The 72,089-nt window shown below is 35.6% G+C and overlaps 4 protein-coding genes across 4 annotated transcripts; 1 reads left to right on the plus strand and 3 right to left on the minus strand.

The window, feature by feature from the left end:
* The first annotated feature begins 15,749 nt into the window (after positions 1-15,749).
* Positions 15,750-16,682, plus strand: LOC137809212 (uncharacterized mitochondrial protein AtMg00810-like). Its single transcript, XM_068610348.1, has one exon. It carries the CDS (start codon positions 15,750-15,752, stop codon positions 16,680-16,682), a length of 933 nt encoding a protein of 310 aa, XP_068466449.1.
* Positions 16,683-29,871: 13,189 nt separating this feature from the next.
* Positions 29,872-35,356, minus strand: LOC137810949 (protein EARLY-RESPONSIVE TO DEHYDRATION 7, chloroplastic-like). Its single transcript, XM_068612464.1, has 5 exons — positions 34,367-35,356; positions 33,296-33,462; positions 31,258-31,342; positions 30,348-30,520; positions 29,872-30,238 (listed from the first exon to the last, which is right to left on the minus strand). Exons 1-5 carry the CDS (start codon positions 35,269-35,271, stop codon positions 30,198-30,200), a joined length of 1,371 nt encoding a protein of 456 aa, XP_068468565.1. The 5' UTR covers positions 35,272-35,356; the 3' UTR covers positions 29,872-30,197.
* A 2,999-nt stretch (positions 35,357-38,355) lies between these two features.
* Positions 38,356-49,684, minus strand: LOC137810950 (alpha-mannosidase-like). Its single transcript, XM_068612465.1, has 29 exons — positions 49,475-49,684; positions 49,308-49,391; positions 49,041-49,129; positions 48,671-48,845; positions 48,391-48,510; positions 48,230-48,313; positions 48,057-48,128; positions 47,835-47,948; positions 47,634-47,734; positions 47,435-47,528; positions 47,122-47,289; positions 46,942-47,031; positions 46,589-46,654; positions 46,461-46,517; positions 46,055-46,284; positions 45,601-45,733; positions 45,371-45,430; positions 45,231-45,291; positions 44,500-44,570; positions 40,638-40,685; positions 40,375-40,494; positions 40,226-40,291; positions 39,974-40,086; positions 39,818-39,902; positions 39,321-39,431; positions 39,151-39,246; positions 39,023-39,070; positions 38,707-38,775; positions 38,356-38,553 (listed from the first exon to the last, which is right to left on the minus strand). The coding sequence occupies exons 1-29, from the start codon at positions 49,682-49,684 to the stop codon at positions 38,365-38,367; spliced, it is 3,024 nt and encodes a 1,007-aa protein (XP_068468566.1). The 3' UTR covers positions 38,356-38,364.
* Positions 49,685-56,706: 7,022 nt separating this feature from the next.
* On the minus strand, positions 56,707-57,705 carry LOC137809214 (uncharacterized). Its single transcript, XM_068610349.1, has one exon. The coding sequence runs from the start codon at positions 57,703-57,705 to the stop codon at positions 56,707-56,709; it is 999 nt and encodes a 332-aa protein (XP_068466450.1).
* Positions 57,706-72,089: the final 14,384 nt, after the last annotated feature.

A 72,089-nucleotide genomic window follows, 5' to 3' on the forward strand; every position in this document is an offset into this window, starting at 1 on the left:
TAACAATTAATTATTTTTTATTTTTAAAATTGATTTCTAATATATAACATTTGATAAAGGTTAAAAATGAGATTTGTTTTATTAGGGTATGATAGTTTTTTCGCCGTTCTTTTTAAAATAAAATAAAATATTATTTTATCTACCACACAATGAAACATTAAATCTAAATGTCATTAAAGAAGGAAAATAATATCTAAAGAAAACGAATTTAGATTCTTTATTGAATTTTTAGTATTGTCTTTATAATAGTATTTTCAAAATATACTAATTTTGATATTTTAAAATATACTAAACTAATTTTAATGTATTAAAATCAATATATAAAACATCACTATAGAAGAATACCAAAAATTCAACAAAGAATTTAGACTCCAACAAAACTTAAAAAATGAAAGCAAATGCAAGTGTGTGAAAGTAGGAGAGGTGGTGGAAGCATAAACATACAAGGGTGGCTATTAAAAGAAAAGGAATGTGATAAGATAAGTTGGTATATTGAGTTGGTTGAAAGTTCTAGAAGACACTTTTGTGCTCCAACTCACTAATCCATACCCATTCCAACATCATATCCATCAATTCATCAAACAATTAACTTAGGGCTAATTAACCTCTTTTGAATGCTCTATAGTGCAAAACTAAACTAGGTGCCAAAAACTCTCAATAGTATCTCATTTCCATTGCATGGCTAAAAGTGATCCACCTAACAACAAAACAAATGATAATAAAATAACAATTGTCCATAAAGTAAAACCAAAGTGGCGCACTTCTCTTTACCTAATAAATCAAGTCAATCCTCTTTCTTCTCTCAATCACTACACTCATTTTAATAATATCCTCTTTCTTTCTCTTCCTTCTAAGGTAGATTAGGTTAACTTATTATTACTTTACCACAAAATATATTTTAAATCAAGCATGTATGTGCATAGAGCCATGCATTATTTTCCAAAATAACATGGTCCACCACTTCAAATTCTAGACTCGAAAAGTGTTATACGACAGAAGAATTTTAGGGAATGTGTAATAAAATAAAATTATTTTTAAAACCTAACTTATCTTCCCTCTGTCTGAGTGTGAGAGACATTTTGTGGAAGGAATGGTAAAAGATCCTTGAAAATTTGGTTCATGAACAACTAAGAATGAAACTTCTCCATCTTCATAAGTGGCCGCAAATAAATTTGACTTCAAAAGTAAAATAATCACTAAAATGTTTTGTATCTTATTTTTCAAAAAACTTATTTCTAACTATTTTTTAAAGATAAAAGATCTCATATTAACTAGAAATTAGAATATTTACTAGTATATAATAAATCTCATAATCAATTTTATGAAATTAAATTATTTAAAATTTATTTTTTAATATAATATTCCATTATGAAAAAGTAATAACTTACTCGGAAATAAAAATATGCTTCCACTGAATACCTACAATTTTTTACAGTTGCATATTAAGAAATTACAGTTGCAACTAATCCAAAGGCATTGATGGAGCTTTAATTATCTTTAGACAAGATTTATGCTTAACTATGCGATGCTACTGTACCAAAAAGAACTATGTTTGAACTAATGTAAATAAGCCAAATAATATTAGGATGTCTTGCAATAATTGAATACACTCTATTTTACCCCCATTAAACATGCTTAACTATGCAATGTTTGTTTTATTGTACAAAAAAAAAAAAACTATGTTTGAACTAATGAAAATAAGCCAAATAATATAAAATAATACTAGGACGTGTTGCAATAAATTGAATACACTCTATTTTACCCCATTAAACATTTTCTCTACTAATATAAGAGATAAAAGATAAATTATTTTTCCATTTTGATCATAAAAATATTAAACAATATTCTATTTTATTACATATTTTATATCTCATTACATTTTGTTTCACCTAGCATAAATATCCTACAATAACCCAATTTGATAGAATTGATAAGATTCAGAGTATTTTTTTTATGAAACTTGTGCAACTCCCTTACGTTATTATTGAAATGAGCAAACTTATAACATTTTATTAATTTCAATGAATCGTATTTAAAAGTACCATTCGCTCAAATAATTATTTCATATTAAAAAATGTTTATTTCTTCTTCTTTTTAAACTATACTTTTTTATATAAAAATATTTCATGTTAGACATCACTATTCAACTTGACATTTCAGCTAGGCTGACACCTCAAGCAACAACAATCATTAGTCATCACATAAAAAAAATTATTATTAAAACAACAAAAAAGAAAGAAAATACAAAAATATGGGGGGACTAGGCCAAAACTCATATGTTAACAAAAATGATACATAGGTAGACTATACCTATTCATAAAGAATTCTAAGAACAGACTAGATGGAAGCCTATTATACCAATGAAATGATTCTCTATAAATAAATCTTAAATTAGTCAACTTATTAGCACACGCATTCCCTTCACGAAAAATATGAGTAACCCTAATTTTCCCACAGTAATTAAGACAAGTATTCCATCGATTTTGAAGCATCCAAGGAACATTTTTCCTAGCAGTAAACGCAACACAAACCAAAGCAGAATCGCATTCCAACCAGACATTAGTAAGTCCCATCTTTTGAGCTTCCTCCATAGCATGCATAACCCCATAAAACTCAGCAACCAAAGCAGTCTGAATTTTAAGGAACACAGAGAAAACTCCAATAAATTCCCTCATACTCCCACAAAAAATACCTCCACAAGTAGAAAAACTAGGATATCCCCTAGAAGCCCCATCAGTGTTAATTCCTCATACGCTATATCATCCAAATAGAAAAAGTTATCACAACAAGCTTAATCAATTTAACAAAAGGACTACCGTCACTCTTAATAAAAGAAAGAAGATCATCCTTATTTGAGAAATGATAAGTAGGAAAAATCTCCCGAACCCAACTCCAAATGCCCAAAGCATTAGAGCATTCAAAAAATAAATGCGGAATAGAATCCTCGTGCTTTTCACAAAGCGTACACATAGAACAAATATGCAAACCTTTATTCTGAATATGTTGATCTATAGGAAGCCGCCCATTAAAAACTTTCCAGAGTACTAGAGATTTGGAAGGCAGAATAAATGAAGATCAAATTAATTTACCCCAACCACAGGGAACTCCTGGTTCCAAGAAGAAAGTCTGAGCCGATTTAAGAGTGAAACGACCAGACTCATCTAGAATCCAATTAGAAATATCATGTTCTGTCCTGACCATGATATGACTACAAAGATTAAGCATATGTGTTAAAGATGGATGAAGCTTCTTCTCTACCAAGCCTTTGTGCGTGTTTGATGAAGAAAATAGCTAGTTTGCTTTGAAGGTTGTAATGTGTTTTTAGGTAATCTTGTATTTATGTTAGTATTGGTTTAAGGTTGCCTTTTGCTCCATGACTCATCCTAGATGACTAATCAAAGTGGAAAGATCAAGCACATGAAGTGATTAAATGTTTTCCAAAAAGCTTTTTAAAGTTTTCTCAAGAATCAGGTTACTACACAAAAATAAATATGTTTGTTTGGAAAACAGTAGGTTTATTTTTATTCTGCTAAAAGGATTTTCGAAATTATGTTAGGGCACCAAAAGTGCAGTTCAGTCAGTTTTTTCAGTTAAGCTGAGCTGGAAGTTTTCTTGAAAAATAATTTGTTAGTTTTAAATTTAATTTGTTGTTTTTATAACAGCTTTTTAACTGTTTTTTTAAAGTTCTTAGAATCTGATTTCTATATAATGAAAGGATTTTCTCATATGAAATGTTGTTATTCAATCACGGTTTAAACATAGATCAAGTGATTATCAGAGTGAGAAAATGGATTGAATGAGTTTTTTTGAAAGGTTTTCAAAGAGATCTTCAAGTGTGCTTGATCTAAGAGAGCCTTGATCTTAGTGAAGGTGTTGGTGCGGTTCTGCTACAATTGGGACAACTGGTTTTAGTTCTTGCATCTTCTTTCAGGTGTTATCATTCCTTTAATTCTTGTTTGTAAAGGTGGTTGTGTTAGTCACTCCTTGATAGGGTTTCTTGGAGTGCAAGGTGTGCTGAAATAGGGTTTTTCAGCTTTGGTTGTATTGTTCTTGTAGGGTTCAAGAATTACTGTGTGTTGTAATTGATTGCAATTGGTTTTTAGTGGATTCCATCTTGGAGTAAGGTGAAACTGGATGTAGCTCATTATGAGTGAACCAGTATAAAGTGTGTTTGCATTATTCTTCTCATCCCTGCACTCGTTTATGATATTTTGGTTAATCTGTCAAGAAAGAAATCTGTTCATTTAAAATTGAACCTGTTATTTCTAGGCTTACGCCAACTGTTCTTCTTGATCTGAAAAAGTTCCTTAATCATAAACAAAGCCTTTTGGGTCTGTGTTTTTAATTGGTTTAAGGACAAATAGTTTCTTCATTAAATCTTGGTTAAAGATTCATTTTATTTAAGGAATTGTATTAAAAGGATTTGGTTGATATTTTGGAATAAATCTTGTTCTTAGAGCTGCTGGAAAATTATTTCATCTGTAAAATTCCTTTATTTGATATCAATCCTAATCTGAACAATTTCTGGTTTTGTTAAAGTGTATTGAAAAAATAATTTGTTCCTTTTAAAATCAATTTGTTCTTTTTCTTTTGATACATTTTAAACCAGTTTGTGTTTGCGAAAATTTTATAACTTCAATTCACCCCTCCCCTATTGAACTTAGACACTAATAGACTCAACAATTGGTATGAAGAGCTAGGACTTGTATTTTACTCAAGTTTGTGCATTATGTCTAAGTTTAAAATGCCTTTTGTTGAAGGTACTTCTATTAATAGACCTCCTATGTTTGATGGTGTGAATTATGCATTATGGAAAATTATAATGAAAATCTTCATGGAATCGATTGACATGGGTATTTGGGATGTAATGATCAGTGGACCTTTTGTACCTATGCAGGTTATCAAATAAGAAACAGTAAAGAAACCTTGGTCTGATTGGAGTGAAGGTGAAAAGAAGAAGGCTCAGTATGACTCCTTAGCCAAGAACATCATTACCTCTGATTGAATATGTATGAATTCTTTAGAGTATCTCAATGCAACTCGGCCAAGGAGATGTGGGAAGTACTAGAAGTAACTCATGAGGGCACGAATGATGTGAAACGAGCAAGGAAGCATTCATTCATTCAAGAATATGAACTTTTTGTTGAACCAAGTGTGTTCAAGCTTTGAAGAATCCAAACCCTTTGAAGGATGATGAAAGGCTGGCTGTTCTTGTTGTTGCTGAGCTGTCCTTTTAGATAGGATCTGGGGTATATTTAATATGTAATCCACTCTTGATTGAATCCAAAGCATAGGCATTCTCAATCTTTTTAAAAAGAAAAGTGTTTTTCAAACTAAGTGAAAAACAACCTGTTGTTTTGTCGAAACAACCGATTGTTTTATACTTAGGTGTTTTTAGAAAAGGTTGAAAACTGTTTTTATGGTTGACTTGCTATCAAAACCAAAAACAATCGATTGATTCGTGGAAACATTCGATTGTTTGTTTTGGTACCATAACAGAAAACTGTTTTGTGCTTTGACTGAGCATTAAATGATTTTCTAATTGTTTACGCTCCAGTTTTTAATGCTTTGACCAATCTTTAAATGCAATGAATAGTTTGTTGAGATTATGCAACAAACAACTTTTTTTTAAATAAGTAAAACAGATTTGGGTTTTACACAAGTTTTGAGTTTTGAAAAGTTGAGATTGCTTAGAGATTGAGTTTGATCAAAAAGTGTGAGATAGAATTTTCTCTTGTATTGATTTCAGATTCGTTCTGTAACAAGTGTAATCCTTTGTATCTTTTGAAAGAACCTTGTGTGGTTGCTGAGAAGTGTTGTGTGTTCTTGAGGGGATCAAGATCAACATTCTTAGTGTTGTTGTGCTAACCAAGAGAAGTGTGTGTTTGGAGGGGATCAAGGTCACTTCTTTGATTGCTTAGTGGATTTCCTCGGTGGTTTCTGAGAAGACTGGATGTACCTCTGGGTTTAGAGTGAACCAATATAAACCTCTGTGTGCATTCTCTCTATCCTTAATCTCTTTAAATTCAGTTTTGATATTTGCAAACTGGTATAAACAACCATTCTGGTGCTGTTGTTTTTGCTTTGTGTTTTGGCAAACTGATTTCCTTATCAATTGTTTCTCAAAGTAATTTCATTCTTGGCTTAAAAGTTTGCGAAAACCCTCTTTAAACCATTCACCCCCTCTAGTTTAAAGCCATACATTCTTACACTTTTCAGTATGCAATCAGAAGAGAGCATTGAAGATGTGCATAAATGGTTTACACATATTGTAAATCATCTCACTGGACTTGGTAAGGTCTTTGACAAGGCAGAGCTCAACATAAAGGTGCTGGCTTAACAGAAGCTGACAGCCTACGTAACAACAATCTCTGAATCCAGAGATTTATCCAAGATGTCCACTGCTGCATTGTTTGGAAAATTGATGGAGCATGAGCTAGAACTCAAAAGATTGAAAGAACAAGAAACAGTGGAGAAAAGATCCAAAGGAATTGCTTTGAAGACTACCATAGAACATGATACAAGTGAGGAAGAGGAGAATCCTGAACATGATGAGACATTGAGTCTGCTCACCAGAAAATTCAGCAGATCTCTCAAAAGGAAGAACCGAGACAGAACTCAACAAAGAAAAAGGTATTCAAAATCCAATGACTCAAATTCTTCTAGTTATACTTGCTCTGGCTGTGATAAACCAGGTCACATAAAGATTGATTGTCCAAACAATCAAAACAAAGAAAAATCAGCAAGCAAGAAGAGTTAAAGAGGCAAAGGAAAAAGAGCATATATTTCTTAGGAAGAAAATGAAGTTTCCTCAACAAGTGACTCTTCAACTGGAAGCAAATATGTGTTTCTTGGTGAATGATGAAGGATCAATCTCTGATTCAATGAGTGGCTTTTCCACTGATTCTAAAAGTTATGATCAGTTGTTAATTGCCTTTAAGGAAACACATGATGAAACAAACAGATTGACTGTCATATGTAACAAACTGAACAAAGTAAACAGGGTACTTGAACCTAAGGTTAAGTCACTTGAGAAAGAATTACACAAAGCTAAAACTGATTTGGTTAGTCTTGAATTGACATGTTTGCATGCATCTATAAAAACCTGTGAAAAATTATAAGAAGCTGGAAAAACAAGTTTAATATTTGCTGAAAACCTTATCAAATTTCACCAAAGGAAGAAAAAATCTTGAAACATTGTTGGGATCTCAAAATGTTGTTTTTAATAAAAAATGGGCTAGGATATTATCCTGGAACAAAGAACAATATGAAAAAGTTGTCCAGTTTTTTGTTCCTTCCAAAACAGGTTTTTCTTCTTTTAATAGTTCAAATACAATGCACACTGCATCTTTCTTTTACTGTATGAAGTTTGGACATATCTCTAGAACATGTAAAGCTAAAAGGTACCTTGTTCCTAAAGGATTGGCCAAATGGCTTCCTAAGGAAAGGGGTATTAATCATGTTGGACCCTAGACTAAAAAGGGGTACCATATGTGTTAAATTTGTTTTGTACAAAAACAACAGGAAAAACCAGTGGTACTTGGACAGTGGATGCTCAAAGCATATGACTGCTGATTTGGCTCAATTCACAAGTCTGAAACTTAAAGCTGAGGGGCATGTCACATATGGAGACAACAATAGAGGAAGAATTCTTGGAAGAGGAAATGTTGGTACTGAAGATTCAACCACAATTGAACATGTCCTATATGTGGAAGGACTACAACGTAGTCTTCTAAGTATTAGCCAATTGTGTGACAAGGGCTACAACGTTAATTTTGAAGCCAACACTTGTACAATTTCAAATGAAACCTCTCGTAAGGTGTTGTATAAGAATGTATGGCTTTAAACTAGAGGGGGGTGAATGGTTTAAAGAGGGTTTTTGCAAACTTTTAAGTCAAGAATGAAATTAGTTCGAGAAACAGATGATAAGAAAATTAGTTTGCCAAAACACAACACTAGAAAAACAATCGGTTGTTTCGTAAAAACAATCAGTTGTTTATACCAATTCACAAATAACAAAACTGAATTTAAAGAGATTAAGGATAGAGAGAATGAACACAGAGGTTTATACTGGTTCACTCTAAACCCAGAGCTACATCCAATCTTCCCATAAACCACTGGGAATCCACTAAGCAATCAACCCTAGATTACTTACAACACAACCAAAGAAGTGACCTTGATCCCCTCAAGACACACACTCCCTTTGGTCAAGCACAACAACACTAAGAATGTTGATCTTGATCCCCTCAAGAACACACAACACTTCTCAACAAACATAAGGTTCTTTCAAAAGATACAAAGGATTACACTGGTTACAAAATAAATCTGAAATCAATACAAGATGAAAAATCCTATCTCACACTCTTTGATCAAACTCAATCTCTAAGCAAATCTCAACTTTTCAAAATCTCAATCTCTTGAAAAACTCAAATTTGTTTTTCTATATATATTCAAAGTTTTTGTTTGTTATTAAATCTTAACAAACTATTCATTGCATTTAAAGATTGGTCAAAGCATTAAAAACTGAAGCGTAAACAGTTAGAAAATCATTTAATGCTCAGTCAAAGCACAAAACAGTTTTATGTTATGGTATCAAAACAAACAATCGGTTGTTTCCACGAATCAATCGGTTGTTTTGGTTTTGACAGCAAGTCAACCATTGAAAATGGTTTTCAACCTTTCTAAACACTCCTAAGTATAAAACAATCGATTGTTTCGACAAAACAATAGGTTATTTTTCACTTAGTTTGAAAAACACTTTTCTTTTAAAAGGATTGAGAATGCTTATGCTTTCGATTCAATCAATAGTGGATTAAACATAAAATCTACCCCAGATCCTAACTAAAAGACAGCTCAGCAACAGCAAGCACAACTAGCCTTTCATCATCCTTCAAAGGGTTTGGATTCTTCAAAGCTTGAACACACTTGGTTCAACAATCTCCCCCTATTTGATGAAGACAAATTCCTGATTGCTTGTGTTGGATTTGATTGAATCTGAAGCAATTCCTGCAAGAAAAAGTTTTAAGCAAAGCATAGAACTTCTGATATAGCATAGAAACAGAAACAGAATATTATAGCAAAATATCATAGCAAAAACCTATAAGGTTTCAACCATACAACTGTTTTGCAGAAATTAATAACGAAAAACAAACTCACAGCATAAATCTCCCCCTATTTGTCTTCACAAATAGACAAAAAGAAGAGATAAAAAGATAATTGTTCTTGATAAAACAGAATTAAAGAGTAGAAGCAGAAAACAAAAAAACTGATACAACACCAAAAACAATCGGTTGTTCCGAGATATCAACCGGTTGTTTTTCTTCTTCAGTCATCTTTGGCATATTGTAGATAAAAAAATCTGATTCTGGACTGCTTCAATCTGTTCATCCAAAGTCATGAAGCATGCATCCATGCTGTTGAACCTGTTATCAATGCTCTGGAAGTTGCTTATACACAGATCATGGAGATTTCTTTGATTCTCCGCAAATCCATCAGGCCTATTAACAATGTATATCTCAAAAGAAGACATGGTTGGCATTCCTTCTTCCTGATTTTCAGCACTGGGTCCAACATCTTGATTTGTTTCCGGATGATCTTCATGTTGAAAATCCATATCAGCAGCATGCTCCTCTTCATCAAGATCAGCAGCAGCACTTGATGATGCACCATGGTCACCATCTTTGCTTATCCATTTGCCATCAATTTTGGTGAATCCCATTTTGCTGAGAGATCCATTGTTCATCTCTTGAGTTGACTTAACCAACTCAAATGTCTCATCTTCAAGGTTCACTTCAAAATACAGCAAAAATATAGATATCAAAACAGCATATGGATAGTGATAGTCACTTAACCTCATTGCCTTTTGCATGTGTTCCTTGATGATGTGGATCCAATTGATTCTAATTTTCTTTATTATGCAGTAGATATACACAAGGTCCTCCTCTATAAGAACATAATGATTGCTCCTCTTGGAGTTAGAATCCAAGTTACAATAAGGGCCAACAACCTTTCATCAAGCCTCAAGCCTCCAACCGAACAAGTCCTTACTTGAGCATTTTGATTTTTCAAACAGCTCTTGTAGTATTGGACTTTGTTGAAATCCTCTACTACACCAAGGTTCCCTTTGTTGATTCTGAGGCCAGAATATTTCAGACCCGCCACTGCAGTCCACACATCATAGGTGATCTCCATATCTACACCCTTCACATGAGAGACAAGGTTGTTTCCCTCAAATTTTAGATTTGTGTAGAACACTCTAATCAAATCTGGGAGATGTTCCCCTTCATCTCCAAGAACTTTCTGAGAGATTGATCTTTGAGTAGCCTCCTTACATTATCCAGCTTTTGGCTTTTCAGCCAATCAAAGCACACAACTTTGGGGTTGTTTATCACCTTTGTGCTAGTCTCAAACCTATACCTTTCAATTAGATCATTATCTCCAAAAAAGCATCCTTCTAGTCTTCCTCCAGACCTTCCTGCTCTGGTTTTAACTCTCTTTGAGGTGGGAGGAGTTGATTCCATGAAGGCAGAGAAGGAGCACAGAAAAACTCACACAAGAATTGCAAGAGATGTTGCAAGAGATGGCCCAATTGGTTGTTCTTGTGAAAGAAATCAGATGCAACAGATTTTAAACCAAAAATAAAATCATACTGCATTCAATGACGTGAGTGAGTACCAGATTTTCAGAGAGAAAAGACTTGACCAAGCCCTGCACAAAAAATGTTAGAAAAAGCATAAAATCACATGGTCATCACATGTGATCTTTGACTAGTCATAGAAGCTCTTAAATTTTCAAGATTGTGGAATATATTCCTTTATGACTGTTGTAACTTCTATCTGAGCGTGATCAGCTTTCAACACAGGTTCATTGACCAAGGATTCTTTCTTTAATTTGATCTGCAACAGATAGAAATTCAAAAAAGAATTGAATTGATTTCTTCACAGTGCTGTCAGACACAAAACAATCGGTTCTTTCGAGGAAACAATCGGTTGTTTTTCTACAGCAGTAAACCTGATTTTGAATTTTTAATTTTTAGCAGAAAGAGTTCAAAGCAGATGAATTTGAACATTTTAAAAGAGATATTTAAGCATGAAATATAGACTAGAACAAGAATAAAGGTTAGAGATAAGGAAGGTCTTATCCTTGGTGATGTTCCTTCATTGAGCCATATGCTTTTGATCAAGAAGCCTCTTTTTGACCATTGAGAGCCTATGGATAGATACAGAACATTGATTCAGCTTCAATGTTAACCTTTTTCTTCCAAGAACTTGATCAGATGACTCAGTCCCTCACATTTCTCTAGATTTCCTGCACAAACATGAGTTCAAGCAACAAGATTTGGCCCCTTCACAAATGTGGGTCCAATTGATTTCTTTTTCTCATTTGAAACCTCACATCCTTTAGGAATCCATTTCATGAAGCCTCTTGGAACAGAAATCTTTCTTATTTTGCAGAATCTAACCGAATGACCCTTTTTCATGCAGTAAAATCATGTAACAACCGGTTGTTTCAACTTAACAATCGGTTGTTTTTCTGGCTTTCTTGAAAAACTTTTTGAGTTATCTTGTTTGTTTTGTGGATTAAAGCCTAAATCAGCCCTTCCAAAAACACAGTTTTGAGATGCCAAGACATTCTCAAAGTTAGATTTTCCTTTCGAAAGCTTATCCACAGTACTTACAAGATAAATGCACTTTCTTTTCAAGGTTTTCACAATTTTCACAAATGAGAGTGTCACATTTGTAAGAGTTTTTGAAATGTGTTTCAAGATTTTTAAAATTCTTTTTAGATTTTTCTAGCTCTTCTTCAAGTGCCTTCACTCTCTTTTCCAGCCAGCTGTTAAGTTTTTTTAATCGGTTGTTTGAAAGAACCAATCGATTAGCTTCATCATGAGTTTCTTGAAAAGCTTCAAGCAATTCACTATAATTTTGTTCATTTAAAGAAGCAAAAGAACCTACTTCACTTGAGCTGCAAGATTCATCATCTCCTTCAGCAATCAAACAGATGTTTGCTCTTTCATCTTCACTTGATGATGAACTTGATGAGGATACCTCATTTTCATCCCAAGCTATGTAGGCTCTTTTTGTCTTGCCCTTCTTTTCCTTGTAGCTAGGCTTTTTCTCCTTGCTTTTATTTGGGAAATCTTCCTTTATGTGTCTTTGCTCACCACAACCAAAACAAGTATAGTTATTGGAATTAAAATCATTGGATTTCTTGTTTCCATGCCTATCTTTGTTGTTGTCTTTGTTGCGGTTCCTCTTCAAGAATTTGCTAAACTTTCTGGATAGCAAGCTAAGGTTCTCTTCATCACTATCATCGTTGGATTATTGTTTGCCTTTGTTCTTGACAACTTTTAAGGCAATACTCCTTACGTACTTGTCTTCGCTTTCTTGAACATTGAGTCGATTCATCTCTAACTCATGTTCCCTAAGCTTGCCAAACAAAGAAGCCATACTCAAAGATGTTAGATCTTTAGATTCAGATATTGCAGTTACCTTAGGTTACCATTCTCTATCAAGACATTTCAAAATCTTGATGTTTAGCTCTTCCTTTTCAAAGGTCTTGTCAAGGCTCATGAGATGATTGATGATGTTCGTGAATCTTTTCTGCACTCTAGCAATTGTTTCACCCTTGAGCATTCTGAACATCTCATACTCTTGGATTAGAGTATGCTTCCTAACTCTCTTTACCTCATTTGTACCTTCATGAGTTACCTCCAAGGTGTTCCACATCTCCTTTGCAGATTTGCATTGAGAAACCCTGAAAAACTCATCTGAATTCAAAGCAGAGGTTATTATGTTTTTAGCAATGCAATCAAATTTGGCCTTCTTGCTTTCAGAATCAGTCCATTGAGACCAAGGCTTTTCAATGGAAGATCCATCTTTTTCAAATTTTGGGACAAAAGGACCATTTTCAATTGCAACCCAAATACCTTTGTCAAGTGATTCCACAAAGATTTTCATTCTCACTTTCCAAAATTGGTAGTTCAAACCACAAAACAGAGGTGGTCTGTTGATTGAAGCACCTTCCCCAAAAGGTAGTCTATCAACCATTAAAAAACAGTTTTAGGATCACACTTGAATAAATTTCAAGAACCAAGCTAGAGGGGGGTGAATGGTTTAAAGAGGGTTTTCGCAAACTTTTAAGTCAAGAATGAAATTACTTCGAGAAACAGATGATAAGGAAATCAATTTGCCAAAACACAAAGCAAAAAACACAACACCAGAAAAACAATCGGTTGTTTATACCAGTTCACAAATAACAAAACTGAATTTAAAGAGATTAAGGATAGAGAGAATGCACATAGAGGTTTCTACTGGTTCACTCTAAACCCAGAGCTACATCCAGTCTTCCCAGAAACCACTGGGAATCCACTAAGCAATCAACCCTAGATTACTTACAACACAACCAAAGAAGTGACCTTGATCCCCTCAAGACACACACTCCCTTTGGTCAAGAACAACAACACTAAGAATGCTGATCTTGATCCCCTCAAGAACACACAACACTTCTCAGCAAACACACAAGGTTCTTTCAAAAGATACAAAGGATTACACTTGTTACAGAACAAATCTGAAATCAATACAAGATGAATAATTTTATCTCACACTCTTTGATCAAACTCAATCCTAAGCAATTCTCAACTTTTCAAAATCTCAATCTCTTGAAAAACTCAAATTTGTTTTTCTGTATATATTCAAAGTTGTTGTTTGTTATTAAATCTTAACAAACTATTCATTGCATTTAAAGATTGGTCAAAGCATTAAAAACTGAAACGTAAACAGTTAGAAAATCATTTAATGCTCAGTCAAAGCACAAAACAGTTTTCTGTTATGGTACCAAAATAAACAATCGTTTGTTTCCACGAATCAATCGGTTGTTTTGGTTTTGACAGCAAGTCAACCATTGAAAACAGTTTTCAACCTTTCTAAACACTCCTAAGTATAAAAGAATCGGTTGTTTCGACAAAACAACAGGTTGTTTTTCACTTAGTTTGAAAAACACTTTTCTTTTAAAAGGATTGAGAATGCTTATGCTTTGGATTCAATCAAGAGTGGATTATACATAAAATTCACCCCAGATCCTAACTAAAAGACAACTCAGCAACAACAAGCACAACTAGCCTTTCATCATCCTTCAAAGGGTTTGGATTCTTCAAAGCTTGAACACACTTGGTTCAACATGTTGTTCACAAGTAAAAGGGTAAACAACATCTATCTCTTAGATATTATGAATAATTGCTCTGAAAATGAATGTTTGCTATCAAAAAGTGGTGAGTCTTGGTTGTGGCATAAGAGGTTAGCTCATATCCATACAAATCACTTGAATAAGTTGAAATGTAAGGATCGTGTTTCTGGTTTACCAAATATAAAGTTTCAAAATAACAGATTGTGTGATGCATGTGTAAAGGGTAAACAAATAAGAACTTCTTTTAAAACAAAGGATGTGGCTTCTACAAATAAAGCTTTGGATGTTCTGCATATGGATTTGCTTGGACCTTCTAGGATTGCTAGTTTAGCTGGAAACTTCTATGTTTTGGTAATTGTTGATGATTTCTCGAGATACACATGGACTCTCTTTCTTGCTTCTATAAATGATGCATATAAGGCTTTTAAGAAACTGGCTAAGGTTCTGCATAATGAAAATGAAAATAGCATAAAATAGATTTGTAGTGATCATGGGGTAGAGTTTCAAAATGCAAGTTTGATAAGTTTTGTGAAAAACATGGGATCATACATAGTTATTCTACTCCTATGACACCCCAACAAAATGGTGTAGTTGAAAGGAAGAATAGATCTCAAAAGGAATTAGCTAGGACCATGTTAAATGAATCTAATCTATCGAAATATTTCTGCACAGATGCAGTATACACTACTTTTTATGTGCTTAACAGAACTTTGATTAGACCTATTCTAAATAAAACTCCCTATGAATTGTATAAAGGTAGGAAGCCTAACATTAGTCATCTTAGGGTCTTTGGTTGCAAATGCTTTATTCTGAATAATAGCAAGGCAAATTTGATCCTAAATTTGATGAAGGGATACATATTGGCTATGCTATTAATGGACATGCTTACAGGGTGTATAACAAAAGATTTCTTACTGTGGAAGAATCTATGCATGTAGTGTTTGATGAATCTGATTGTATTGTGCCTAAATCTGTTCTGGATGAACCCGGTGTGTATGATTTAAGAACCATTCTTCAAAAGAATCAATCCATTGATTTTGATGCAACTGATTCAAGTGCTGTCAAAGAATCTGTTGTGACTGTAGGATTTCCTAAAGAGTGGAAGACTCCCAGGGATCTCACACTTGACAATGTGATTGGGAAAATTGAGAAAGAAGTCTCAACAAGGAATTCTCTTAACAATTTCTGCAAGACAATGGCCTTTGTTTCACAAGTAGAGCCTAAAAATCTGGAGGAAACTCTACAAGACAGCAATTGGATAACAGATATGCAAGAATAGCTAAATCAGTTTGAATACAATGAAGTATGGTCCTTAGTTCCAAGAACACATGAGATGAATATAATAGGAACCAAATGGGTGTACAGGAACAAGATGGATGAACATGGGGCTATCACCATAAATAAAGCAGGGTTGGTCGCTAAAGGCTATAACCAAGAAGAGGGAATAGATTTTGGTGAAACCTATGCACCAGTAGCTCGACTAGAAGTTGTCAGACTACTCCTAGCTTTTTCCAACATAAAAGGATTCAGGTTATTCCAAATGGATGTTAAGAGTGCATTCTTAAATGGATATATTAATGAAGAAGTGTTTGTCTCTCATCCTCCAAGATTTGAAGACTACAAAAAATCCAGAGCATGTGTACAAGCTCAAGAAGGCACTGTATGGATTAAAGCAGGCACCTAGACAATGGTATGAGAGGCTAAGTGAATTTTTACTTTCTCAAGGTTATGACCGTGGCACCTCTAATAAAACCTTTTTCATAAAGAATAAAAGAGAAGAAATTATACTTGTGCAAGTCTATGTGTATGGCATCATCTTTGGATCCACAAATGAAGAAATGTGTGAAGCTTTTGTAGAAGCAATGAAAAGTGAATTTGAGATGTCAATGTTGGGAGATATGAATTTCTTCCTTGGACTGCAAGTTAAACAACTCAAGGATGGAATTTTCATAAATCAAGCAAAGTACTGCAGGGAATTGCTTAGGAAGTTTGAGATGGACCAATGCAAAGCAATCAACACTCCAATCTCAACAAGCTGCCAATTGGACCAGGATTATGCAGGAAAATCAGTGGATCAATCAAAATACAGGGGCTTAATTGGTTCTTTACTCTATTTAACTGCTAGCAGGCCTGATATTATGTTTGTTGTGTGCTTATGTGCTAGATATCAATCTGATCCAAAGGAATCACACTACAATGCAGCTAAGAGAATTCTGAAATACTTGCAAGGGACTAAAGATGTTGGACTATGGTATCCAAACAATGTTTCCTTGAACTTAACTAGTTTTTCAGATTCTAATTTTGCAGGTTGGAAGGTTGATAGGAAAAGCACAAGTGGAACTTGTCACATGCTTGGGTCAAGCCTAATCTCTTGGCATTGCAAGAAACAAGCCTGTGTTGCTCTCTCTACAGTAGAGGCAGAATACATAGCAGTTGGAAGTTGTTGTGCTCAAACACTATGGCTAAGGCAACAACTAAGTGACTTTGGAATTCTTTAAATAAGAAACCTATTAACTGTGATAAAACTAGTGCTACAAATCTGTCTAAGAATCCTGTTATGCATTCAAGAACTAAACATATTGAAATTAGACATCATTTCCTAAGAGAGCATATAGCTAATGGAACTTGTGATATCAAATTCATTGGTACTGAATTTTAATTGGTTGATTTGTTTACTAAACCTCTTGCTAGAGATAGGTTTTACTTTCTATTAAACGAATTGGGTATTATTAGCTTAAATTATCCACTGCAGTGAAAATTTAAATTGGTTATCTCCTGCTTTAACGTGTTGATTTTCCTGTTTCAGAATCACAGGTATGACTAGGAAAGAGAAATAATTGCTTTTCTATCTCTTCTTGACCATTGACTGCTTTTATGGTTATTGACCAGCAGATTTATGACATTCATGTCTGGAAATCCTAACTAATTTGATACTTTGATTATGCAACAAATTTGATATGTTAAGCAGAAACATGTTTCCAATATATTCTTACATCATTCAAAACTGCACCTGATGTACTACATAAGAATCAAATTTGTACTGCATTTGTTTTCTTAATCTTTCTTTCAAAACCCGTGATCCTTGAAATATGATTTGTGCTTTATATAAATCTAGTTTATATCAATTGTATTTCACACTTTCTCTTCCTTTCTACAAGTTGTCCAGGTTCAAATCTTATGTTGTATTAGTTTTGTTTCTTTTATTGTTTATCATATGAATTTACACTAACTTTCCTTCTAGCTGGAATTGTCTCTTAGTGAATAGGTGAAAATAAAAACAGATTGAACAATGGCATCCTCTTCACACAGAAAGAAGAAATCCAGAGAGCAACCTAACAGCAACCAAGGTATTTTGGAAAACTGGTTTGCTGGAGATTCTGAAGCTATGATAAGGTTCATACATGAGACAAGCAGAAAGCAAATCAATGTACCTAAGGTGCTTGAATTTTCATGGTTGAGAGATGAAAATCTTACATAAGCAAAAACCTTGCTCAAGCATCAAAAGCTGAAAAACTTTTTGGAAATGTCTATTCAGACCTAGTGAAGGTGTTCAAAAGCAATCTTGTACAAGATGGCAAGAATCTTGTCTCCTATGTGAAAGGAGTAAAGCTAAAAATCACTAGAGAAATCTGGAGCAATGTTGGTGGAATCAAATACTCAGGGCTGAAAGTGAGTAAAGGGAACACTGTTGGGATTCAAGGGTTCAACAAGATGCAGTTTTATAGAAGCTGTGTGAGGAATAATTTAACTTTAATTCCAAGACTCTTAGCTTACATCATTGCTTGGAAACTCACTCCTAGAGGGAGCAATCATGTTGTTCTTCATGAGGAAGACTTGATACTTCTTTACTGCATAATGAATCAACTCAAGGTAAACTGGGTGAGTACTATGGTAGAACACATGCTAAAATCCACAAGGCTCCCTGATTATCGTTTTCCATATGCAATATTTGTTTCCAAATTAATTGACTATTTTGAAGTGGATACTACAAATGAAAGAAATGATACTCTCAAAGCAGCAAGTGAGATAGACAATTCTACTCTCATGAAAATGGGATTTCATAATGAGGAAGACAGCTGGGTTTTCAAAAGAAATGTTGCTCATAGAGCTGAGCATGAAGCCTCTAATCATGGAGATGCAGAGGAAGAGAATGCTAGAATGCATAGGGAAGATGAAACTGTGCAGGTTGCAGAAGCATCATTCCATAGGATGCATCATTCATCATCACACAGGGTGGAGTCACCAACTCAACCATCTATGCAGCACATGGAGGAATCACCAGTTCATTCTTTCGTGAAAGAAGATTTTGCTGCCACAAACTACAATGCACTGGTTGCATACCAAGCACCTGAATATAGAGGTGAACCTCTATCAATGTTCGAAAGACAGGTTTTGGACACACTCACAGATGATCAAAAGACCTACTTTGAAATGACTCAAGCCAGGTTTCAACACTTAGACTATCAAGTTGAAGGAGTTCAGGAAGAGCTAGCTGAGCTTTACTACAATCACATGTGATCCTTTTCATATATTTCTCTTTTATGTCTTATTGAACAATTTGTTTTCTAATTTTCTGCACTGGTTGTGTTTTATTTTCTGAACTATAATAACACTTTATAGTGTTTTATTTTAAACTGTCATGTATGGTTATGGTGTGTTTCTTTTTTATTCCATGCTCCAATTTTGTTTGATGAATCCAAAGAGGAAGAAGAATAGCATGATACAAGTTATGATAGTAGAAGAATAACTCAAATATGTTGCTGATCTGGTTCAGCATAGAACAGGTATTGACCATGATCTTTCCTTCAAATCTATGCAAATAAAAGGGAATTTGTCTCCATCAAACAAAGGGAGATTGTTGAAGATGGATGAAGCTTCTTCTCTACCAAGCCTTTGTGTGTGTTTGATGAAGAAAATAGCTAATTTGCTTTGAAGATTGTAATGTGTTTTTAGGTAATCTTGTATTTAGGTTAGTATGGGTTTAAGTTTGCCTTCTGCTCCATGACTTATCCTAGATGCCTAATCAAGGTGGAAAGATCAAGCACTCGAAGTGATTAAATGTTTTCCAAAAAGCTTTTTAAAGTTTTTTCAAGAATCAGGTTACTGCACACAAAAAAATTTGTTTGTGTGGAAAACAATAGGTTTATTTTTGTTCTGCTAAAAGGATTTTCGAAATTATGTTAGGGCACCAAAAGTGCAGTCTAGTCAGTTTTTTCAGTTAAGCTGAGCTGACAGTTTTCCTGAAAAATAATCTGTTAGTTTTAAATTTAGTCTGTTGTTTTTATAACTACTTTTTAACTGTTTTTTAAAGTTGTTAGAAACTTATTTCTATATAATGAAAGGTTTTTCTCACATGAAATGTTGTTGTTCAATCATGGTTTAAACATAGATCAAATGATTTTCATAGTGACAAAAAGGATTGAATGAGTTTTCTGAAAGGTTTTCAAAGAGATCTTCAAGTGTGTTTGTTTTAAGAGAGCCTTGATCTTGGTGAAGGTGTTGGTGCGGTTCTGCTATAATTAGGACAACTGGTTTTAGTTCTTGCATCTTCTTTCAGGTGTTATCATTCCTTTAATTCTTGTTTGTAAAGGTGGTTGTGTTAGTCACTCCTTGATAGGGCTTCTTGGAGTGCAAGGTGTGCTGAAATAGAGTTTTGCAGGTTTGGTTGTATTGTTCTTGTAGGGTTCAAGAACTGTTGTGTGTTGTAATTGATTGCAATTGGTTTTTAGTGGATTCCACCTTGGAGTAAGGTGAAACTAGATATAGTTCATTATGAGTGAACCAGTATAAAGTGTGCTTGCATTATTCTTCTCATCCCTGCACTCGTTTCTGATATTTTGGTTTATCTGTCAAGAAAGAAATTTGTTCATTTAAAATTGAACCTGTTATTTCTAGGCTTACTCAAACTGTTCTTCTTGATCTGAAAAAGTTCCTTAATCATAAACAAAGCCTTTTGGATCTGTGTTTTTAATTAGTTTAAGGACAAACAATTTCTTCATTAAATCTTGGTTAAAGATTCATTTTCTTTAAGGAATTGTATTAAAAGGATTTGGTTGAACTTTGGAATAAATCTTGTTCTTAGAGCTGCTGGAAAATTATCTCATCTGGTTCTGTAAAATTCCTTTATTTGATCTCAATCCTAATCTGAACAAGTTCTGGTTTTGTTAAAGTGTATTGAAAAATTATTTTGTTCCTTTTAAAATCAATTTGTTCTTTTTCTTCTGATACACCGTAAACCAGTTTATGTTTGTGAAAATTTTATAACTTCAATTCACCCTTCCACTCTTGAACTTATACACTAATAGACCCAACAATATGTTGTAAAGACAATGGAATATTTCAATCGCAACCTGTCCAAAACTGAGAAACTGTATCCAGAATGCTAGAACCATCAGATATCCCTGCAATATGTGTTAGACTATACTAAAAAAATACAATTTTCTTTTAACAAATCGTACTTCTAAAGAATAATTTATATATCTTTTTATTTTTTTTTAAATTGTGCTTACATGTTTTGGTTCTTGTTTAAAACCTGCTTTTGTTTTTTTTTATATTTGATTTTTTTTTAGATTTTTGTTTTTGATTTTAAAAGCACATGTTCATTGATTTTTTTATTTATTTTAATCAATTTATTTGTTTTTTTATCGATTTAAAAATGTGATTTATATTTTTAAAAAAAAATTAAAATTAACTTATAATTTTTAATATTAAATTAATGTTGTTAATTGAATATACTTTGGAAAATAATAAAATAATAAAATTTTAGTTGAAAATAAATGACAATGTTAAAGACTCGTAATGAAGAAACATAAATTTAATAAAGTGGGAATTAATTTTGAATAACATTAAATATTTAATAAGTAAAGATAAATAAATATTTATGAGTCAGGTGCCACAAATCCGGCTTTTAGTTTTTCTTTTAGATCTTTGTTGTTGTAGTTAAACTTGTATATGAAATTGTGTTTGGACATTGTCATTACTATTATTATTATCTTCATCCTTGTTTCCGTTATCTTTAGTTCCATTATAATTGGACATATATCAAGGTATTGTAGGTCTATAACAATCCATAGATGACATTGAATTATAAATTGAGAGTGATGTCATTGTCGAAGTCAAACGTATTTAATGTGATAGAAAAAACAATTTGGTTGAGATAGAAAACTATTATAGATTTAAGGAACTTGTCAGTATGAAGGGTGTGTGTGCATGTAATGGTAATGATCCACATATTCAAACATTAGAGTTGACTGAAAAGTATATTGACAACCATATTGTTGCAGAGGCTATAGTGATAAAAAAGGATTATGATTGAGGTTGTTGTGTCTCCTCTAACATGTAAAAAAATAAATGTTAATCAAGTACAGTAGTGCAAAAGAGACATTTCATGTTGGATATTTAGGACTATTTATATTTGTTCAGAGTTTGACATTGAAGTGGGTTACGTAAATTAACGACAGACAAAATATTCGACATAAATTTACGTCAAATCAAACACTAGCCAACATATGTTGGACTTGGGTAAGGTTCATTATAAATTTTTGGAGTTTTTATTAACTTTAATTGGTTTTGGCTTAGAACCGAAACCTGAAATATAGAAAAAATACAAATTGCAATGACCTTGTTCTACACGCACAAATGAGAACAATATGCAAAATAAAAAAATCACAAAATGAAAAAAATTGGACATGGAAGTATGCAATATCTAAGATATAAAAGTTTGATAAATATCTATTTGGTATAAGAAAACACCAAAAAAAATTTCAAAGTTTTTTATAGTATAAATATGTAAACTAAATGCCTAAAATCTAGAAAAATGTCTAAAAAATACTAAAAAATAAATAAATGTAGTAAATGGAGGAAATTTGAAGATTTTGATCCCCCAACCCCTTCCCCCCTTCCCTTTTATAGAGATAGACGATCAAAACAAAAAGCTTAGATTTACAACCTTTTAATTTGTTTTTTTATTCCAATATGTTTAAGAAACTGATTTAAATATATTTACAATATGAGTTACTAAAAACAAAATAGAAAGAGAATAAGAAAATCTTGTTGTTCTCGATAATATGTGATGTTAAAATTATACTACTTTAGACTTTCAATCATTCAACATGTTTATGTTAAAAAAAATAGAGATATTCATAATATATCATAGCTGATAAAATCATTTTGTCTTCAGATATTATATTACTTTGGTTAAACATATTTTTAGCAAACATATGTATTTTGAAGAATTTTTTTCACAATTAATTGTTTTAAAACAAAATAATATCTATGATGAACAAAAGTCGTAGACTCTCAGTTGGTTTACTACGTATTTTAGTTATACAACATACTATTAAATCATTCAACTCATAAATAAAACACTTAACCTGACATATACATGGTCTTTTGGTTATCAGATTGTATAGTATGATGTAGACTATCCATGGGCTTAATGTACAGTCTAAGAGCTTTATAGATCGTCTAGGTGTGTCGTCTAGATTGTCTAGGGGTCTCAACAGTAGTTGTCGCCAAAGAAGAAAAAATGAGATAGGGAAAAATTATATCAAAATTGCAAGGAAGAAGAAACTGATGGCTCCAACTTAATCGTTTTACATATGACTATTATGAGTTTAATGTACAAAAAATGTTATTTACATATAGTCTGACGTAAACAAGTTTCAATTTTTTTATAAAAAAACATCATCACACATTTTTTTGTTTTGTAAGTCCAATGTAAAACATGTGACGTAGAAGACTTATTTTTGTACTAGTGTTGTGAATAAAAAATGTGTTTAAATGTATTTGAAATAAATTAAAATATTATACCAAACATTTTACATTGTTATTCACTTTTGAATAACCTAAGTGATTCTTTGATATTTACATTTGGCTTAAGTTGTTAGAAAGTTTGTGATATGACTTTCTGTGTCTCATCTTCTTCATAATTTGATAAAATAAATGTTAACTAAGTGTGAAAAAGAATTATATTTAAAATTAAACTTACATCATCGTCAAATATTACTTGTTGATGTGATATGTTTCAAATAAAGTGTTGAAAATATCATTATATGTACAATATGATATCACCTAAATGATCATTTACTAAGACCTAACTAAAACAGAAAAAGAAAGTTGGGTCAAACCAACAAAGCCCAATAACTTAAAACAGAAAAACTAAATATGTTAACACCCCCCTCAAGCTGGGGAGTAGATATTTGTCAGGCCCAGCTTGGATTTGAGAGTAAAGAATTGTGCGGAAGCAAGGGGCTTGGTGAATATGTCAGTAACTTGCATGGCAGAAGTAATTGGCAGTAGTTTGAGGAGACCATAATTAAGTTTTTCACGAACTAGGTGACAATCAATTTCGATGTGTTTGGTGCGTTCATGAAGGACTTGATTGGACACTATTTGAAAGGCATATTTTTTGTCACAGTAGAGTAACAATCATCAACATAAACAAGAATAACAATGAGTTTATCGTTATTATATTTAAGAAAAAGAGAGTGATCAGCAGCAGAAATAGAGTAATTATTTTATAAAAGAAAAGTAGAAAGCTTGGCGTACCATTGGCGACCAATTTGACAAAGGCCATACAAAGATCGTTGAAGCTTGCAAACATGTTGGGGAGAAGGAAGAGAGAGGCCAGGTGGGGGGGTCATGTATACCTCTTCATGGAGATCACCATGAAGAAAGGCATTATTGACATCAAGTTGTTTTTAAATCCAATTTTTGGTAGTGGCAATAGCAAGGAGAAGGCGCAGGGTAGTGAGTTTAGCAACAGGTGCAAAAGTGTCTAAGAAATCAAGTCCTTCAAGTTGGGTGAACCCTTTTGGCAACAACTCTAGCTTTGTGGCGCTCAACAGTGCCATCAGAATGGTATTTGATTTTATATACCCATTTACAACCAATAGTTTTCTTTCCTGGAAGGACAGGGGTAAGTTGCCAAGTATTGTTAGCAGCAAGAGCTTGAAGCTCATCTTGCATGGCAGATTGCCAAGAAGCATGTTTGGAGGCTTCGTTATATGTCTGAGGTTCAGGATGAGAATTGATAAAGGAAATTAACATTTCTAAAATTGGAAGATAAGGAATTGTAAGACAAGTAATTATGAATAGGATATCTACTACTTAAAATGTTGGTTGCAGTGTGGAAATTGGGGTGAGGTGCTTCCTGGAGATGCAGGCGGTGATATTTTTGGTGGAGGTGCAATGTTGGATGCAGGAGCATAGGCACTATTTGTTGGAAGATCAGAGGATAATGAGGCTGGTGGAGGGACAATATTGGGTGCAGGAGTAGAGGCACATGGCTCGACAGGAGGTGCAGTATCAGAAAAAAAAAATCAAAAGCAGAATTATATGTGTTAGAAATATGGAGAGATAAAGTGTTAGGGTCCTTAGGCAAGCCACTGTCCAATTTATATGGAAAGTGGTTTTAATGAAAGATTACATGTCTTGATATCTCTATACTATGAAACTTTAAATTTAAGATAATATAACCTTTTGTATTTTGCCAGAAGCCAAGAAAAATACCTTTGATAGATCTACCATCTAATTTTTTCCTATGTGCAGTAATGGTACTAGCATAACAGAGACAACCAAACACTTTTAGAAAGGAAATGTCATATGGTTTTCCAAACAACTTTTCATAAGGAGTGATGTTATTAAGTAATGAAGTAGGAATAGCATTTATTAAGAAAACAACATGATTTATAGCAAATTCCCAAAAAATAGGAGTAAGATTTGCTTGAAAAAGTAAAGCCTGAGTTACATTTAGTATGTGTTGATGTTTACGTTCTACAATGTCATTTTGTTGTGGTGTTTCAACACAAGATTTTTTTATGTATAATTCCCTTTGAAGCATAAAAATTTGACATAGCTAACTCAACACCATTATCAGTATGAATCATTTTTTATATTAGTTTTTGAAATGATTTTGAACGAAAACAGTGAAGTTAATGATGTGCTGACGCACTTCAGATACGTTATGTAGCAGAATAACTCAAGTATAACGCGAGTAATCATCAACTATAGTCAAGAAATAACGAAAACCTTGCATAGAAATTATGGAACATGGTCCCCAAATATCAAAGTGTACAAGATCAAAAATAGCAAAGGTAACAGTATTACTTAAAGTGAAAGGAAGTTTTCTCTGTTTTGCACGACTACAAGTGTCACATACATGATGAGTATCAACAGTAATAAAAGAGTATTGTTTGCTTAAGACATGTAATCTTTCAAGTGAAGGGTGTCATAGTCTATAATGCCACAATGTTTTGTTCGTGATATTACAATTAATAAAAGGAGAAAAACAATGTGGTTTAGAACGGCTAGAAGCAGGCAAGGTAGTGACAAGGTACAAGCTAGCGGTGGCTTTAACTATACCAATCCTCTCTTGGGTGAGATTGTCCTGTATAATGCAGTGGGTTGAACTGAAAGTTAAAGTGCATTTAAGTTGGTGTGTGAGTTTAAAAATAGATATTCAGTTTAATTGAAAATGAGGCACATATAACACATCGGACAAATAAAACTTATCAGAAAAACGTACTAAACCAAAATATGTGGCATAAACAGTTTTTCCATTTGGAAGACTAATTAAGACAGGTTTAATTTTAGTATAAGTAGTAAAAACGTTCAAATTGTGACAAACATGATTTGTGGCACCAGAATCAATAATCCAAGATTCTTTTATAGCAGATAGTGAAGAGAGAAACTCACTCGTTGAAGAATGCTCAGTATTGGAGATTTCATCCGTAGAGAAGGTGCCGACTTGATTAATTTGAGTGTGAGGGGCACGATCCTCAAGGTTTTGCTGACACAAAATGTTGGTAAGGAATTGACACTATTGTGATGTAAGTTGAATCCCCTTTACATCCTGTTCTTTAGGAAAAAAACTCAGAAAAAAGTGTCAGTAGTAATCATATTATTGGCTTGGGATGTCCAATTGGTGAATTTGTAGCCAGGAAGGAACCCATGCTTTTTATAATAGGTGTCGACAGTGTGGCCAAAACGATTACAAAAAGTGCATACTTTTCTAGTAGAAGAAAACTTTGAGGTTTTAACATTACCAGAAGGAAAACCCACTTTGCGAAAACAAACAGCCTCAGTATGACCATATTTACCATAGAAATTGCATGTAATAGTGTGACTACTATTAAGACTATGAAGACTAGGGTTTTCATTAAACATTTCCTAAGAGATTTTTAAACTCAATCAAGATTTTGAAAGAGAACAGAAAAGATAACCATGAACAACAAAGAGGGAAATAAAGATCAGAGAGAAGTGCAGCAGATGAAGAGCTTTGATACCATATTACAAAGTGGACTTTAAACCTAACTCAACCTCATAAAACCGGCTCATGGGGTGAGGTTTGCACCCACTTATATACAATTAAATATTCTCATCTCTAGTCGATGTGGGATCTCCAACACCCCCCCCCACGCCGAGAGTGACAGCTCGAGCGTGGGACAACATATTATGGGTGGTCCGATAACGGCCCGATAGCGGATGGCACGATAGACCCAACAAACACTCGCTAGGATAGACTTTAAATGGCTCTAATACCATATTACAGTTAATGAAGATGAATATTCCTTGTCTGATGTGGTGCATCAAATAGAGCGCACGTAATCGCACGAAATCCCAATGGAGAAAGGGAGGTTATGATGAACCCTAATTGCAAATGAAAAAGAGACAATGACTTAAGCATAAAAGAGAGAAAAGTAGAAAAAAGAAAATACAAAAAAAATTCTTATTTACTTGTGTATTAGAGAGTAAAATACATGGTGTATATATAAGAAAAAAACTAAGACCTAGCTGAAACAGAAAAAGAAAGTTGGATCAAACAAACAAAGTTCAATAACTTAAAACAGAAAAATTAAATATCGCAAAATAACTTAAGTAGCTCTTTGAATAACATGAAAAAAATTAAAAGTTAAAAATATAACATAACTGAAGATCAATAAAGTGATAAAAATAGAGTATCATGTCTTAAGAGTTTACACAATACTTACTTAAAATTACAAAATTATATTATCTAAATTAAAACAACAATGATTGATTTAAGTAAACAGAATGATAAAGATCATAAAGTTTTAAGGAAAAAATAAGTCATTTAGATGTGTGTTCCTGGAAAAAAAAAAAGTCCATTAGAAGTTATACTTTTAGTTCAAGAGTTTGAAAGCATTTTCACATTCAATTTAAAAATAAAGTTGAGTTAATCCACACTAAGCATCCAGCATCAAGTAGACAAAAAAAACACTGATATAGACAGATAAACATGAATAAACGGAAGTATGTTTAGTTACATTAAACCCCACCAAAGATGAGTCTTGGTATTCATTGACACGTGTAACATAAAAATGGTGAAGAAACGGAAAATGAAGAGGAATGAACCATCCATCACACCAGTTTAGGAGAATGTTTGAAAAGTGAAGTCTCGTCAATATTTTTTTAAAATTTTTCTCTCATAAGTGCAAAACAACAGTTTTCTCTTGGTGAAAAATATTACTCTCTAAAGGGGCATTTCATTTAGTTGCCACCTAGAATTTTTCGTTGGGTCATAGGCTCATCTTGCTGAACAAATTCCACATTTACAAAAACAACTTCATTTTGCCATTTTTGAACTCAACCAAATTGATTCAGTTCGATGAATTTAAGGTAAGAAGAAGTATTTTGTTAATCAAAATAAGGTGGCACTTAGTGGATAACACACCCAATTATGCAATCAATATCTTAAGATTGATCAAAGCGATATAAAACTCAAAGGTATGCAAATAATATTTCATAATAAAATTTGTATGATTTCCGAGCGTGGGGAAGAACATTGTTAACATCAAACAAATGACGTAAAAAATGTTTTACCTTATATTGCATGTGTTCCTAAAGAAGTTGGAACAATAATGTAGATTTTTGGTGTGTTATAGCCGACACCATATAGCAAATTGTGAGGCAGAAGCTTGATATGCAAAATCTTGGGGCACTAACTAAAGAGAAAAGAGTAGATAAAAAGTGTGAATTCTTTGTCACATATACTTAAAACTAGTTTTATATATTCCATGGAGGCCGACAGAGAAGGAATTAAATTCGATCTAAGTTGTGGTTTTTCTTGCGTGAATATTATAACTTGGTTTGGTTTTTAGTCTTTATAACCGGGTTTATGGCGTTATAAATTCACAGATAAATGACTTATCATGAGATAAACAGCCGACTAATGGTTAAGAGGCTATTTATGAATTTTAATGATTATCTGAAAGAGTCTATAAATAACTCTTCAAAAAGTACATTTTCATTAAACATTGGAAAAAAAGAGAAATCAACCCTACCTCAAGAATCTCAGAGCTCTCTTTATTTCCTGTAAGAACAGATATATAGAAGATAATTTTAAATGGCAATAACAGAAGTCCACTTCACTGTGATCAGAATGTCAAAATATCAATCAAATCATGGGGAGATTTATGTTCAATGAATGAAATCAAGTGGAATCCATGTCTTTTGGGCCATATATATATATATATATATATATATATATATATATATATATATATATATATATATATATATATATATATATATATATATATGCACACACTTCATTCTGCTCATTCATTCTCGGTAGAGAGAGTTAAAGAAGTTAATGGGCACCGAATTTTGAAATAAAACATCACTGTCGTGACTTAAGTTGGTGCTTACCCTCCCATGCCACCTAAAGAAAAATATTATGCTTATGTAACACCTCATCATTCCATAACCCACTACTCATTTTATTCTCTCCCCAAATTTATGTTTCAGAAGGTCACAGATGGAGATTGTTAAATATTCATAAACAATTGAAAAGTTCATAAAATATTTTGCGCTCACGTAATATAATAATGAGGATAAGGATAAATATTAAGTTAATGTTTTTCGTCATACAAGAAGTTAATCTTTCAAATTTATATCTATCACTGTATTATTTCATTTTTTTAACTCAAAGTGATATCTCAGATATTTTTTTTAATTGTTGCCAAATTCATCCACTAGGTAAAGAAATTATAATTAAAACAACCCTTTAACATTATTAAACTCTTAAATTAGCTTTAGTGTAGTAAATTCTTTTTTCATGTGAAAATCTCGAGGGGGAGGTAAACCGTTGGAAAACAATATATTTGTATTCTATTAACTAGTTAAGTTTGTATTTTTGTCATGTTGGATATGTACAGTTGTTGTCTTATATTTTAAGCCTTTAATAATAAAGAATATGAAAAACATTTATAAATTTGTAAAGAGATAACGTAACTCTTTAAAAATTAAAATCATAACTTCTCAAATCGATTATGACGAGGAAGTCTTGAAAATTCCTAATATAATAATCCATATAACTTTAAAAAGCTAAATAATAATGTAAGATTATTAAAAAGAGTACATGTAACTTTCACTGATTTTCAAACAAAATAACCTTTTTCTTTATTTTACACATAGCACATAGAAGAGTGAAAATTAAGATATTGTACATGGGTTCGTTTTCAACTTCTAATTTTCTACCATTTTTCCCCATCTAACTATCTAGAAAAGTTGCACTGAGTTTTTCAAAACTTCCAATCACCTACACACATTTAAAATTTGTCTGTACCTAAGTGGCTCAGTCCACAGTCCATAAAGAGTGAAAGTGATATGTAAATTAAATCGCACTTCCGAAGCAACTCGTGCCAACAATGAACACACTTCACGGAGACCAGAACTAAAAAGTGATTTCAATTTCCAACATTCAACACCTTACATATTGGAAGCTCTTGCTGCCCACACAATAAATACAGTTCCTATACACAGGCACATCAAGTATATATATATATATATACACACACACACATATTTGGATCCCACCATGCTCTCCCGTATCGAGATATGGTTAAAGAATATTTTTTTATCAATAAAACTAGTGGATCTCGTGACAAATCATGGTGGGTTCTCACATGGTATCTGTCTTTCTCTAAACTATAGAAAAAATGAGAGGATCCAAATCCCATTCACACAGTGAAAATAGGGAAAGGATAACATCAACAACTACCATCACGCGTTGATATTCCCCTGCCTATTCCTATAGAGAAAAAAATGGGAAATGAAAAGTCAAAGTACAAGTTTATGACAGTAGGATGGACAATCTAAATTGAAGAACTCCAGGCATAAATATTACTTGGAATTTTTACCCTTAAATTCAGAAGCTGCAGCTTTGGCACCAGCTTTGGCTAGGGTTGTAGGTTTAAGAACACTCTTAGGGTTGATAGCCTTCCTAATCTTAAAAGCAGCCCACGCAGTACCCAAAGCATGACCAGCGGCAGTAAAGCCTTCACTCGTCGCTTCAGCTGCTTTTTCTCCATACCTGCAGTATACAGATTGCCAAATTCACTTCTGAATTGTTAGAGAAGCAGAATGGCATTCCACTCGTGCTATATTTTATGCTTATATTCTGAAAGCTTGTCATGGAAAATGATATACAGTTTCCTAAAGGCAATGGTTAAGGGATCAAACTGAATATTATTTTACAGTGTAACTAACTTTTAATGTTTACTAACACCACATCCTCAACGTGATATCCAATAATAGCATTTCAGAGCACATTAGGCAAATAAATAGAATTTAGTTGACTTGCCCTAAGTGCAAATGTCAAGAAACGAACATAATATGCATTACTAATTCTAATCACTCAGAATGAAGTATTGAAAGATTTAGGATTTTCAAGATATTAAATGCTAATACTTTCAATTTAATAACTGTAACTCTCTTACTAGAATCCGCAGTTTGGATGGCATCATTGGGATATTATTATATACTAGACAAGTCAAGATCTTCTCATTCTTGGCGATTGCACACGGAATAAATTTTTAATTCACACTCCAAGTATGAGAATCTAGAACTCTTGGTATGAAGTGGGTATTTTACGGACCAGTGAAAAATTACTTGTGTGCCGTATGCTCCCATAATATCATCAGTTAATCACAGCAGTAAAAAGCAAGAGATATTGATCACTAGTTTAAGAAAGGCAAACATCATACTATCACCAGACTCACTCCCTGATGCATAGGTAAAACACTACATAATGCACATATCAAGCTTTACCTGTGATCAACAAGCTCGGTGGTCACAGTCGATGATGTTGACAACACATTCTTTCCAGTCACTTCAACAGCATCACACACTTTACCTATTTACAAGAAATTTGAAACTTAAGAGGGCATGCAAATAAGAAAATTCAAACTTTTACTGGACAGACTATTAAGTAATAACTAGATTGGTAAACGATAAAAAAAAACAACGAAATCATGGTTTGCCAATCTTAACAATTCAAATATAAGAGTGTTGGTCAATGAATGTAAATGATTATAAATTATTCATGGACCAAGATGGCAGGCCCTAACAATATTTACATGACGAATCAAGGAGATCTGATGAGAGGTAAATGACCTTGAGTTACTAAATTTGACACAAACATCAGTCTTATAGGCACCTAAACACTTGCTGAATCCACCCTAAAACTAGCTATTAAGAAAGAGCAAAATACTTAAATACTCCACCACGTATCTCACACTACTTAATGTGGGACTTAAATACCCCATAATACTCAAATCCCTATCACAGTCATATCAAACAGCATATAATCTTGCTACACTGATTCAAGAAATCTGTAAGTCTGGCAGATCAAACTTAAAAGTAAACTCACTACGTTTATGTATCTCCACACTCAGGTATTATTGAAGAGGATAACTTTATCTGAATGAAAAAGGAATGACCAATCACATGCACATGAATATCCCTTGTGAAAATACAATGCCGTCATCATCTCTATTCCCCATATCCAATTTCTAAACATGTACCCACACCAGGTCTTCGCTTAAAATGTTCTTCAATCCTACCGAACTCCAGAATCATTAAAGTGTATAGAACATAAACAACATATTAGGATAACTAATCATTATCATTAAAAAATTAATTCAGCATACAATCATAACTGGTGGTAAGGGTGAAAATGTAGATAGAAGATCTTGTGTTACAACCAGACCAAATAGATTGTAACATCCGGTGAAAATAATTGACATTTGGTTAACCATAGCAATACCTCCTAATTTATTTATTTATGACACTTATAACATGTTATGTTTGAGAGAACATTTTCTGTTTCTACTTTAGTTTTCATAAATAATAATAAAATGTCACAACATTTCACTCTAATTTTTATACAGAAAATACAAAAAGAAGCAAATATTGTTTTAACTAATTTATGCATCCGTTTTTTAAAACAAGAAACAAAGCGAAAACAAGATGATATTTCATTAATTATTTTGGAAAAAGAAAACAAATGAAAACCGAAAATGTTCTATCAAACCAAACATATTCTTATATGTTGTGAACATTGAAACAAGGAATGAAACAAACTAATTAAGCAAGGTGTTAGAACACACTAAACACACTCACAAGAATAGAGAAGAAAAGGCAAAGAGAAGGAGTATGAATACTGAATCTGAAATTTTATATTTCACACACATCTATCACAATACATCATTACTATTTATAGAACTATTATAAGTAGTTAGTTAATGGCCCATTAACTACCTAGCATACAGCACTAACTGAATTATCTACAACACAAGGCAATTCCAACCAACTCTAATATAAGCACAAAATCCGCATGTTTATTGAAAGATGGGCAATATTTTTAATTCTTGATTTACAATTTTGATCACCAAAAATAATATTAAACTATCATAAATTCACTTTGAATAATTGAGCTGATATTTTTCTTAGATTTTGGATTTAGGACCAAACTTAACCACACACACAAATTGACAAAAGTCTAAATTCTAGTAATTATCTTGTGCTCAATTTTCAAGTGAAAACACCCCCATCGTGTTGACAATACGGTCTAATATCATCCATGTGAATGATACGAAATCGCACAGGTTTATTCATGAGTCACAAAATTCAAAGTCGTCTGAAAGTCATGTTACAAACAACTGCCTAAACAATTGTGAAAGTCGAATCACAAATCAATGGGTTATCTAATACTTCCTGTCATTTTATTTGAAAGATATTTAATATTTAGCTATTTGTTAAAACAAGGAACTCAAGCATTTCGGTAGTAATAATATAGCTGACATACTGAATCCATCCAACGATGCAAGTATAACTTCCCCAGGTAGAAAGCTGAAAAATTTCTTTCCAGCTTTTGAGTTTACCACTGAACCGGTGAAAAATCCAGACACTTTCACGACCCCAGAGAGGAAACCATTTGCTACTTTCTCTGTCATTTTAGTAACTCTCTTAACCCTGAAGAGACGCATATCAAACCAAAGGTCCAAATTGTCAATTAAATAATCACTTCAACTGATAAAACAAAAAAGATACTAACTATAACAACATAAAAAGCAGCTGACTCTATCTCCCTCGTTTAATAAACATTGGTTATAGACATGACATGGAAATATACTGGCAGATCCAGATTTTAGGTCAATTATTGTTTACAATTTTTAATAACACGCATTGACAATCTAACAAGTTTGTTGATTTTCATAATAAGTAGTTTAAAATTCATACCATGATTTCTAATTAGTTGAATCTTGAAAAAAATTGCAAAAGAAATGCATCAAAATTAAACTCATCGCATATTACCAAACCAAATTATTTTGGGTACAGACGTATTACAATACTATTTGAAGCTTAATTACAAAACCAAGTACTTAAAATAAGAATTCATTAACCATAGGTAAAATTAAAATTTAATTGTAATACATTAAAAATGTAAAGGTTTTTTTACATCCCACTATAGATTGTCATATACTCATTTGAAAAATCTTACTCTTTGTAACAATTATTTAAAAGTTATATCGAAAGTGAATTCTAATTATTTAACCAATAGTATAAAGGATTTTCATGTTGCTTACAATTACAAACTATTTTTAGCACAATTTCTTACAAACCATAATGATAATTTCTGATTAATTGATGACTTATAATTTTATAATCTAACAATGTATATAAATTAAACTCCTAGTTGTATAACAAATCAATCCTAATGATACATTTAATCAAATTCCGAAAATTCAAAGGTAAATTACCAATTTTTAACAAGATTAACGCAAAAAATCTTTGACACACAACTACCATGTAGATTTAGGGATAGATATCACGATGACATTAACAATAACAAGATTATGTATGACTAATAGCCCACCTCTTAATCCGCTTCAAGGTCTGAGGACTAACCTCAGCATTCGAACCAGGAGTGATTCTCTTTTTCATAACCTCATTCCCCCATTTCAACCTATCCACTGTCACTTCCCCACACCACAAAATCCCTTTAACCACATGTCCAGACCCTGCAGCGATCATCCTCGCAGAAGTTCCACTATAATCCTCCACATTGGGCGCCAAAGTAGTCCAATACGCAGCGCACCGCTCCTCCATCATCTCCTTCTTCTTCCCCGATTTCAAATCCTTCGGCGAAACCTCCTTCGCCACGCTCCCATCCAGAGCCTCCCCTTTCTTCTTCGCCTTCTCCGAAACCCTCTGCACGGAGAAGCAGCTGCAGCTCTCCAAAACCGAGTCAAGCTCCTTCAGAAGCCTCTCCTGCCCCTTCGACGCGATCGTTAACCCGTAGCTGAGCACATCCTCTTCCTCCTCCCCAGGATCGGAGCCCTTGGGGACGCGGAACGAGAAGAAATAGTGCGAATCGTCGACTTTCACGGCGGTCTCGTCCTTCGCCAGCGGCCATTGAATCTCGTCCGCGACGCGCGCGTACACGGCGACTGCGTTGTCTCCCTGCCGGAGGCGGATGACGGAAAAGTCACCGCACGCAAGCTCGACGCTGTAGTCCTTGTCGACGAGGTTGAGGATCGCTCCGGGGATGCGGAGGAGGATCTCCTCGATGGCCTCAGGCGGCGCGGAGGGGGAGTCAGCAGCTGACGCATCCTCGGAAAAGAGGTTCTGAACGAGGTCGTTGTAATCAATGGAGGGGTAGAGTGTGGCTTGCGAAGAGGATGAGCGATTGACATCGAGGAGAGGCGAGGGAGCATCGGGATTAGAGTCGTTTACTTGAGGATAAAGGGAATTTCTTTGCTTAGGGTTTTGAGAAGCCATTGAAGCAGAGTGAGCTTGTTGCAGTAATGGAGCGTTGAGTTTTTCAGAACGCGAGAGGGAAATGGTGTGCCAATGAAGAAAAGACGCGTGTGTCAATGGGACAGACTATAACTTCCGCGTCAAGATTCCCGCGCGAATACCCGTAAGAAAGTAATATTAAATTAACTGCTCTCTTAGTTCAAAATTAATCTTTGGAAAATAATTCATAAGACAATTTTTACAGCAATCAAAATATTACTTTATTTTTTAAAAGTATTAATAAAATTCATTCAAACAAATATCTAGTCGTATATCATGTTTAATAAGTACAATAAGAATATTACGATAAAAAAATCGTTTGTTTATATATTTAAATGAAAAATTTAAAATATACTTTTAGTCTTTTAAATTTATAATAAGTTTACTTTTTTTAAATTAAAAATAATTTCGTTCCTCCTGTTGAAATGCTGTCAAAAATGAATATTTATAAAAAAAACTTATACGATGATATTTTATATATTTAAATACATTTTTGGTACTTTTGTTCAATTTATGATTTGGTCTTTTATTCAAAAATAGAGATATTTGCTTTTCCTATTTTTTAGAGTTCGCAATCTTGAATCAATCCTTATTTTTTATATATTTATTTAGGACATTTTAATTAATTTATTATTTTTTCTGGTACCTAAATGAATATATCAGGTTTATGTTTGACTGAACAAATAAGAATATAGAGTAGATTTTGTAATTTAAACCTATTTGATAATAAGAACGCAAAATCTATAATAAAAATGGATAGAAAGAAAAACTGACTTTTTTTATGGGATTAGAAAGATTAAAAAAATCAATTTAAAACTCAGGAGACAATTAAACAACTTAATTTTAAATCTAAAAACCTTAAAAATTATTATTATTTATTTGTAATCTAAGAAGATAACCTTGAAAATTATATTTTTTTAAATATTCATAGGAATATTTTGTCATGAAAAACTAAAATCCTTTAAGATCTAGAACATATAATGTATTCCTCTTCCAACAAAATTTATTAATACATTTAAATTAAATTATATAAATAATATGTTAATAACATTAATATTTGTCTTTAAGTTAATTTTTCTTACATATATTCGTTATGTATAATTATTTTTAAAATATTTTTAAAATATTATTTAATATTTTTTAAGTTAAATATATAGTACATTTGTATTAAATGTATGTCTTTTCTATCAATTTATATTTTAAAAATATATCATTAAATAAAAAATATATTATAATATTTGATACTTTTAGGTAATAATAATAATAACAATACGTAGTAATAATGATATTTGTAAGGAAATAATGTTTTCACAACTCTTAAAATTTTAGAATTGTATATAGTCTTAGAATTTTAGAATTGTATATAGTTTTTAATATGATAAGTTTATATATAAATATATATAATAAAAAATAAATTTGTAATTAAATAATTTTCTAATAAATAATGGTTCTTAAATTATTTTTTTTTAGGCGATAAACAAGATATAGTTCAAAAGTGTTTCGTTAAATATTTATATTTTTTACAAGTCTATCAAATTATAAAATATCTATATCAAAGTAGAAGACAAAACTATCAAATGAATTGAAGCAAAAGCTAAAAAATTAGAAACTACAGGATTTAAACTTTAATACGTATGAAAATTTGTTGGAGAAAATAATTATGATGAGCATATTATTGTGGGTGTTGATATGTTAACATTATATATAATAAATATGCACTAAAAAACAAATAAATTAATATTTTAATTATATTTAATTTATTTTTAATGTAAAATATTATTATATTATTATAATGGTTTTTCAATGGTATATATCTTATCAATAAAAAAAACTATTATTATGGATAATGATTAAACTTTGATGCATGTGGAAAGTTGGAAAATTAATGATGAAGATTTTTAAAAATTGAGAATATAATTTTAGCTTTTAAAAATTGAGAATATATTTAATTTTAGCTTTATAAAATTATGATTTCAAAGAGACCATCTATAACTTTTCCGTTGAAACATCATTCATCACATCAAATTAGAACCAACGTTGAACCATTGTTCCAAGACAAAAAAGAAAAGTAGAAGCAATGTATAATTAGAATTGATGTTTAGTTGGATCCGGCGGAAATAATAGTGTTTGATTTTAACTTGAATTAAAATCAATTGAAGTTGAAAAAAAAAAGGTGATTCATTATATACGTCCGAACTCAATAACAAAACTTTATTAACTCTATTAAAAGCAAATGGAGAAAACAAATCATACACAAGTAGACCGTTTGTTTTGAACGTGAGGAAAAAAAAGTTCCTTGTTGTGTTTGTTTGGGCAATGCAAGTTGGTTGTAGTAATCGAGTAAGGTGGGAAAAAAATTTAAATTGTAAAATTTAATTTATAATTATTTAAATTTATTTAAAGGGATTTAATTTATATTTTTGAATTTTAAATCTTAATAGTGGAAAAAAATTTAAATTTGTAAAATTTAATCCATAATTATTCAAATTTATATTATTTTGAGTCCATTTAAATGGATTTATCTCAAATTCATATTCATATTTTTGGATTTTAAATTAAACCCAGTTAACTAGATTTGGATTGGATAATTTTTTTATTTTTAAAATGCAAAAATTAAGGTGTGTCTCAATTGTTTCAAATTATAAAATGGCAAGTCGAGTCAGACCCAAGTAAGGTAGTATTGGATCAAACTTAAGTTGAGTCGAGTAGGTTCTGACACAAATTGAGTCGAGTCAGTCCAGGATAAGGTAAAGTCAATTCATCCTGGAACTAAATTAAGTCGAGTTAACTCAGACTTAGGTTAAGTCTAGTCGACCCATGCCCAGGTCAAGTTAATGCGACTTGGACACACATTGCGTTAAGTTGGCCCAGACTCAGATTGAGTTTAGTCAGAGTAAGTCCGGACTCGTATTATTTTGTTTGAATTATTTGTGTAAGGCGATGCGATTCATATTAAAAGGTAGTTTAATTTTCATAATTAATTTTCTCACACGATTCTACCATAAAATACGGAAGATTGCAATGAGCAGAGAAACATGTTTTATGATAAAATTTTCATTTTGAGCGGTTTGATTTTTAGAATTCCAGTAGGAAAGTGCGAATTTCCATTGGACCAAGCTCAACTAGAAGACTGATTTGGCTGACAGGGCCACCCCTAACTGCTTTTGATTCTTGTCCCTTGTCCCCTTCAACCTTCCATGTTTTCTTCTTCATTTTTGACCTCTCTTGATTAGCTGATAAACTAACCTCAGTCAACTGCTTTATCTGCATTATAAACCACCAAGCAGCAATTATTCCACACATCACAGTAGCTTCAAAAAATATCTAAACAATGATTTTCTAAAGAAGTTTTGAGCTTCACATGCAAAAACTTTATCAAAATGGAAATGTATATTTATTTAGTGTAGCCTTATGTACCGTTTTTGTGATAAACAGTTTCTTCAATTCAACTTTGGTTAAAGTTGAAAGCTGAACATCTTCACCAGACTAATCACATTCAAAACAAGAAATTGATGAATAGATTTCACATACTATGAATAATGATATATAGATATTTGCACAATATATACCGGCTAATTGATATTATCCATTTATTATTATAATTATTATTTTTACTTATACTTCTTTCTTATCACATTGGTGTTCATGCATTATTTTCTTAAGAGGAGAGTATGTACAAAACAAAATGTGAAGAGGATAATGATATTTGTAATTGATTAAATTATTATTATACCTCATATAGATGTGCCAAACGGAGAAGCACCATTCTATTATCCAGCTCCTGCAAAACTACCTAAGTTAGAGAGAAAGAATGACAGAGTAGAGTCAAGTGTGCTCGAGCAAGTAGTTCTGCTAGTGTACCTCGAGAGTTATCAGAGCTACATTAGGAGGTAAGCTGTAATTAGGGTCAATGAGAGTTCCTTTGGTCACATGAGAGGCCTTCCAATTTCCCATTTTCTGATCAATAAATATTTTCAGAATATGTAATATGTGGATAATTAATCCATGAAGCAGCTACCATTAAGTCATACCTCTTGTGAAAACGCCAATAATAATGGTGAATAAATTTCCTGGCCAGTTGTCCGGCGCCACCGTGAACCAGCTGTAAGGTTGTGGATGGCCACATGATAATTTCCTCTTACCTAATTCAAAGAACAAGATATTACAAGGGGATATAATTTGATAGACACTATATGTGGAGAGCATTGTAAGTTTGATTATGGCTTCCCTAGAATTAGATATCATTTTCCCTTCAACTAGGAGATATAGTTTTTTATCCAACAAGCACTCAAAAACACAAGTTCTTGTACTGGAAATTGAAGCACAAGCCCCTTTTTGGACTATACAAGATGTCAGATTCTAAAGTTTAAAAAATGATTTATATTTATTTTCACTCAATTTTTCTGCAGTTTTGATCAGCATGCATACATGTATATGCAGAAAACGGGAGCATAAAACTAAGTTTTCATTCAATCAATTATTTAACATGCGCTTGAACATAAACTAATTTGAAGCATTGGTGTCATACTCTTAGTCCTTGACATTTATTATTTTGGCACACTTGTTCATTAAGACCTTCGCCTACTCCTCTGCCATCATCAGACTGCATTCTCCTGGAGTAGTAAAAATCAGCAATTAGTACTTTGTATACAATGTAAAAATATCACGTAGTGTAGTTTTGTACCTATGAAGCATAAGTTCCACCTGACCATCTTTTATACTGCCTCCTCCAGTGGCCCGATCAACTAAGATTGATAATTCAGATTTATTATCCTTAATATAAATTCCAAGATTGAGCTGAATGGGAGAAAAATAAGTTAGAAAAGTAGAAGTTAATTGTTCTTCTTTGCTTCAATTGGATATTGGATATTGGATATTGGTTATTAGCAACAGAAACTGAAACTCTCGAAGAAATTAATTGATCCAAGAAGTTTACTGGATAGTAGTTGCCTGCTACTGGCTCTGTAACTTTAAGGGGCCAATCTTCCCTATAATCTCGTACCTGCATAATTTTTATTTAAGTCACTTCTTCATTTTTTTTTATCTCTGGAATACTGCAATATAAGAAAATTTGAAGAGACTTACCCGTTTCAAAAAATCTCTTCCATTAGAATCAGTATAAAACTCTTTGTTTGTCAGCATATTGGTTGTCAATTGTGTGATTACGTCTTTCCCAACGCCAAACCCCATAGGAATTGGACCAATCTTCAAAAGTGTCAGAACATCTTTATGTTATATTTCTTTTTACAACTTCACAACCAATAGTCCAATTAACAGCCTCGGTACTTATTTAGTAGGTACAACTTCAAAATAAGTTATCTGTCACAAGGCTAGATGATGCGACTTACAGTGTATTCAATCTCAGCATGCTCTTTGTCTTTGTAAACCCTAGTAATCTACACGAAACAAACAATAAACCAGTAAGTTACTCGTGCATTAAACAAAACGATGTTGGTAATTAAAGAGAGTACCCATTATAAAGGGGTGAGTTTTAGCTTAAAAATTTCCTCCACTACAATGTTCTTTATGTGCCTATTTTTGAATTTCAAACTCCTGTTATTCTAATCTATGTAATGCAAAGTGATAACGGTTGATTTTGGCTTAATCCCAAGTCCCACATCGGTGGGTTCATTGTTTGGGAAGGAGGTTTGAGGGTTATAAATTAAACTCTTCTCCTTCACTGTTATATATCTCAATTTGTAATATCTTCTCTCATAATAATAAAAGTGTGAGTTGTTTTTGCTGTGCTCGGATATTAGGCTAAACAGGCCGAACTCCGTTAACAATTTTCGGGTGTGTTTTTTTCCTCTTTATCTCTTTTATTATTTCGCTTTATTTATTCAATATTATTTGTCGGGTAGCTCTGTTAGGGTTTTGTTTTAGTGGGAAAATTACCCGTTTTTCCCAACAAGTGGTATCAGAGCCGGTGTCCACTTTGAAATTGGCGGTGGAAATATTTGATGACAATGGACATTTTGGCATGTGGCAAGGAGAGGTCTTGGACTCTCTTTTTCAGCAGGGTCTTGATATTGTTATTGAAGGAGAGAAACCAAAAGAGGTAGAGGAGAAAGACTGGAGTATCATCAACCGGTTAGCATGCGGAACTATTCGATCCTGCCTGTCCAGAGAGCAGAAGTACGCTGTAAAAAACGAGACTTCTGCACACAAACTGTGGAAGGCATTGGAGGACAAGTTTCTGAAGAAGAGTGGTAAGAACAAGCTCCTGATGAAGAAAAGGTTGTTCCGATTTGACTACCAACAAGGTACTACTATGAATGCACACATCACTATGTTTAATCAATTAGTATCAGACCTGTTGAATTTAGATGTGAAGTTTGAGGATGAGGATTTGGCTTTGATGTTGTTATCATCTCTTCCTGATGAATTTGAACATTTGGAGACTACGCTCCTTCACGGGAAGGAGAATGTGTCGTTAGATGCTGTTTGTTCTGCTTTATATAGTCATGAATTGAGAAAGCAAGATAAGATGAAAACCAAATCAACGATATCAGAAGAAGCATTGGTGGCAAGAGGTCGTCAGCAAAGCCAAACAAAGGAGAGAAGAGGGATGTCTAAGTCTAAAGGTCGAGCTGTTGCCAAAGATGAGTGTGCTTTCTGTCATGAGAAAGGACACTGGAAGAAAGACTGTCCAAAACTGCAGAAGAAAGAGAAGGTTCCGCAAGATGCAAATGTTGCAGAATGCAAAACTGATGTGGAATCAGATATCTCTTTAATTGTCTCGCTTTCAACATCATCGTATCCAGATGAGTGGATATTGGATTCAGGTTGTACTTATCATATGTGTCCCATTCGGGATTGGTTCTTTGAATTTCAAGAACTCGATGGCGGAGTTGTTTACATGGGTAATGATAATCCATGTAAGACAGTCGGGATAGGTTCAATCAAGCTGCGGAATCATGATGGATCTACCAGAATTTTGCGGGATGTATGGTACGTGCCAAAGTTGAAGAAGAATCTCATCTCATTGGGGGCTTTAGAATCTAAAGGCCTAGTCGTGACGATGCGAGATGGAATTCTTAAAGCAACTTCAGGAGCACTGGTGATGTTGAAAGGCGTGATGAAGAACAATTTGTATTACTATCAAGGTAGTACAGTGGTGGGGACAGTAGCGGCAGCAACTTCTAGCTCTAAGAAGGATGCTGAGGCAGCGAAGTTGTGGCATATGAGGTTGGGACATGCTGGAGAGAAATCCTTGCAAATTCTTACCAAGCAGGGATTGTTGAAAGGTACGAAGGCTTGCAAACTTGAATTTTGTGAGCATTGTGTTCTGGGAAAACAACGAAGAGTGAAGTTTGACACTGCAATTCACAATACCAAAGGTATTCTGGATTATGTGCATTCAGATGTGTGGGGACCTGCCAAGACTCCGTCAATCGGAGGTAGGCATTATTTTGTCACTTTTGTGGATGATTTTTCCAAGAGAGTTTGGGTGTTTACTATGAAGAACAAAAATGATGTGCTTGAAATTTTCCTTAAGTGGAAAGATGAAGTTGAAAACCAGACAGGAAGGAAGATTAAGGTTCTCCGAACAGACAATGGAGGAGAATACAAGAGTGATCCGTTCCTGAAGGTATGCCAAGATTGTGGCATAGTTCGGCACTTCACTGTTAGAAAAACACCACAGCAGAATGGGGTGTCAGAGCGTATGAACAAGATACTTGTGGAGAAAGTTCGTTGTATGTTGTCTAATGCTGAGTTAGGCAGAGAGTTTTGGGCTGAGGCTGTGACATACGCTCAACATCTCGTCAATCGTTTGCCATCATTTGCTATAGATGGCAAAACCCCGTTAGAGGTATGGTCTGGAAAACCTGCAACTGATTATGATTCTTTGCATGTTTTTGGTTCTATTGCACATTATCATGTGATTGAATCAAAGTTGGATCCACGGGCAAAGAAAGCTCTTTTCATGGGTTTTAGTCCTGGAGTGAAGGGATACCGTTTATGGTGTCTAGAGGCAAAGAAGACGATTATCAGCAGAGATGTTACCTTTGATGAATCTGCCATGTTAAAGAAGGTAAATCCAGAAGGAGCTGATAGTACTCCACAACAGGTGGAGTGTGTTCGGAAGCAGGTGGAGTTTGAGCAGACAGTGGTGATCCCAACACGAGATACTACAAGTGACTCTCCTATGGCAAAAGAAGAGTCAGATGAGGAAGAGGTTCCTACCCAAGAATCTCAGCAACAATCAGCGCCAATTGCAGTTAGAAGACAGAGACGAGATATTCAGAAGCCTGCTCGTTTCATGGATATGGTTGCCTATGCACTTCCAGTTGTTGATGACATTCCATCCACTTACCCAGAAGCCATTCTGAGTTCAGAGAGTGGTAATTGGGCGGGTGCGATGGGAGAGGAGATGCAGTCTTTGAAGAAGAACAAGACGTGGAAGTTGGCACAATTACCAAAAGGTAAGAAGGCAATTGGGTGCAAATGGGTATTTGCAAAGAAAGAAGAATTTTCTAATAAAGAAGATGTTCGCTACAAGGCAAGGTGGTTACAAGGGCCAAGTTTGAACATTGTTTAGACTTGGTTAATATTTTGCACATTTGAAGTTGGCGTCCGGAGGCGCAAATTTGAAGCACCGTAAAGTTTGTTTTTGTTATGTTTTGAGAAGATATGTTTTAGGTGGGACTTGAAATTAAGCCAAGGTGGAGATTTGTTGATTTTGGCTTAATCCCAAGTCCCACATCGGTGGGTTCATTGTTTGGGAAGGAGGTTTGAGGGTTATAAATTAAACTCTCCTCCTTCACTGTTAGATATCCCAATTTGTAATATCTTCTCTCATAATAATAAAAGTGAGTTGTTTTTGCTGTGCTCGGAGATTAGGCTAAACAGGCCGAACTCCGTTAACAATTTTTGGATGTGTTTTTTTCCTCTTTATCTCTTTTATTATTTTGCTTTATTTATTCAATATTATTTGTCGGGTAGCTCTGTTAGGATTTTGTTTTAGTGGAAAAATTACCCGTTTTTTCCAACAATAACTACAAATTAAAATGATCATCGAGCGAGATCCTAGACAGCGTTACATGCCTTCCTGCAACTCTTGCAAGAATCCAATTCTTTTTCAATACCGAACTCAAGAAATAGGTTTTAAGTTCACCTCCACTAAACTCAGGAATAAAAAACACTCATGATACTGTGTCACGAAATCCGTACATATATAGCAACTAAGAATCTATCAGTTTCACTAACCTGGTAAATCCAAGAACTAAAATTCTGATGAACCTCATCTACTAATGGTCCGCGGATTATCTTGATGGGCACTTGTATTGCATCAAATAAATCAAAATGCATCTGTGGAGACACAATATTTTGCTAGGAAGTACGTCCGTTCTTTCAGATTGTAATTGTGTCGGACCGATTCCGACACTAACATTTTCACGACACTAGTTTGACACTCTTTGCTAGTTAGGTGTTTAATTAAAACATTGTTTTCTTGTCAATTAGACAGTTGAACCTATACTTTAACGAGTCAAATACTTCAGTTTACATCTCAAATCAACATACGGATAACCACACTATAATTTTCAAGATAATATTTTTCTACCACTTAAAAAAGTCAACTTGTGGAAAACTTGTAAACACAGCAAGTTGGTGTCAAAATTTCAGTATAACTTCATTAAAAATAATTATTTTATCTTCTTATTCGGTAATTCTTTTCTGACGAAACCAAGTGTTTATACTGAGAAAAAATGTCTGTAATATTTTTGTCATCATAAAAAAATGTGAATAGACATATAAAGAAGGTAAAAAAAAAAAAAGGAAATATTTATCAATGAACCAAGATCTAGGTGAATTTAATACCATACTCAACTCAAAAGTTAAAACATCAAGACCCAATGCATATAATTTTATAGGGAAATTTAAAAACTACCATAACTAAAACATTTAAATATTTGAGTTAACCAGTTGGAGGTAGAAACTTACTGATTTTGAAACAATATGTGCAGGGGAATCGGGCTGAAAAATATATGCGCCAGAAAGCTGGAGGAATAACAAAGTTGATATTGTAGCATACTCTCTACTACAACAAGTGTTGTGCTTAAAATACAAAATCATATACCAGACATACACTTACCGAAGAACTATACCAGAGATAGCTTTGCTGAATTGGTACATCTACCTGAAAAAGTATTTGAAAATAAATGAAAATTCTTTGGTAAAAATCTGCACCCTTTAAAATATATCTCGATGATGTTAATTAACTGAATGTACGAAGAGACACACATTCAGATAATTAACACTATTTGGATCACTAATCTTCTGGGTGAATGGGGTTTCAAAATTACTTACTCCAGTTCTGGAATTATGCATGCGTATGAGTTGTCCAGACTTTGCAGAAAAGGACAATTTCAAATTTCCAGGTCCTACTTCAATGATGTCGTTTCTCTGACTGGTGGTGTGGTGTGAAAGAAATCCATTTCGGCTTTCAACTAATTAAATTGAAACACAAGTAAAGCATATGAAATATGAAAGTGCTGAAGTTTAATAAATGAGAGATGGTAATTGGTACCATGATATTAAACCTCTAGCGTGTTTCTATGACCATTTGCAAACTTGGTTTTACATAATCTTGATATAAAAATTGTATTCAATCAAAATTAAAGTAATTTTTTTGGAAACTTTGGAGAAAAGATGAAAAGAAAAATAGAAAATTACGACTGTGGTAATCAAGTGTGTATTCAGTTAGCATTCTAAGCATGATATTAGAATTTGAAGTTAGAGAACGAGGGGAAAAGGGGAAAACTTAACAATACCTCTCATTGCTATTTTAGAAATGAAATACGTACTCCATCCAAGTGGGGGTACCGAAGCCTGAAACACAAGCCAGTACTTGGGGGCTTGTTTTGGTGACACCCCAAGATAGGCTTTGACGTAGATTTCTCTCAAATTTGCTGTAACATTATCCACTTCTATGTACTGTGTTTGAACATTATTTCCCAATGAATCTTTGACAACAAGATTAGCATCATTAACCTAACGCAAACGATAAACCCTTCAGATATAAGTTGGATGAATTACAGAAAATTTAACGAAACGATTAAGAAAAGCATTAATGCTAAACTTGGAAGAAAGTCCAATTAGTTATGACGTAAAATTTCACTTGACTTATTTTATGATGCCACAAAGCAAGCAAATAAATAGATACTCACTGGAATTCTGACAATCTCTGTACGATTCCATCCAAGTGTGTTATACACCACTAATACCTAGCAGCAATCATTAGTACGTGATTAGTAAAAAATTAACCAAAAGTTCTAAACAAAATTTGGTAACATACCAAACTATTCGCTTGTGGAATACTGTCTTCTGTTGCTGGACAGTAACTGATGTTGAGTAATTGACACTGTCAAATCAAACAATATGAAAAAAAAACAGGTAAAAAAATTATAAGGATTAAGAGAACAAAGATTAAAATTCATAATCAACAAGGACAAGGCTTTTACAGAAGATGCAAAATGGAAAGAACTTTTCTAAAATTAAATCAGTAGCTCCCACAGTGCCAAAACCTAGTTTAACATGTTAATATGATTTTGTAGATTACGTGAACCACGGTATTTGAATCCAATGTTTAAAGCATTCTAGTAGGAATAGAGACATGAAGGAATGTTAAGTTTATTTGGTAAATATTACCTGGGAAAATGCCGATGTAGGTGTTGTGCATTGACCCCCTAATTTCGTTCTAGTAAGACAATACAAAGAGGAACTAACAACATCCTCAACCTACAAGAAATCATTGATTTTATAACATTTTACTGACATAAAAATACCAAAATGGGACACCAAATACATTAGAGAGTTGAATCTCCTGACCCTTGAGGCTCCAATCGCAAGTCGTTTTGCATAGTCATCAGTTGTATGTTGCTTGGCAGTGCCAGAGACAGCATCATGATGCTGTGCAATGCCCAGAGCATCTCCAAGGTCTAAAGTGTGGCTTGTAGTGGATTTCTTTCCGGCAAAAAATTCAAGTTGGCGTGCTGCCTATATATAAATATTAGCATTTAGCAAGGTTTAAGGTTTGCTTAGAATTGTTGAAGAGAAGCAAACAAGATATTTATTCAATCCACCCTATTTCATTTGATCAGAAAATATAATAAACAAAATGTGAAGCAAATGTTAATTATACCAAATAGTATCCACTGAGGATCCTAACATATCGCTTAAAGGCTGGGCGACTGGTGTAAAAGCCTGTCCAATAAGCATGAGGTTCATCTGCATACCTATGATAAAAATCATCATCAATCATCAACAATCAATCTTTTGTTTGTGCATAAACATATATCAGAGTATAAGCTACTTCATTAACAAAACAAGTTGATCCATACGGGTAGTAATCATCAATTTTCAGTGGCCATTGTTGATTTGCAGCATTTTTTGCATCCGTGTAAATGGATGGGGTAGAATATAAAGCATTCACTCTGCCATCCTGACAACATCAAACACACAGAAACGTGTATTTATGTCCTAGTCATGATACAAAACAATGAACAGAAGGGGATTGTTTAGTATCCTTCACAAACACAAACCTTGTTAACATGGTGAATTAGTTTATCCATTTGCCTGAACCAATTCTCTGCATATTGGTACTGGAAATCATCGCCCATTGTCCACATGATATGGTTCGTCCTTGTCACATTTGCCTATTATTGATGCAATCAAATTAAAACCATGCAATCTTTTTCTTTTATTTTATTTCTAAAAAAACTACAGAGTGTAATTCCAAAAGATACTGTAGTGAAATAGCCTACTTGTGTAATAGCAGCAGCGACGAAGTCCTGGACTCGCTGATCGACATTGTAATCAAATAGAAGGGGGTCATCCTGCAGTCAATTGTAACATACAGTAAGCAATGTGCTTTAACCAAATAAATATGCAGCACAACATTTGCAATGTTCAGGTTTTAGTAGTAAAATGTAAGAACCTGTACGGGAACAAGGTTATCATTGACTTCAAAATGAAATCCTCTCGGTGGACCGTAATGAACAGGAAAAGTGTTGGCAAAAATCTGTTGAAGATGCAAAAGGTATATTAAAAAGTTGAAGTAATTTTGTTAATAAAAGAAGATACATGACACAACCGAACCTGGGATGAAGAGCCAAATGTCTTGGAGCCACGCCACACAACTTCAAGAGTTTTATCAACTTTGCGTTTATCTCTGTCCTGATAATCGATCCTAGCGAAGTGCACAGAGTCAAAACCAAGCTGCAGGGATAGAAAGCATATCAATCATTTGGTGTTATTTGTTAACCACAATTATTATGATATCAATTCACAAAAAGAAAATTATGAATTGACAGTACTTGGCATTGATCAGTATAATTATTTTGGCGAAAATAAAGTGACAGAAAGTGAAGAGGGGAACCTCAGCACCAAGCAAGTAAGCTTGAACAGCAGAGTGTCCAAAGGGATCAATCTGCCACCCTGCACGAGGAACCTTATTGAATTGGTTTTTGATGAAGCGGTGACCCAGAGTGGTTTGATCAATCATGTCTACGTAGTGAGTAGCTGCTTCATCATGCATGCACCAACCACCATTTCTACACCACAGTAACACATCACACTCACTCACCTCAACTTAATATATGCAATTGAATGACTCAGATAGATTTATATTCTCCTCAGTTCCTCACAGTTACGTGTTCTTAGTTGATACAACTTTTTACACAAACAGATAGATAAACAAATAGAGGTAACACATCATATCTTTCACACATAACACACAATCAACGTACACAAATTCTAGCTGGCCAGCATTCACAAGCTTTGTCACCTGCGCTTGTATTTGTGGAGTTTGTTCCACCCACCATCTACTGAAAAATGCCTGCCATTAACATGGAATTCAGATTATTCTTTCAATTCAATAAGAAAAGAGTTCCATCTAATAGATTGTGATTTTGGCATAATTTTTACAAGGTTATGTAATTATGTCATTAAAAAGTAACAAAATCTCCAAAAACTGAACTGAAACATTATAGTAGACACCAACTCCAATAGTTTACCATTTCAGCAAATACAAACTTTCTGTTTTGGTCACGCTGCAGAGACATAACCACCGAATCCAGCACATTCTCCACACATGCCCCCTGAAAACAATTAACCATAAAAAACATAGGCACACATAGTTTCAACAAAAAATAATGCATATAATTAATTATGTGACTCTAACCTGAATATTATTGTTGGACCCAACATAGTATTGATCAACGGTCTTGAGCCAGCCAACATCGTCATGGGAATGAGCAACGAGATGAACATTCAGTTTGCCTGGCACAATGCTTGCTCCAGTATTGTATTTGACACAAACTACGGAGCCACATAAACAAAGCAGGAGAAAAACAAAGAAACACTCTGAAACTATAGTCATTCTCTCTGACATTTTCCACTCCTAAATGGACCTGGTTTGTGTTTAGGAGTGGAGAAGGTTTCAATTGAAGTGCATGAACTTTCAGTCTTCAGACTTCAATGATACAAACAGCAAAAATGAGTCTACATGCATATTTATTGAGGAACAATAGCACAATTTATTTTACAAAACTAAGTTTTTTTTTTTTTACAAAACATTAATCAAAAACAAAATATTATGTTAAAATATCATTCAATACATAAGAGTTTTGAACAAATTATTTTCAATTCTAAAGGGTAGAAATAGTCACTCAAATTGGCAATTACATGGGAAAAAAAATTTAGAATGTTTTTCAACAAACTTAGTTAAATTGTACCTACTTTATAAAGTTGAGTATTTTTCAATTTAATGTCTATTAAAGTTTATTTAAGATTATTTTTTCTAACTGCCCGGCCCTTTAATATTTTGGTGTAAATATGATGAAATGACATTATTTTGAATAAAATAAGAATAAGTTGACTAAGAAGATAGAAAAGAAATATAAATAAGAATCACTTTACCTCCTTAATAATAAAAAAATCAAATGAAAGAATATTTGAGTAAAACAAAAGAAATTAAATATTTAATAGAATACTATTTTTTAATATCAATTAAAAATATTTAAATCACTACAATAAAATCATTAAATAGAAACTAATTTTAGAGACCAAAATAATTAGTTACTATTTAACTAGATTAGAGACTATTTTATTAACTAAAATTTTTTTAGTATCTAAACTGGTTTCTATTATTAATAATAAAAATTATAAAATAGTTTCTAAATTTGTATCTAACCATTAGCTAGCCAAGTTTTAGCTTCTTAGTACTTTATATACTAAATTAGTCTTTATTAGTCTTTTAGAGACTAATTTATAATTTAAAATATTAGTAGCTAAAATCTTGATAACTAATTTAGATACCAATTTGGAAACCATTTTAGACATAATAATTTGTTAGGTTCTAGAATAGGATATAATTTACACTACAAGAAAATCATGAAATAGAAACCAATTTTAAAAGCAAAAAATAATTAGTTGTTATAGTGACTAAATTAGAGATCATCTTAAATACTAAAAAAAAATTTGGTTTATAAATTAGTTTCTATTATTGTTAAATAGTTTTAACTACCAATTATTTAGATTCTAAATTTGGTAGCAAAACCCTTAGTAGCTAATTAGATACCAATTTAGAAACCATTTAACAATAATAGAAACTAATTTAGCAACCAAAAGTTTTTTTAGTTTTTAAAATAGTCTCTAATTTAGTTCCTATAACAACTAATTATTTCTTTAGTATGACTAATTATTTTTGGTCTCTAATGTTAATTACTATTGAATGAGTTTCTTGTTGTGAATTGAGTTTCTTGTTGTGAATTTACGATAGACTTAAAACTTAATTAAATCTTTATAATTCACAATCAAATATGACTACTTTAATATTATGGAATGTTACAACCAAAAATCAAGGGAAGTTATTTTAAAAAAATAATATATTTAAAATAACTGAAAATTTATGAACGTTACAAGAGAAGATGGCGTAGCTCAATAAATAATAAATAAACGTTATAATAGAAGATGATATAACTCAATAAATAATAAATAAATAGTGGATGAGTAGTCTTAAATGTTCTTAAATACTAAATGATGATACTTTGACAAAACAATAGGAGAGTATAACAGACTGAACTAAACTAGATTAGACTGGATTAGACTAGAATAGACTGTCTAGAAACAAGAAAAATAAAACCTTTTAGTAAAATCGTTTAATGAACAAAAAAATATAAAGGAAAAAAAATCTAAAAGACATGCATATAAATTACAATGTATAGTAAAGTATAGAAAAAATTGGACAAAAGAAGTTAAGTACGACTGTTAGGAACTGCTAATACTAACTAGATCGTTTGATGGTTATACTCAGTAAAAATGAGAAAGAAATAAAGTGTCTAAAAGTAAATTGCAGAAAAGAAAATTTATGAATTTTCTTATTTTATATAAATTTATAATTTTATGTAATTTAATGTGTAATTATAAATTTACTATTTTATACAAATTATATAATTTTATATAAATTATAAATGTATGTAGTTTATAATGATATAATAATTTTAAATTTATTTAATTATAATTATAATTATATAATATAATAAATATATAAATTGTTATAATTATGTAAATTTATTACATTATAACTGTAATTGTTAAATAATTATTTTTTTAAGAACACATTTCTAGCCTTTATAATCCTTCCCTTACCTCAACTTTTTTTGTGAACGTTGTAAATGTTTGATGTTCTCAGGAAAGTGTCTCAACTCCTCATTTAGAGACAAACATAATATAATATTGAAGACCTTCCTTTCTATATGAACTTCCTTAAATCATTGAATTCTTATTCTTTTATTGTCTTTCATTTATTGGTATAAGATAATTTTTTATTCTTAACATTTTTTAAATGAAATATTGATGGTTATAGAAATAATTTTATTAATACACTAGTACAAAAATAAGAAAAGAGTGCTCCTTATTTAATGCGGTTCAGCGCTTAAACGCATTCGTAAAAAACGCGGTGGTATTTTTGAAATTATTTTGATTTACAAATTCGGTTATTTAAATAACCGCATTTGTAAATCAAGAGCTTCCATTTACAAATACGGCTAAAAGTAATAGCCGCATTTGTAAATCGAAGCGCTTGATTTACAAATGCGGTTTTTACGTTTAGCCGCATTTGTAAATGGTTTTTACCCTAAAAATTTTACGCGCTCAATAGTTTCGTTCATTCTCTGTTTGCGCTCATATCTGTTCTTCGTTTTCTCTGGTTGCGAAGTTCTGCATTTTCGAAGGTACGTAACTGCATTGCCCCTCATTCTCTTGTTTCCATTGCCCCTAACAACTGCATTGAACTCCAATGGCTTTCGCTTTCCATATTGCTTTCGTTTTTAATGGGTTTCGCTCTGCATTTTGAAGGTGTATTCATTGCTTCCGCCGCTGTCGCATTTCGCTCTCGCCGCTCCGCCGCCGCACTCGCCGCCGCTGCCGTGTTTCCTCTTCTCCCCTTCCACTCTTCACCAACAACGTGCCCCTAAAACCCCAGCTCATTCAGAAGAATATACAAATGCGACTATTTCAAATAACCGCATTCGTAAATCGCATTTACAAATGCGGCTCTATAGCCGCATTTGTATTTCTCTGATTTACAACTGCGTGCTGATCAAATGCGGCTCTATAGCCGTATTTTTAAATGTAAAATAGCCGCATTTGATTAGCATTTCTGCGCTAGTGATATTACTATTACTATTTAAATGAATTTTACATTATATAATTTATTTTATCTATTAATTATTTATTTTACTATTTTAGAATTATAGTTGGATATATTAAGATTGGTATATGATATATTATATCATTTATCAATATTGTCTGTATTGTATAAATAAATAAATAAATAGGAAATTGTGAGGTTTTTTTTTTTGAGTTTTTACTACTTAGTTTATTTATCTTTTGTTTTGGCATTGTGAAAGTTGGAGTCTTGATTTCTACATTAACGTGTAAGGTTTAGAATTATCTTTGCCTAGGGGAATGTTTATGGTTGAAAGAGTTTTCTTAAAAGTTTGCATTTGTATTTAAAAGATGTTTTCATATAAATTCTTAAGGATGAAAAGTCTATCACCATAGATGTGTGGAGGAGTGTTGGAAATGTGCAATGAATTGTTGAATTATTTGTTGGAATGAATCCGAATACTTGAGTGAAATCTTGATGATGCTGAAATGTTGTTGCTATTATTGCTATTATTATTGTACTATTTTTTTTAAAGATTTGTTGGGGCAAGGGGAAGCATGGAGCAGAATCAGAAACAATGGCAGATATATTAATATTTGTTCTTGCTGGTTGACTTAATTGCATTCGTACGTCTAACGACGATCACACGCCCAATTTTCTTTGCCTCCGTTCGTGCTTTCCTTCGATCAAACACCTGAACTTGCAAAGACAAAGGGGCGCCCTAGAGGCCGTTTGCACTCCGATGCTCAAGTCAATACTGAGACTAGGAAACACCAAAACTCTTAGCTGTGAAAGCTCTGTGTAAACTGTGTGTGTATTGCGTACCTTGTTAGGTTTATTACTACCCTTTATATAGTCTAGGGTTTCCGCTACCCGCATTTAGGGTTTCTAAGGGTATGCCTTAGCGTCGCTATCACCCACTCTTAGGGCAATCTAACGCATAAGGCTCCCTTACTGGAGTGCAACCTCTGACGGGATGGCCACTTGGGTACCTACTTGTGCACCTAATATCTGGGGCCATCCGTCCTGGAAGTGCCCTAGCTGTTCACGTGCCATGCATGCAGCCTACCCATGGAACGTAACCCTCATGGGCCTTTGCACTTCCAGCGGTTCTTTACTTGTGCCACGCCTGAATGCGCTATGCACACCCCTCGTGCAGTCTTCCCTTATGGTTGGCCAATAGTATCCCGCACGAATAGCCTTCAATGCTAGAGATCAACCACCGATATGACTCCCGCATATCCCTTTGCGAAGCTCTGCCATTATTCGCGTGCACTGGTTGCCGCTTACACATACCAAGATTGGGTGGGTGCACCCGTGTCTAAACAACTCTCCGTCAATGAGAGTGTACTTGGCTGAATTTTTCTTTATATTTCTGTGCTCTGTGGGTTATAATGGAAGTATCCCATCAGCCAGGTAGCGCTTGTAGGACGTCATCCAAGTTTCTCCTCCTTCGACCAGGCAGACCTGCAATGGTTCTTCCCCAAACACTAGATATGTGCTTATCCTGGGCGTTTTCAGTGTCTTCTGAGTCAGTGACCGATGACTCCTCTTCCCTCATCTCGACGTACTGACCTGATGGACCCCCATCAGATTATCTGCGGTGAAGGTTCGAGGTGTCTTCAGGGTTTCTTGTATGACGATCCTCTGTCTGCTCCCCTTACCGGAACTGACGAGCTTAGCTAGCAAGTCAGCTAGGGCATTCTGATCTCTAGGGACATGTACAAGCTCGAACACCGCAAACGACCCCTTCAGAACTTGGACGTACCCTAGGTAGGCGGCTATCTGAGGGTCTTTGGCCTGGTATTCTCCTGTTGCCTGACCCGTGACTAGTAGGGAGTCACTCTTCGCCAACAAACTCTGTGCACCCATCCCCTTGGCTAATAACATGCCAGCGATCATGGCTTCATACTCCGGTTGGTTGTTGCTGGCCTTGAAGGTGAACCGTAGGGCCTGCTCGATCAATAGCCCGTTCGGTCCCTCCAAGATGATGTCAGCGCCACTGCCTTGTTGGTTAGAGGACCCATCTATAGAGAGCACCCATCGGAAGTTGGCTTCCTCTTGGTGTGCATCTGCCGAGGAGAGCTCTACCACAAAATCTACGTAGACTTGGCCTTTGATAGGGCCTCTGGGCTCGTACTGGACATCAAACTCTGATAGTGCCACTGCCCAACGTACCATTCTTCCCGCCATGTCCGGCTTCTGTAGAACCTTGCAGAGAGGCAGATCTGTCATCACCACTATAGTAAAGCTCTGGAAGTAGTGGCGAAGTCTCTTGCTGAGAACACCACTGCTAGGGTTGCCTTCTTTAGGGCCTGGTATCTTACCTCAGGCCCTTGCAATACTTTGCTCACAAAGTATATTGGCTTCTGTGTTTAGTCCTGTTCCTGCACAAGGATCGAACTGATCGCCTGTTCTGTTACTAGGAAGTACAGGCGAAGCGGTGTACCCAGCTGTGGCTTGCACAACACTGGGGGACTGGCCATGTACTCCTACAACTTGAGGAACACCTCCTCGCACTCCCTGGTCCAGATGAACCTGTTGTTCCTCCTTAGACACTGGAAGTAAGGGTGACCTTTGTCTCCTCCAGCTGATACAAATCTAGACAGAGCGGCCATCCGCCCTGTCAACTGCTGCACCTTCTTCATTGAGATCAGGCTCCTCATCGCGAGGATTGCAACGCACTTCTAGGGGTTCGCCTCTATCCCACGCTCGGTGAGTAAGAAACCCATGAACTTACCCGCTTCCACCCCGAAAACACACTTCTCGGGGTTCAGCTTCAATCTATACTTAGCTATTGTTGTAAATAACTCTTCTAAATCAACGACATGTTGATCCTTCACCTGTGAGGTCACCACCATGTCATCCACATAGGCTTGCATATTTTGCCCTATCATGGGCGCGAACACTCTGTCCATCAGCCTCTGGTAGGTGGTGCCTGCGTTCTTCAGCCCAAAGGGCATCACTCTGTAACAATAACAAGACAGCTTTGTCATGAACGCCGTCTTGCATTCGTCCTTGGGATGCATCTTAATCTGGTTATACCCAGAAAAAGCATACAGAAAGGAGCAATCTGCAACCCGAGGCGCTATCCACCAAGGCGTCAATGCTTGGCAGAGGATAAGAGTCCTTCTGGCAGGCCTTGTTGAGGTCTGTGAAGTCCACGCACATCCGCCACTTCCCATTGGCCTTCTTCACCAGGACCACGTTCGCCAGACATTCGGGGTACTGAATCTCCCGTATGTGGTCGACGCTCAGCAGTTTCTTCGTCTATTCTTTGATGACCTGCCGCCTCTCCTTGTTGAACTTTCTTCTTCTCTGGCGGACAGGTCAGACCTGGGGGTCCATTGTGAGGCAAAGGCATAGGAAGTCAGGGTATATGCCAGGCATGTCCAAGGCGGACCATGCAAAGGCATCCAGGTGTCGCGCTATGACCTCGGTGATCTGGTCCTGCGTCCCTTAGCCCAGTGATTTGCCAAGTTTGAACATCTTGCCTCCGATCTCGCGCTCCAGGACGTCTCCTGCTGGTTCGGGTCGCCTCTCCCGGGCAATCTCTGCACGAGCGACCCCTTCTTCACTTGGTGCCCGGGCGGTGACTGTGAACACCCCTATCTTTGTCTTGAGGCTATTCTCGTAACATCTTTTAGCTTCCTTCTGGTCTGACTTGATGGTGATCACCGTTCCCCCCAAGTCAGGCAACTTCATCTTCATGTGCCTCGTCGATGCTACCACCCTCAGCCTGTTCAACGCGGGTCTGCCCATGAAATGGTGTGAATCTCGCCATGAACAAGCATCTCGTGCCCCTGATCTCCTCCTGGCGCTGTCAAGGTTTGGGCTCCCTGTGACTCCATCAGGTAGTCCTTCAGGAAAACATTCTTTACTAGCTCATCTAACTGGTGTCCAAGCGCCAAACAATTGCGTATGAGGTGGCCAAACGCTTGGTGGAACTCGCACCAGGCGTTTTTGTTAGGCCCCAACCCCTTGTCAGTCTTTGCGGGCATCTTCAATCTCTCCGCTATGTTGGGGACAGCGATCAGCTCCTTCAATTCCACCAGGAAGTTGTGCCTTGGTGGCACATCCTCCCTCGTGCGCCCCCTAGTTTGGGGCTTCTGGGGCTCGTAGGGCTGCTGCTTCGCTGGGGCCCTCTTCTCCGTCGTTGCCTCATGTACCCTCATGGGTTGAGGTTGACTTGGCCCTCGCAGGCGATTGGGGACAACGTAGGTGCACTTCTCGTTGACTTCTCCTTCCCTAACAATATGAGCCATCGCTCGACGCCTGATCTCGCCGAAAGTCTTGGGGCGGCTCCTGATGAGCGACTCACTGAAGGGTCTCGACACGATTCCCTTCCTGAAAGTGTGCACCATCATAGTCTCATCTTTCGTGTTCAGCTTCACCACCTGTGCCCCAAAATGATTGAGGAACTCCTTCAGGGACTCTCCCTGATACTGTCTTACGTCGAAAAAATTGTAAGAGACCGATGGGGGAGCCCGATTGGTTATGTACTGCTCCATGAACAACGTAGAAAATTGCGCGAACGATGTCACGTGCCCATCAGGGAGGCTGATGAACCAACCTAGTGTCGTTCCCGCCAGCGTGCTCATGAACAGCTTGCAATGCATTGCGTCAGAGCCCTCAACCAGCATCATTTGTGTGTGGAAGGTCGTGAGATGAGTTGTTGGGTCCTCTACACCTGTGAAGGTGGCTTTAGGACCCACAAACGTGACTGGTATCACGACGTCCATGATCGGTTGTGAAAATGGCATTGGGAAAGCCCTGGGTGGCGTGGAAGGTTCTTACTCTTCCGCCTCACGTTCCCTTGCCTGATTTTGCAAATTCCTACGCAATTCCTCATTGGTTTTGCGCAGTTCTTCGTTTCTTGCTTGCGACGCAGCCAGATCAATCTGGATGCGTTCTTGATCCAATCTTGATGTCGCCACCGTTTCTTGGAGGGCGCGCATCGTTTCCATGATCTATTGCGGGGTGAGGCTCTCACCTCCATTTGGTGCAACAGATCCTTGCCTCGTGTTTCTCATCTTGATGGATCTTCGCTCTGTTCTTGTGAATGGGACAAAGTTTTAGATCGTGCCCCACGGTGGGTGCCAAATGTTCCTGCCGGTTGACTCGATTGCCTTCGTACGTCTATCGACGATCACACGCCCAATTCTCTATGCCTTTGTCCGTGCTTTCCTTCGATCAAACACCTGAACTTGCAAAGACAAAGAGGCGTCCTAGAGGTTGTTTGCACTCCGACGCTCAAGTCAATACTAGGGCTAGGAAACACCAAAACTCTTAGCTGTGAAAGCTCTAGGTAAACTGTGTGTGTATCACGTAAATGTTGCGTACCTTGTTAGGTTTATTACTATCCTTTATATAGTCTAGGGTTTCCGTTGTTTCCGCTACCCACATTTAGGGCTTCTGAGGGTATGCCTTGGCGCCGCTATCACTCACTCTTAGGGCAATCTAGCGCGTAAGGCTCCTTTACTGGAGTGCAACCTCTGACGGGATGGCCACCTGTGTACCTACTTGTGCACCTAATCTCTGAGGTCATCCATCCTGGGAGTGCCCTAGCTGTTCACGTGCCATGCATGCAGCCTACCCCTAGAACGTAACCCTCATGGGCCTTTGCACTTCCAGCAGTTCTTTACTTGTGTCGCGCCTAAATGCGCTATGCACACCGCACGCATGGACCCCTCGTGATACTGATAACTAGTGTGTTGTCTAGGATCCACCTCTCGTGGTCCAACTCTGCTATTTGAGTCACCGATGTCCGATGTCACATCACCCTCACTCTGTTGCCAAGGACACATCAGCACATCCTTGTGATCGACCTCTGACCACGACACCTCTATTCGCGTCGCTCGTGAGACACTGGCCCATGCCGCTTGTGGGATCCAACTTACGTAGCCCACCATTACTAGCAGTCAACGACGTCCAAGGACTGGTCGGTACAATATTGAAGATGAAGCCTGGTTCATGTTAAGGAAGAAATGAATTATCACAATATCTTGGTTCATTTTTTTTTATCTGAAGTGTAGATGTAGCGTTACCAAAAGTAGGGAATGGATTCTTTTTTGGAATAAACTGGAGCTATTTATAATAAACCCTAAACAATAATAAACCACTAAAGACATTAGTTTTCTTGGTAAAAATTAAGGAGGGTACCAAATTTGCTTATTGTTTCTTTAGTGGTTTATTATAAATAGTCAAACTTATATAATTTAGCTTCATTTTAAATTTTTTTTTATCTATCATGGTGGTCATAATTTTGTGAATTTTATGAGGATAGTTTTTCAAAATCTGAGTTGGAGCATTGGAGGTGGTAATGGTGATTGCTCAATGTGGTGTTTCTTTAGTGTTTTATGATGACAAAGGTCTGGTTTGAAAATTGCTAAATGTATGGAAGAGTTAGGATTTTTAGGGAAGTGAATGGCAATGGAAACTTTAAATTTGGCTATGCAACATGGTTATCTTTATGGTGATCTTTTGATTTGAAGAGGGATTTGATGAAAGAAAAAAAAAAGGATAGATTTGAAGAGAACGGAAAAGTTATGAAATGTAAGTGATGTAATGAGTGTTTCAATTGAACAAAATATGAATTATACATACTAAATTGTGGAATACTCCGTAAAATTTAATAAAATAAATTAAATTTGTAATTTAATAAAATAAAATAAATTTGTAATTTAATAAAATAAATTAAAATTTGTTTAAAAATCCAACATATAATTAATATAAAAAATATAATATGAATGGAAAGATAGTTAAATTATAATAATAAGGTAAAAAAAAATATAATGACATTTAGTGGAAGCTGTCGTACGTTAACTCAATTGGGAAAAAACTATTATCTAACACTATTAATATGTCTAAGAATATGTAAAAATATTCATAAATCAAATTAATATTATCTAAATTTTTTAATTTTACTTATTTTGATTTTAATTATTTTATTTTTATTGTTTTTATTATTATTATAATAATGATTTTATAAATTTATTTATTTTTATTTTTATTATTATTTTATAAATTTATTTTAATAATTATTGTTTTATAAATTTACTTTAATAATTATTATTTTATAAATTTACTTTAATAATTATTATTTTATAAATTTACTTCAATGCTCACTCCAATTTTGAGTATAGTTTCTTTAGATAAATTCCAATCTGAATTTTACAAAGACCTCTATTTATAGCCTAAGGTGCTGAAATGCAAGCAACATAAATTCAAAAATTCCCTCCTAAGAGTCATCTAGAATCGGCGCCAAAACCCAAGCATGAGGAAGGTGTGACTCCTTCCTTCACTTTGGCACCTCCTATTCTACTTCTACACCTATCTACTAACACCCCCCCCCCCCCCCAAAGCTCCTAACTAAAGACTAAAAGATGCTATAACAATAGAGGTTTCTAATGTTTCCCTCTAAGCACCTTCAACTAAAGAAATTACAAAAAGAGAAAATAGTGGGCTTTGACCTCCATGGGTGTCCTCCATTTGTGCCTCTACCTCTTCTTGATCTTGTTGATTGGCCTCCATGTTCTCTTGAACTTGATCTCCATCACATTGTCACTTGGATTCTAACTCCAAGGGGGAGCAACCATTATCTTTTAACAGAAGAAGATCTTGTCTATATCTACTGCATCATGAAGAAAGTCAAGATCAATTGGATTCATATTATCAAAGAGCATATGCAAAAGTCCATGAGGTTAAGTGACTACCATTATCCCTATGTTGTTTTAATTTCTAAATTTCTACTTTATTTTGAAGTGAATCTTGAAGATGAAACCTCTGAGTTAGTAAAATCAACACAAGAAGTGAATAATGGTTCACTAAGCAAAATGGGTTTCACCAAGATAAATGGAAGATGGGTAAGCAAAAATGGAGATCATGGTGGTTCCTCAAGTGTTGCAGCTGCTGATTTTGATGAAGAAGATCAAGCTGCTAATATGGATATCCACAATGAAGAACAATCTACAACTAACTTTGATGCTGGAACAAGTGATGGACATCATGGGAATGGGATTCCCTCAATGTCTTCTTTTGAAAGATACATGGTGGATAGACTTGATGGCTTAGCTGAAAATCAAAGAAATCTCCATGATCTGTGTGTGAAAAATTTCTAGAACATTGACAACAGATTCCAGAGCATGGACACTCGCTTTCAGACCCTGGATGAGAATATTGAAGTTGTTCAGAACCAGATCTTTGAGCTGCAATATGGCAAGGATGACTGAAGAAAAACAATCGGTTGAATGCTCGAAACAACCGATTGTTTTTACTCTGTAACATTTTTATTGCTATTTCTTTTATATTTTGTTTTATCTGGAACAATTTTTTTAATCTCTTCATATAGTCTATTTGTGAAGACAAATAGGGGGAGAATTTTGTGTTGTGTTGTCTAAAACTCTGCAAACTCTATCTGTTTAAGTGATTGTTATTTCTGCTGCTGCTGCTAATGCTTTATGATTTGCCTTGGTTTTCCTTTTTGGCTGGTTTTCTCTGTTGTATTGGTTAAGCAGAACACAAAATAAATGGGCTATTCTAACCTGCTGCCATAGATGTTGTATATTGCTTAAACTTTGTTTTGCAGGAATTGCTTCAGATTCAAACAAGTTCAACACAAGCAACCAGGGATTTGTCTTCATCAAATAGGGGGAGATTGTTGATCAAGGGTGATCAAAGGCTTTGAAGAATCCAAATCCAAGTGTTTGACTCATGGCTGAAGTTGCTGTTGTGTTTAGGACAGGATCTTGGTAGTTTATTTCTGTAATCCACTCTTTGTTGAATCTAAAGCTAAAGTGTTTTTCAAAACTAAGTGAAAAACAACCTGTTGTTTTGTCAAAACAACCGATTGTTTTACTCTTAGGTGTTTTTGAAAAAGGTTGAAAACTATTTTGGTTGGTTGACTTGCTGTCAAACCAAAACAATCGATTGTTTGTTTGAAAATCCTAACAGAATTCTGTTTTGTTAGTTGAGTGTGCTTTAAATGATTTTCAACTGAATATGCTCCTGTATTAAATGCTTTGACCAATCTTTGAAAGCTATAAATAGTTTGTTTATGTTTTATAACAAACAAGAAAAACAGATTTGAGTTTTTCAGTTATGAAAGATTGCTTTCAAGTTTTGAACATTCACTTTTCAGCTTTGGTTTTCTCAAGAGAGAGTGGAATAGGATTACATCTGTATTGATTTCAGTTTGTTTTGTAAACAGTGTAATTCGTTCTGAATACTTTGTATTTTCTGGTGTTGTAAGCCAAGGAGTGTTGTGTGCTCTTGAGGTTGTGAAGATCAACATTCTTGGTGTGTGCTGTGCCAAAGGAAGTGTGTTTCTTGAAGGGTTCAAGGTCACTTCTTTGGTGGTTTTGTGTGTAATCTGTATTTGATTGCTTAGTGGATTGCCCAGTGGATTCTGGGGACTAGATGTAGCTCTTGGTTTAAGAGTGAACCAGTATAAACTGTTTGTGTATCTCTTTCTTCCCTTAATATTCATTTAAATTCAGTTGTTATTGCTTTGCTGGTATAAACAACCGATTGTTTCGAAGAAACAACCGGTTGTTTTTCTAGTGTTGTGCTGATTTGTGCTTTATATTTTGGCTAACTGAATTTCTGATTGAAGTTTCATACAAAGGATTTTTTTCTAGCTTAAAAAGTTTTCGAAAACCCCCTTTAAAGAATTCACCCCCCTCTCGTTTAAGGCCATATATTCTAACACCCCCCTCTTGAGTGAGAACGCCAAGATGAAGACAACGTGGTTCAACAGTTAAAAACCCTCCCTTGCCCTATGTGGCAAGGACAGGGTCAGATGACAAACCTCTCCTGATGGAAGAGGCCCCACCACCAATCCATGGAAAGGCCACCTAAATATCAAAATGAGGCAATCACTAGAGTTATGGTCAAAAAGGGGCCAAGAGGACACATTCTTCATGTCATAAACTCTAGTGAAGAATAGTTTTTACATTTTTTTTGTGAAAATTAGCATAATTTAATTCTTTTTTTATTTTTGTTGAAACATGCAAAGTGGTACCTAAGGAGCTAACCTAAGTTTAATTAGAATTTCCTAAATTCTAATTAAACTTAGGACCGACCCAATTTGACCCTAGATGAGCGTAAGTTGTAGATGAATTAGCACATGGAAGCATTCTAGAATCTTACCTCACATGGGCTGAAAATATGCGCCACTTTTCACATGTGCCAACACTTTGAATTTGGCTCTCATTTCATTTGTATTTGGCTCTTCCAATTCCAGCCCTCCAAGCCTATATAAGGAGGCACTTGGTTCATGTTTTCACAAGATTAATTTGAGTAATGAAATGCTGCCAAAATGTGCCATTCTCACTCCTTTGCCTAAACTCTCTTAGGATTTAGGTCTTTAATCTTCAAACCTTTCACCTACAAAGAGAGTTGGCCGAACCTCTCTCACTCTCCTACTTCTCATGCACCTCCAAGGCTACCACAACTTTTAGGAGAGCCTTGTTCCACGAATAATCCATTGAAGCTTCCGCAAATTCCACATCAAAAACGCAAAGATGAAGAGCTCAAGCTATCATCTCCCTTGTTTGTAAGGCAAGGTCAAAAGCAGCAAGAGAAGTTCTTCCTTACCTCAATATGACAAAGGTAAGGCCAATTAAGAGTTCGAACATGCCGCACCATTATATCAATTCATTGAAGATTGAAGGAAGGTAAAACAAGTGGGAGGAGTGTGCTAGCTAAGGTGCGAATATTCGTTAAAGGCGTTGTTAGTAAAGTTAATGCAGGACATGACAGATAACAACTAACACAGAAAAGCAGGTTAAGAAAAGGCAGATTTCATAGGAAAAAAATATATACATACAAGTTATCAAATTTTTTTCCAAACTACAAAATAATTACATAAAGGAAGGAGTCACTCAGCATCGACCAGCTGCCCATCGACGATCCTCTTGGTCAGACAGGTTTGAGATAGGTCCACCCCACGATGCACACAGGCAACCTGAGCCATGACATCCTCAAACCCGGCACCATAAGCTCCAGTAGCGTCGGTCGTGAGATCCAACTTGATTTCGCTAAAGAGTTCGTCCTTGCGGACTAGCTCCCCTTCCAACTGGCCAAGAAGCACCTCCTGCTGGGTCGCACTCTCCTCCAGCCTAGCCATCTTGGCCTACAGCTCCTCGACCTTCTCCTTTAGCTCAATAACCTCATTTCGGAGAGGTAAAACCTTCGAATGAGCGAGAAGGTCCTTCTGAGACTTCTTGAATAAGAGCCTCTTGGTGTCCTTCTCGGATTGTCGAAGATTCACCAACTCCTGATGCAAGGCAGTTTCGCGTTGGGCGAACTTCTTGGTCTGAAGGGTTGATTCCTTCGTCAGCTTCAACACCTCAGCCCACAGTTCTTGTACTTGAGTTGAGGCGCGGCTGGATGCGATGAGGAAGCCCCAAGACCTCTAGCCGCATGCCCTCCCAGGGAATCTTCACTCTGGCCATCCCCTTCCCCGCCTTGGAAGGTTTGGAGAATCTCCTGGAGGAAGGCGGGCAGTTCAGCAGTAGGAGGCACTCCAAAATCGCCCCCAGGGACATTCTCCCCCCCACCTTCATGCACTACCAGTTCACAAGGAGAGGAGGTGCTTGGGGGGTTCTCTCGAAAGGAGGGGGCGCAGCCATCCGAAACTGAGTGCACTGAGACTGCAACCTCAGCGCTCCTTCTTCTCTTGAAGACGAGGCCAGTGTAGGTGTTCTCGTCCTCGGAGGCAGCGGCCTCAACCACCCCCTTCTGCCTAAGATCTGCGGGGGCAGGAGCGGAAAGGCTTGGAGCAACAGTAGGCGCAAGAGGGGCTTCAGATGGACCAGCACAAGCTTTAAGCTTGGAGGCTGCCTCAACCATCATCCTCCTCTTCTTCGCGTTTAGCACCATGCCTACACAAGAAAACAGCAGTGCATGAGAAGTAAATCAACAGAACATACAAATAAACTAGGAAGGGCAGAGTCAAACAAGATACTAGTATAACTCTTGAGGGCCTTAGGGCTGAACTCAAGCTTAAGCAGCTTCACCGTGTTAAACGGTGCATGAAGGCCAGAGAGGAGGTTGCACACCTTCCGGTCTTGAGTAGGAAGATCCTTGAGGCACCTAGGCTTTTGGAGATTGGGCTTCTCCGCCCAGTAAAGAGGAAACCCGTTTAAGAGAGTGGGGTCCCTCCTGTTGCACTGCACTTTGAAGAAGTGCTTCTTAAAACCCTTAGAGGACTGCTTGAAGAGCGTTAGCAGCACCCTCCCAGCGACACCATTGAAACTGACCCACAGCTTCTGGCCCGGGCTCTTCGCCTCAAAGAAGTAGAGGAATATGTCTATTGATGGCGTATGGCCAAGGCAATGGCACAGGATAGCGAAGACCCCCATGAACGCCCAACTGTTAGGGTGCAGTTGGGCGGGGGCAACGTTTACCTCAGTGAGAAGGGCTCGCTTGAACGGGGTGAAGGGAAGTCGTAGGCCAAGTCTTCGAAAGACTATGGAGTAGATGAAGCAGAAAGGTCTTTCAGGGTCTGAAGACTCGTCAGAACACACAGGTTCACCTACCCTACAGGGAACCATCCTCACGTATTTGTCGTGGTCTTTGCCAAAGACACGAGACTTATGGCAAGTTTGCTTCTTCCTATAAGCAGTTATACTCACGAGGGAAGTAAAGCTGGAGATCTCCTTTAAAAGGGCATCAGGTGCCCAACGATATAGGGACTTGTAATCAAGGGTAGAAGGAAGAGGGTTTGGTGTCGAGGGTGGAGTTGAGGTTGGAGGTGAAGTTGGGGTAGAGTTTGAAGTTGAGGCTGGAGAAAGTCCTCAGACATCGGCGCCAGAGAAAAACATCAGACATCGATTTCTGATAGTAATGGTGGGCCACATAAGGTGGGCCCCAGAAATCATATCAGATACTAGTTAAGCACCCAGATATAAGAAAATACCTAAGTCACGAGAGGATCATGCATGGGATGTGTATGGTACATTCGGGTACCTCACAAGCAAGTGTTCCTTGGAGGTGCTGAGGTCCGTTAGGGTTAGGGTTTCCAAGGGAAGACTGCATGCATGACACGTGAATACTTAAGGCACCCATTAAACAGATGGCTCCGCAACATTGGTGGATGAGTTGGTACCTTGGCGGCCATATTGTTAGTCTTTGCACTCCAGTAAAGGGAAGTCCTATGTGCCAGATTACGCTAAGATTGTGTAATAGCGGCGCAAGGACGTTCTCCCAAGAACCCTAGATATGGGTAACATAACAAAAGTAACCCTAGTTACAACCTATATAAAGGGTGGTAAGAACTCTAGCAAGGTACACGGTTTCTAAGACTGAAACTACTTTATTCACTTAGTATTTCTTTGCCCCAGTACTGACTTGAGCGTCGGAGTGCAAACGGCCGCCAAGGTGCCCTTTTGTCTTTGCATGTGAGAAGTTCTTCAACCCAAGGAAGTTCGATTCTCAGGTGGAGACAATCGGGCCAGAGACTGCCATTTGAGCCAATCGACAATTGAGTCAACCGGCGAGAACATTGTTCAAAGCCCTCAGAGGGGCCAATATGAAGCTCAACCTCGAGAAATGCACATTTGGGGTTGAGGAAGGAAAGTTCCTAGGTTTTATGCTAACCCATAGGGGGATAGAGGCCAACCTCGACAAATGCCGAGCCATCGTCGACATGAGGAGTCCGGAGAAAATCAAGGAGGTGCAACAACTCCTGGGGTGCTTGACAGCCCTCTCCAGGTTCGACCTTGGTTGGCCGAGAGAACGAAAAATGTTGCAGCTGCTTCGGAAAGCAGCCAAATTCAATTGGGACGATAGATGCAAAGAAATCATCAAGTAACTAAAGTATTTCCTAACATATCCATTGGTCATACAAAAGCTGAGACCTGATCAGCCCATCATGGTGTATCTGGCGGTCTCAGAGGAAGCAATAAGTGATGCAGTGCTGTGTTGATGTAGGAAGTTGAAGGCGAGGAACGACCGATATACTTCGTCAACGAAACGCTTCATGCGGCCGTGACGAGGTATCAAATGATCGAAAAGGTGGCGCTCGCCCTAGTCCTCAGAACAAGACGAATGCGCCCCTACTTCCAAAACCATTCAATCACGGTAAGAACCGATTACACCATCTTTAAAATTTTATCCTAACCCGACCTTGTAGGTCGGATGATAGGATGGTCGGTCGAACTGTTCGAATTCGACATCCGATATCAACCAAGAGGGGCCCGAAACAGCATCACTCGGTTCCACAAGGCACCTTTGGAGCATATACCGAGGCAAGAAAACAAAAGGGCCAATGCCTTGTATAGGCTGTCGGTCACAAAGAAGAAGAGAAACCAACGATAAGTTATACAAATATGGCTAAGACACCCCAGTGTGTCAGAAACTGAATGGCTCGCAATAGCCGAGTCTAAAGCTGACAACTGGATGACCCCTATCATCTAGTACCTCGAGGACGGCAAATGTAAGCCAGAATAAGAAAAAAAATGAAATAACAGTGTGCTCGGTACACTTTGATAAACAAAGACCTATACCGAAGAGGCTACTCAGCTCCCTTGCTGAAATGCATCACCAACAAGCAGGCCGAGTATGTCCTGATCGAGATACACCAAGGAGTCTGCGGAAATCATTCGAGGGCACGGACGATGGACTCTAAAGTCCTCAGAGAAGGCTATTATTGGCTGACCGTCCAAGGAGACTGCGTCGAGTAGGTTTAAAAATGCATCCAAATGGTAGGAGTTTGGCCCCCTCCATCATGCTAAACCAGAAATGTTGCACAGTCTCATCTCTCCATGGTCGTTCGCTATTTGGGGAATGGACATCATCGGTCCTTTCACACCAAGAAAGGGATAGACCAAGTTCCTCCCAGTAGGAGTCGACTACTTTACAAAATGGATCGAGGATGAGCCACTCACATCCATCTCGGCCAAAAACGTTCAAAACTTCGTGTGGTGAAGCATCATGTGTTGGTTCGGCGTTCCGAACACGATAATAACAGACAACGGTCGGCAATTTATTGACCAAGGACTACAATTTTTCTATGCCAACCTCGACATCAAGTCAATCACGGTCTCGGTCGAACACCCACAAACTAATGGGCAAGCCGAGGCCACAAACAAGGTCATACTAAACGAGTTAAAAAAGCGCCTAGGCAAGGCAAAAGGCCGATGGGCGGGGGAATTGATAGAGGTACTATGGGCATACAGATGCACCCCCCAGACAACCACACAAGAAACACCATATAGCCTAACATACGGGACCAAAGCTATGATCCCGGTCGAAGTGGGCAAGCCCACCATACAAAGGCAAATGTTCGACCTCACCCTAAACAAGAAAAGCCTAGCGGTCAACCTCACCTTGGTAAGTGAGTTGCGAGACAAGAGCAAGATCCGAGAGACCGCATGCAAGCTTAGGGCGTCAAGGCGTTACAACATGAAAGTCTGACCGAGGACTTTTCAGAGGGGAGACCTCGTATGGAGGATGCGCAGCGATGCAAGAAAAAATGAAGGGAAGTTCTCGTCCAACTGGGAGGGACCATTCCGAGTCTGAGAAGTCGCAAAGGGGGAAGTTTATCACTTAGAATGGCTTTCGGGCAAAATTTACCAAGGATGTGGAATGCCACGCACCTTAAGTTTTATTACAGCTGAAAGAAATAAAATCACGCACTCTTTCCTCACCATATCGCGGAGGTTTTAACAAGGCGTTTTTCTCAAAGTACTAGCACTACTCTCCTTCAAAGCCTCGGTTCGGTCTGGATGAAGCCTTAACTAGCATACCCTGCCGACACCACTCAACTAGGTTTGGTCTGGACGTAGCCTTAACTGGCATACCCTACGAATACCTCTCACTCGATTCGGTCTGAATGAAGCCCTAACTGGCATACTCAACTAGGTTTGGTCTGGACGTATGATGCAAATCAAGATGAAAAGGAGGCCAACATTCAAGACCAAGAAGAAGATGGAGGAGCCCAAGCCTAAGCCCACTCCAATCAAAGAATCACTAGGAGCATAGCTAGATCTTTGGGAAGAGATTGCCAAATGAAATCTCTCTTTGTAATATCTCTTGTATTAAATTGTAAATAAGATAGGATAGCCTTAGGGAAGTGCCTAAAAAGGAAAATAAAAGAAACTATGCATGTAAGTGCACTTTTAGTCACTAGTTACTTAGAAATGGCTAGGAAGGTCACCTTTTGGCCTAGTTAGGTACCTTTTGTTCATAGAAGGAACTTGAAGGAGCCTTTCCTTCCTTCCTTACCTAGGGGGTCGGTCATCTCCCATTCTATAAAAGGAGAACCTTGCCTCATTGTAAAACAGATTTGAAAATTGGAAGTAATGAAACTCTAGTAAAGTTTAGAGAAAGTTGTGAGAGTTGACTCTTCTTCTCTCCTTAGTCTCATCTTGTGAGCTCTTGGGACTCTCAAGTGGCGGCACCACCACTCATCTTGGAAGCAACCACCCTCCAAGTGGCGTGAAGATCATCACTTGGTCTACAACCACATAAGTCTTTCTTTCCATCTCCTTTTTCTTCCGTGTTGTGTTCTTTGTTGGTTTCCCTATTCCATGTTCGCTGCAATCTGTCCTTGGTGTGTTTCTATCTTTTTCTGCACGTCATTCCTCTTATAATCAGTGCAGATTTTTTGTACTCTTGTTGTTCTTGGTTAGTTTTCGTTTTGGTATCATTTTACATGCGAAATCTTGTTGTTTTCAAGTTCTTCTACATGGGTTTTGTTCTTTTGCTCATTCCTTTCGGCAAACTTGTTGTAGGCTGCGTTATCTTCTGTTCTTGATACTGTTTTGTGTTGTTTGAGTTGTTCTTGAACTGTTCTTGGGTTTTACTTGCTGTTTTAGAAGTTACCCACCCATTCTATGTTCATTTCTTGCATTACAAGTCATAAATCTTGCATTTTGAGTGTGAACCTTTGTCTTGTTGTTTTAGAAACTCTTTCAATTGCCTTTAGAACTTGATCCTATTCTTGAAAGTATCTTGAATGCTATGAAACCAATGTCAACTAATCCCAAAATAATCAAAGGTTCAAATGAAATCATATCATGTGGTATCTAGAGCCATGGGCATGAAATTGTTGATTGTGAGTTGAATAGATACTTTTGTTTTCGGCAATTTTTTTTTTCAGCACCTATAATTCGTGTAATCTGTTTTCCAGCACTATATATTCATGCTTTTGTCCAGTTTGAATGTGTTTTAGTTGTGCCTTTTCATTGATTTTACCAATTTGCTTTGAGTCATATGTTTCTAGTGTTCTAGGAGTCCAAATCTTTCCTATACTTGCTTGTTTGTGATTTTGGAAGGGGTTCTTCTCTTCAATTTGTTTTAGTATTTGTTGATTTGAGGCTCCAATCATTTGATTACAAGTGATCAATTGTTGTGAATCCATCTTTAAAGTTTTGTGCAAATTGATTGATGTTTACACTTACAAATGATGCATATTATGGTTATTTCACTACCTAAGTTCCATATAGTATAAAAAAAAAATTAAAAGCAAAAACAGTACAATTCTGTTTTAAAAAGAATAAAAACAGTAAGGTACTTGCATCTTATCTTTCTTTTGCACATTACATTTCATCTCAAAGTTGGATTCATAGTGATTGGCAAATTGTTTTCTACATTGTGGAACTTTTGATCCATTTACTTTGACAAGTTTATGAGGTTTGCTTTCTTCTTTGATTACAAGTTTAGTGAGTATTCTTTGAGTCTTATTGTGTGCCTTTTCTTGCTTGTCACATAATTTCTAAGTTTTGTCACAAATCTACAATTCCTTTTGTGATAGCCTTTCTTGTTTTTGTCCATTTTCTTGCTTGTCTTTTATTGTTCTTTAAGTTTTGTGGTGGCTGCTTTTGGCTTAAGTGGGTGAGTGCTTTGACATATTTCACTTGAGAATCACCAAACCACAAAGATTATCTTGGAAGAGAATTGAATTCTTTTTGGAGTGAATTGAGTGCAAATTTTGTTCACAAAACCGCAAGCATCTTTGCCATTTTCACTTGTTTTACTAACTTTGTTTTCTCTTAATTGTTTGTTCATTTGTGTACTGTTTTGTTATTAAAATGGAGCATTATTCAAGTAGTGGTTCATCCGCGTCTAACTCTCCACCAAAAGCATACATTAAGTGTGAATTGAAGGATGCCGAAAAGACCATTGCACAAAAAGATGAAGCCATAAGACAATTAGAAGCAAGGCTGCAAAGGCTTGAAGAAAATCATGCCACATCCAACAATTCTGCACATGGAAGGCGCCATTCACATAGAAATCCTTCAAGAGGTGCTTCTAATCACCTCGGCCATGAAGAAGAATCGGATGGAGGACGGTACCACCAAACCCATCAACACCACCGTCATCATCATAGAGAAAGAGGCACCATGAAGAAAAACTTTACTTACCCTATGTAAAATTACCTCCCTTTAGTGGGGAAGGAGATCCTAATGTGTACTTGGTGTGGGAAGCGAAATGTGAGCAAATTTTTTATGTGTATAAGGTCAAAGAAGACCAAAGGGTACATCTAGCCACTATAGAATTTTTAGACTATGCTTTACAATGGTGGCATAAGACACTCATGGACATTGGACTTAGAAGGAGGCCTCACGTGGACTCCTGGGATGCTTTAAAAAAATGTATGCGCGATAGGTTCGTACTACCACACTTTAGGAAAGACCTAATGTTGAAGCTCCAACGGCTTCACCAAGGCACGCTAAGTGTGGATAATTATTTCAAGGAATTAGAGACGCTAATGCTAAAAATAAATTTGGATGAAAGTGAGGAAGCAAAGATTGCTAGATTTATAAGTGGTCTTAGAAGGGATATACAAGATGTTGTAGAACTTCAAGAGTATTCATCTTTACAAACCTTAGTTCACCTTGCCATCAAGGTTGAAAATCAAATTGCAAGGAAAATGGCTTTCAAAAATTCTACTCACGATGGTTACTACAACAACTATTGGAAAAATAAAAACAAATCAACGTTCCCTTCTAAAGATTCGTCTTCTAAAGCTAAGGATTCTAATCCTTCCACTTCTAATCATAAATCACCAACCAAATCCTCAAGTAAAAAGTGTTTTAAATGTTTAGGATATGGTCACATAGCGGCTAATTGTCCTTATAAAAGAAATATGATGATAAATGTTAGTGGGGAAGTGGTG

This window comes from Phaseolus vulgaris, chromosome 2 (assembly GCF_000499845.2).
Source record: "Phaseolus vulgaris cultivar G19833 chromosome 2, P. vulgaris v2.0, whole genome shotgun sequence".
NCBI classification, from domain to species: Eukaryota; Viridiplantae; Streptophyta; class Magnoliopsida; order Fabales; family Fabaceae; genus Phaseolus; species Phaseolus vulgaris.

Coding starts and splice junctions, on each gene's coding strand:
- LOC137809212 (XM_068610348.1), top strand. CDS start 15,750: ATGGATATATTAATGAAGAAGTGTTTGTCTCTCATCCTCCAAGATTTG.
- LOC137810949 (XM_068612464.1), bottom strand. CDS start 35,271: ATGGCTTCTCAAAACCCTAAGCAAAGAAATTCCCTTTATCCTCAAGTA. Junction 33,463..34,366: donor ACCTTGAAGCGGATTAAGAG/GTGGGCTATTAG, acceptor GCGTCTCTTCAG/GGTTAAGAGAGTTACTAAAA. Junction 30,239..30,347: donor TGCAGCTTCTGAATTTAAGG/GTAAAAATTCCA, acceptor TTTTCTCTATAG/GAATAGGCAGGGGAATATCA.
- LOC137810950 (XM_068612465.1), bottom strand. CDS start 49,684: ATGTCAGAGAGAATGACTATAGTTTCAGAGTGTTTCTTTGTTTTTCTC. Junction 39,903..39,973: donor GTGGAACTTATGCTTCATAG/GTACAAAACTAC, acceptor TTACTACTCCAG/GAGAATGCAGTCTGATGATG. Junction 39,432..39,817: donor ATAAATGTCAAGGACTAAGA/GTATGACACCAA, acceptor TCTTTGAATTAG/GTAAGAGGAAATTATCATGT.
- LOC137809214 (XM_068610349.1), bottom strand. CDS start 57,705: ATGGACGTCGTGATACCAGTCACGTTTGTGGGTCCTAAAGCCACCTTC.